This window comes from Porites lutea, chromosome 6 (genome assembly GCF_958299795.1).
Source record: "Porites lutea chromosome 6, jaPorLute2.1, whole genome shotgun sequence".
Taxonomy (NCBI): Eukaryota; Metazoa; Cnidaria; class Anthozoa; order Scleractinia; family Poritidae; genus Porites; species Porites lutea.
This window is the reverse complement of record NC_133206.1, coordinates 33,594,452-33,653,146: the sequence shown is the minus strand read 5'-3', so window position 1 is coordinate 33,653,146 and position 58,695 is coordinate 33,594,452. Positions and strand designations below refer to the sequence as shown.

Below are 58,695 nucleotides of genomic sequence, written 5' to 3'. Positions count from 1 at the left end.
AATAGTGCATTTCTCTTTCTAAAACGTGTTGATTGATAAATGTCAAACAAATAACAAAGCTTGGTCAGATATAGTTATTGAAATACATTGTGCAACTGAAGCCGAAACACGTCTTCCCAAATGAAAGGAATTTACCACAGTTAACAATGGGGGAAAAATTGCTACAGGAGAGTATCTGCAACGTGACAAAATTGTGCATTGATAAGTTTAACGAAATAGCAAGCTCTGATTCGGGCCCCGTCCACACGCATTCAGGTATTTTTGAAAAGGGAATTTTTTTAACGTTTCTCTGTTAGCCTTTCTCTCCACACGTAAACGGCGTCAAAACGCAGGTTTTCGAAAACGCCAGCTCATCGTATTCGTGAGGTAGGGATAGTTTAGTGTTTTAATTGCGTTGTTCAATCTTGGGCATCACGTTCTGACAGTTACAGTGCGACTAATGTAACCGTAGCCTGAGTAGCAGGGGCGTCTCCCTCTCGCGCGCCCGTTTTTTCTTGCGCCCACTACTTCCCCAAGCGCATGCTACGCAGGCTGTAACCGGGGCCACCCAGACAAAGTTGACCAATCGGATTACAGGAAAATAACAATACATTCCAAAACAGTTGGTTGTGGACCAATCAGCGGCTTGTCAGAAAACGATAAGTTACTCGAAGTACAAAAGTTATATATTGATAGCTGTATTAATTTTTATAAAAAAGATTTTAAGTTTACAACCTCTGGATGAACTAAGAGAGTGAATTTCAGGAAAATGTCATCAACAGCGGGGACTCAAGGTAAGTAAAAGCTTAAATTTTATTATAAAGTAAATCAACTTTACTGTTTCACTCTAGATTAATTAATTACGCCTGAAAACGCAACAGTCGTTAATAAGCTATAATTGAACAATCACTAATTGATCGTGCATGAGACACAACGAACGTTGGAGACAATCATCGGATTTCGAACGCGCATATGTGTATGAACAGATATTAAAGAACACAGTTTGAAACCGTTGGTTACAGCAGTATATTTGTTGTTTACAACAAAACATTTACGACTTAGTGGCGAAACGACCGTACTCCCATCCCGGGACTCCCATACGGCGCATGCCCTCAAAGAGATGGTTTCGTGTTTGAACTTTCCATTGTTTTAGTTATTTGGTGTGGACGAGCGAAACAACGTCAACAGCAACAACAACATCTTTTATTTTAACACGACAAGTTTACAGCGTAGCTGATGTGGTCGTCTGTACTATAACTCAAGCTGAATAAAATGTAGTAACGAAAAAAAAAAACATTTACCCGGCTGACTTTGCATGAAATTATTTACATTGTACTACTTTACAGGGTTCTATTTATAGTTTTCTGTTTACATGTTTCAATTGTTACATTTATATTTACAATTATCTAATTGCTAGAAGTTGCTATTATTCTACGCTACGTGTGGTTGTGGACGCTTTTATTCCCATTTCGGTTTGGTTTGACCGGAATATTCGGTCCACAATGACCGGTCTGGTCATTTCGGTCGAAATGTCCCTTTCCATTTGCCAAAATTGTTGTCCCTAGTAGCGCTCTTTTGTATCCTGGAAAGTGAAGTACTGTGAGTAAAGCCATGACATCTCAAATAGTTTGAATCAGTTGCAATTTTTTTCGATTTTTGATATTTGCCATTAACAGTGACAAATAACAGACGTAACACGACACGTAGGTGAAAAAAGTGTGTGTATAAAGTCAGTGAGAATAAGCGTATTATTTGTCTGAAACCTGTCCACGATGTTTAACTAACACAGTGTTTATCAACATAGCCTGGCTGAATACAAATCTGGCCAAAACACCGAATTTATTTACCGTACAGTTCCAGGAATTGCTTCGAATCGTTCGAATATTCTGAGAATGACGTATCGCTACAATTCACGAGAAGTTTTTTCCTTCACTTGCATCCATAGGCTTTCTACACGAAATAGGATTCCTCCACCTTTAGTTTTCCGCCGCCTCTTTTCGACAGTCGAGTGTTCTGTATGATATAATCAGTATTTACTCTTCTCTTTTAGAGTGTAATTTTGAGCCTGCTGCCCGTCTGCTGCGAAGCCGCAATAACAAAACGCGCAGTAGCTTGGGTCGGATCCATGCAACCAGAATGTACCGTTCCTTCCACAGGCGGCCCAAACTCATTACATGAACGCGGACGTGACTCTTGCTTGCGAGCGGTGTTGTGTTACAAACGGTTATTTACAAAGGCTTGTATGGGATCGATCGGTTTTTCTTAAAAGAGATAAAAAAATGTTATGTTTTTAAATAAAATCGACGTACCTTATTGCCTTGTTGTATTCTTTGTTGTTTACCCGCGTCTCAGGCCGTTTTGAAGCGTTTTCGGAGAGTTGGCGCTATTTTGGTGTTCCACTGCTAAAAGAAAGACAAGGCAGAACAGTGATTCCTGAAGTGTCCTTCGCTCGAGGCGAATAATTCCACTGGTAAATTACCCCCGGCCTCAACTCCTTCAGAAGTTCCAAGCAGAGATGTTGCAGTTCCATGTCCATTCACTCGATTCGCAATTCCTCCCACAGATCGTTCACTAGCGATACTTTCATCTCTTGCTCGATCGGCTTCACGATTTCAAAATAGGCTCGTCCAAACTGCCGTGGACCCGTTCACCGATCGCATAGTATGTCGGGTAACTAAAATAAGCCCGGCGAGGGTAGACAGCGGCCCGCACTGGACAAACAAACAAACCCGTTAGCCCCTCTGGCTACTCTCACCGGGCTCATTTTAGTTACCCGACATACTATGCGATCGGTGAACGGGTCCACGGCAGTTTGGACGAGCCTATTTTGAAATCGTGAAGCCGATCGAGCAAGAGATGAAAGCATCGCTAGTGAACGATCTGTGGGAGGAATTGCGAATCGAGTGAATGGACATGGAACTGCAACATCTCTGCTTGGAACTTCTGAAGGAATTGAGGCCGGGGGTAATTTTCCAGTGGAATTATTCGCCTCGAGCGAAGGACACTTCAGGAATCACTGTTCTGCCTTGTCTTTCTTTTAGCAGTAGAACACCAAAATAGCGCTAACTCGCCGAAAACGCTTCAAAACGGCCTGAGACGCGGGTAAACAACAAAGAATACAACAAGGCAATAAGGTACGTCGATTTTATTTAAAAACATAACATTTTTATCTCTTTTAAGAAAAACCGATCGATCCCATACAAGCCTTTGTAAGTAACCGTTTGTAACACAACACCGCTCGCAAGCAAGAGTCACGTCCGCGTTCATGTAATGAGTTTGGGCCGCCTGTGTTCCTTCCTGAATTTTGGGTGGATGGAAAGCGCCCCAGAATGCATTTCGAACCGTGTTCGACACTCTCGGAGGATCGAGGAAGGGAGCTGTATGCGTTGATACATCTGCATCACTTTAACGAAATCTCAAAACGTCTCTCGAATCGATTTCCTGCCTTAGCAGAGCGAGGGAATGATCTCGCGTTAGCTGGTCAACGAATATAAGATGAGAACTTCAAAATTTTGACTCAAAAGGTAAGCTTAAGTAATTTCACATAAACTTATTTGTAACTTAGAAATCCATTGTTCTTACGAGCTCTTAATTAAGAACGACTGTCGCTAAGGATTGAGCAAAAGTGGAAATGGTCAAATAAGCCCTTCCCTCATACTTTGTGTGTAGTAAGTACTTCAGATGAACTTACTGACTGTGGCATTTGTTTGACTTCTAACAAAAACCTGCACTGGGCATCAGGGGGTAAGTTTGGGCCAAAAATGTCCTTTTTCGGGACAATTTTCTCCCAGAAAGCAGACTAACAATGAAAAATCTGTTTACATGATAGCAAAATATCATCCTTCCTCTCAATAAAAATGTTATCAATATTTCTTTAAGCCCCCCCCCCCCTGACAGCCCCTGTTCATGGTCATTTACAAGGAGGGAAATGTTTTTTGACAATTTTAAAAAACAGATATATTTGTTGAACACATTTTTTTCTTACTAGCACTCTGATTTAGGTCAAAATTGAAACAGGGTGTAAATAAAATCCGCGAGCACTCAACACATTTTTGCATGCCAATCAAATGAAATAATTGTATACCTGAGACAAAATAGTAAATTTTCGCAACTTTTCTTTGTTGCTATTTTTCTTTTAAATAATGTCATTGGGGGGGATGTTTAGCAAGAACTTCAGATGGTTCTTATAGATTGCATTCCTTTACGTTTTGCGGTCAGTTATCGAGCAGATTAATGATTTTTGGTTTACAAAAACAGGCATTGTGTGGTTGGCGGTAAATTTATGCAAATTACTACCTGTGATGTAACTTGGCAGGAAAATCTAATTTGAGGTTTTCCAGCAAAATAAACCGCTTTGATGGGATAACTATTAATTAACAATTAATGATTGAGGCTGAGTATCTTATGAAGCGTTGTGGAGATCGAGGAGGTTGTTATCCATCGAGGCCGTAGGCCGAGGCGGATAACACTCTCCTCGATCTCCATAATTCTTCATATGATACGAACGCCGAATTCAATAATTGTTTCATTGTTCTTTCAAAATAATTCCTAGTTTAAAAACATAGCTAAAACAAGCTTACCTGCATTGATGTTAAGTTTATCTTCGATAGTTTACGTTTAGGTTTGTCCAGCTCCGCAAATATTCTCCAAATGGCAGATGTACTGTCGCGCTCCGAGTTGTCTTTTTGCTGTTTTGCTATGTTTTTAGCCATTATTTCGCCTAGTTCCAGCTGTAGTTCTTACTCTTGAAACGAGTGTCGGCCATTTCAGTTCTTACAACGAAAAGAACTCAATCTCGTCCCGAGGTCTTCTTGGTTAACGGTGCATTAACCTGTAGAAGGTTGCATTTTTGACATCATTTCCTCATTATAATTAACCTTAAAATTCTTCCAAATTTGGTCATCAGTAGCTGGCTATGGTGAATTATGTGTGTGCTTTTAGCCAATCAGAATTGGGGAAATATTTTCAATGAATAATAATGGATAATAACTGACTCATAATATACCATTAACAAAGCAATCAATGCGAGAAACATTTCAGAGCCAAGTCGAATCACACACAAGGCACGGTTTGTTTAGGTCTCATCCACCATGTAGTAATGCACGTCATCACATTCAAATCCCTTCTCCTCATCTTCAGTGCATATCTGCAAAGTTTCCTTTCACACTGACACCCTGCCAAATTACTGCAGCTGCTTATGATGGACAGAAACATAGTTTTCCTTACCGTGCATGAAAATGGTACTGTTGGGTTCTCTTACATGTCCAACACACTGACACTGTCTTTGAGGTATTATATCTTAGTCATGCAACGTGTCACGTCACAAGTGCTGCACTGATTTTATAATTCTTCTTTCCTCCATATAAATATTAGAATCTTCATGAATTCGTGTAAGTTTTATCAGATCAGAAAAACAGTGTACCCAATCCTATGTAGATTTAGAAAGAAAGTGCCATTTGATCTGTTCGGTTGGACAGTGTGCTGATCAAAAAGTTTCAAAGCCAACTTGACTTCCTGAATTTGTGTGAAGGCCTTGCTCCTACAGAGAAAAAGTCTGCAAGGCGAAATTGAATTACCTCTGGAGTCGACGAAACTGGAGTCTAAGTCTGATTTTTGGCAGCACTTTCGTGCTGCCAAAAGAAGAAGAAGTTAGTCTGATTCTCAGACTAACTTCCAGTCAACAAGCAAAAAAATTCCCTGCTTATTCTGCACTTTTGAAATGACAACAGAAAACATTTGATTGTCGGCCACAGGCAAAAAAATATTTCTGCCAATAAAAGGTAAAAAAATAGCACTATGTCTTGAAATTTACCTCTGTGACCTTTGCTGCAGAGCAGTTGAAGTTTCTCGTCTGAAAATGGCGTTAAATGAATTTAATAGTCTTAGGAAAACCTTCAATAATAAAATCATGACTTTTCCTTCAGCATTAGAAATGTTAGGTCGCTACTGCATGAAGTAAAAACTGATCAAACTTAGTTGAGATGCGTGGAAAAGCAAGCTGGTTTCAAATTACACGCGATATTGGTATGCTATTAATAAACTATTGAAAGTTTGTAGCGTTTTCTATCTTGCTAAGAACACAAATTGTACACTTGGAGGTTACTTTTACTATTTATTTAGCATTATCTACGCCTCCCTATTTTTTGCGGTAACTTTTGAAAGGCACACAAGAATATTCCAGTCTCTGAAAAGGATTCACAGCGGCTATTCAAGACCAAATTTTAATCTCTTGTTAATTTATGGCGTTGCATGTACGCAGATAAATACAAACCTTCACAAATATGAAAGCAGTTGTGATAGTTCAAAAGATAGACGTGATACAAAAATACTTAGTCAATTTTCCAAACTTCCAGATAAAAACCTTTCGTTGGTCCTTTTTTATTGGCTAAAAACTTAAACTTAACTTTGTTTAAATTGTACACGAAAGTGCTGTTGGTCGGTGGTATTCACTATGTGTGCGAATGGTCGCTGTTATGTTTCTCAAGAAATAAATGATTTCTCGAAACTCAATTTGTTTGAGGTTCGAGTATTGTTCGGGTTTTTTTCTTGTTGCGCAGCACTCCTTAAGCCTTCCCGACTTAGCTAGGAAGATCAAGGGCCTCTGCTCGAAGGGTATAAATTGATAAACATTAACTTCTTCAAAGATAGATCTTTCCAGCAATACCTCGTTTTGGATATTCTGACCAATCCTGTCAGAGTTACACTCACAAACAAGGTAACAATTTGTGGAGATATCCACTGCCAATTTCGCTGTTTACATACTACTCTTTGAAGATTAAATTTGCCCCTGTCGTAAAAAGTCAGCTAGCCACAATTCCATGCAAAAAAAGGATGATAAAGTGGGCAACAAGACTGCTAATAAACAAGAAAGGCAAAGGAAAAAAAGAGAGCAAGAGAGAAAGATCAAAATAGATTCGCAAAAAAAGGTCCAAATTTTGGCTTTTGAACATGAGTGATAAACAAAAAGCAGTTTAATTACATCAGATTAGTCGAAAAATATGCCTTTTTTCTTGCAAAACCTATTTTAGCCATTCTTACGCTGATTAGCCGAAAACTAATCCAAAGAAGAGGAATAAATGGTTTTTTCGCTACTCGCTGGCCGTCATGAAAGGGTTTATAAAGTTACTGATCTTTTTTAATTGGGCTCCTAGAAATGCAGCTCGGGCTCCTAACTTTTTATTTTAGGAGCCCAAAGGGCTCCCAAAAAACTTTCTTTGGTAGCAGCCTTGGCTCCACCCGAAAGGGGGTACCATTTTCAGACTTCAAGTATATGAGAGGGTTGGAATTTCACTCTTTGAAGTATATGAAAAGGTAGGGAGTGTCATTTTGGTTGGTAAAAAAGCCCAAAAAGGGCTTACAGATGCATTACATGGCTGTGAAAAGAGCTAAAACAGTCTGGTTTTATGACTTATTCATATTTTGATTAAAAAGACAGTGCATTGACAGCAGTTAAGAGGGATGCAAAGTTCTAAACTAGGCATGTGAAAGGGGTACCATTGCCAATAGAAGGTATACCGAAGGGGTACACCTTTTCTGTCAAAAATGGTATATAAAAGGGCAATGGGTTGGACCTCGGAGCGGAGCCTCCCTGTGTACAACTTTGTTGAGAACCCCAGGGACTTCAGTCTTTGCTGAATTCCTAAGGCCGCCTTGCTCCTATACAGAAAAAAATGAATTAATTATTGTTCATAAAATTTCCACTGTTTAACAGTGTACTTGAGAAGTATTAATGCAGCTGAAGGTCCTGAAGGAGACAACAAAACTGAAGTCCGAGTCAGAATTTTTTGGTGGCACTTCAATTTGATGCAAGGTGAAAGACAAAAAGAATTCATGCAATCGTTATTGAGCATAATGTCAATCAGGTTTTTCCTTTTTCTATATATTTATATAGAGGAAAGAATTATGCAGCGCTTGTGATGTGACGCGTTGCGTGACTAAGATACATTACCTTGAAGACAGCGTGTTGGACATGTAAGAGAATCGAACAGAGTACTATTTTCATTTACAGTAAGGAAAAATATGTTTCTACCCAAGTAGCTGCAGTAATTTGGCAGGGTGTCAGTGTGAAAGGAAACTTTATGGATATGCACTCAAGATGAGGGAAGGGATTTGAATGTGACGACATGCATTACTACATGGTGGATGAGACCTAAACAAACCATGACTTGTGTGTGATTTGACTTGGCTCTGAAATGTTTCTCGCATTGATTGCTTTGTTAATGGTAATGTTATGTGTCAGTTATCTATTAATAATTCCATCAAAGTGATTAATTATTCTGCGGGAAAACATTGAATTAGATTTTCCTCCCAAGTCATATCACAGGTAGTAATTTGCATAAATTAATCACCAACCACACGATGCCTGTTTTTGTAAACCATTATAGAATCGTTGATCTGCTGAATAACTGACTGTAAAACGTAAAGGAATTCAATCTATAGGAACCATCCAACGTTCTCACTTAACATCTCCCCAATGACATTATTTAAAAGAAAGATAGCAGCGAAGAAAAGTTGCAAATTTTAATATTTTGTCTCAGGTATACATTTTCAGTTAATTAGCAAGCAAAAATGTATCGAGTGCCGGTGGATTTTTATTTTTTGCTGGTTCACATCAGGGTGAAATATTTACATCCTGTTTCCATTTTGATCTAAATCAGAGTGCTACTAAGAAAAAAATGTGTTCAAAAATGTATATTTTTTAGCCTTGTCAAAAAACATTCCCCCCCTTGTAAATGATAATGAACAGGGACCATCAGGGGGGGGGTAAGAGAAAAATTGATGGCATTTTTATTGAGAGGAAGGATGATATTTTGCTGTCATATAAACGGATTTTTAACTGTTAGTCTGCTTTCTGAAATATTTACCTAACAAAATTCCAATTTTCAAGGAGAAAATTGTCCCAATAAATTTAACTTTTGGCCTAAACTCCCCCCCCCCCGCCCCCTGGCATTCCTTGAACGGTTTGAGGTAATGGAATCGGCAGTTAACATGAGTTATATAAAGAAACAAGAGTCTCCAATATTTTAGCAGTGACACAGGTGACTGTAGAGGTACCCCCTGGATGAGAACTTACCTTTCTTCTCACCTCTGAAGGTTAAAAAAAATTGAATTCATTGAATTGACCTCTATAAAATATTGGTTTTTCTCCTGAAGAATATGGGTCTACCCCTGAAGAATTTTGTGGAAATTAAAGCTTCACCCCTGAAGAATTCCATATTTATCATCTCTGCCCCTCAAGAAGTCTTCAATTTTTATAACTTACCACTGAAGAATTCCATGGTTCCTCAACCAGGGGTGGAGGGCAGTACTACCACTTCTAGCTGGCAGTTGCTGCCACAGTAATGTACAGTAGGCAACATATTCACAATAATGCCCCAATAAATATGCTTCAGTGAGTGTGAACTGAATCGAGGGACAAAGTGGGGAATTAAACATTGACCTAGTGGACATGACAAAGTACTGCAGGATAACCCAGGCTTAGTGGAGCGGCCCAATTTTTATTGGGCAAGAATGTTGTTATTGAGAGTTGCCCAACAAACAATTGCCTAGAAAGAGTAAATGTTATGGCATAAAGGGGGAATGGTAGGCCAGCTGCATGACAGGCCAGTAAACGTCAGTAGCCTGCATAACAAGTGCTTTACGAGCCAAGCGAGGCGAATGTGGCATTTTGTGCAAAGCACGAGACAATTGTGAATCATGAAAGACGAGGGGTGGAGAAAAAATAAAGTGCCTGTTACCAGTCCATTTTTCTGGTACTTCCCACATTCACTACGTGAATGTCGTATTCCAATTGGTTAACTGATGACCCGTTGTTCTGGCAAGATTCTGGCATGTTCATCAGTCATGTTCTTTTAATGGTGCTAGCTCTGTTCGAGAAGCTTTTTGTGTATTCCCAAATGTCCCAGAAATGAAGGAAAAACAAAAGAAATGTTTAAATTTATTGTTTAAGAGGCAAAGTGTTCTTGGATTGCTTCCAGCTGGGTTTGGAAAAAGCCTAATTTACCAACGTTTTTAAATTTAGCGTTGACAGGCCAAACACCACTCATAAGCTGATAATGTGAAATGTGACCTTGGAATGTATTTGAACAACAGTTTTTCCATCTTTATTTTCTCACCACTGTGTTTGGACATACTAATAGACTGAGCAAATCTTATTTTTGCTACCCTGCGTGTTACATTTTTGAAGGTGATTCATGCCCTCGTAGTTGTTATTTCCTTTTGTTTATGCTGCTGTCAGTGTTTTTGGTAGCCAGAGAGGTGACTATTTTCAAGTAATGGATCATGTTTTGATTGGGCCTTTTGACATCATATTACCACCATTTGTCAATTATATTTGGACGTAGGTGGAGGGAAGACCCAGAACAATGGACTGGTTAAAGGCGCTTTATTTTTTCTGCTCCCCTCATCTCGTGCCTCATACTCGTTTTGCGCTTTGCGCAAACTGCTGTGCTTGCCATGCTTGTTTCAGAGACTTCCTGTTGTGCAGGCTGAACTTTAGTACAGCTTAACAAGCTTTTCTTTAATTGTCATCTCTTGGCTACAGTACAGCATAATTATAATGGGGCATCACAAATTCAAAACCAAATAAAACAAGTCATTCTGAGTTCTCTGGTATCAGGCTAGACTCATTGCAAACTCCACATGTGTTTAAATCACCGGCAGCCCAAGCTCAGTTTTAGAATTTGATCTTTAATATGTGTGGTCTCATTATTGCATGATCCTCAAAAAGGCCATGAACATAAAAGATTTTTATAAGCACTCAGGTAATAGATTCAAGAAGATAAATACTCGCTGGAGTTTTCAATTAAACCTTAGTCTAGCCCTGGCCGTGAAATCCAGAGTTTCTTCACTTCTTACCAAGTTCCACACTTCTCAGCGGTGTGGAAGTCTGACAAAGTTAGGATATTGTCGCACTTTTCCCCAGTCATGAACGCCTTGTCATTCTTTACTTAGTTCCACTTTTCTCAGAGGTATGGAAGTGTAGAATGGTCTGACAAATTAAGGATAATGTCACACTTCTCCCGCAGTCACGAACCCAGCTTTTTCATTCTTTATTTGGCTCTACACTTCTCAGAAGTGTAGAAGTGTGGAATAGTCTGACAAAGTAAGGATAATGTTACACTTTTCCCGTGGTCACAAACCCTTTGTCATTCTTTTCTTTACAGTTCTACATTTGTCAGAGGTGTGGAAGTGTGGAAAAGTCTGAAAAAGTACACAGATGCTGGACTTGGCTCGGCTAGGGCATTAAAGTGAATGTTAAACCTTTACAGTTGGATTCTGTTGCGGAATTTTTGCGGTGAGGAGATTTTAACCTGGAATTTCATATTGTGAGTGTTTAACGTTGTCCTTTCTTAAGTAATGGAAACTCTAGGACAAAGGAGATATCACTTAAATCGCAGCGGATAGGAAAAATAAACACACAGCAAGCAAGAACAAACCAAGGAAATGAGGTTGCTAAGGTTGCTCTCACAAAAGTCCAGCGCTGGCCACCAGACCCCCACTTTCCCTTGTCATTCTTTACTTAGTTCTACACTTCTCAGAGGTGTGGAAGTGTAAAAAAGTCTGACAAAGTCAGGATAGTGTCACATTTTCCCCCTGGTCACAAAATCTCTGTCATTCTTTACTTAGTTCTACACTTCTCAGAGGTGTGGAAGTGTGGAAAAGTCTGACAAAGTAAGGATAGTGTCACACTTTCCCCCTGGTCACAAAACCTCTGTCATTCTTTACTTATATTAGTTCCACCCTTCTCAGAGGTTTGGAAGTGTGAAATAGTCTGACGGAGGCAGGATATTGTCGCACTTTACCCCTGGTCACAAAACCTCTGTTATTCTCTACTTAGTTACACTCTTATTTATGTATTATGTATAAAGCACTATGCTCATTTTTTAAATTGAGAATAAAGGTTGACCTCTCTGGAAAGGGTTAGCCGTAAAGCAAAAGTAGCCATTTTTTAATTTTCTCATGCTAATTCTTTAATCAGATCTTTTTCTTTTTTTTATTTATTTATTTAGTCACTCACAAAACCTCATACAACATGAACAAAAGTTTTTAATTAAATTATAAAATTAATGTGACAAGAGAGCCTAACGAAGCTTGAAGCTTATATCAATAGGCTTCCTTCAACTACCTTATGAACTAAATTCATGGCTGAGTGCAGAGTGAGCAAGATCAGAAAATTAAGCGACAGATCGGCTATCATTGAGATAATTCTTTAATTTTTTTTTAAAAACAAATATAGAAGGAGAGCAAATTAGTGAAATTTGTGGGTGAAAAAGATGTTAATGGCAGAAAAGTCATTCAGGCTTAAGAGCACAGTTTAGACATACATGGATGGAAAATCTTTGATATTCATGAACAGGTAACAAAAAGAGATAATCAACTATTATTATATTTTATGATGCAATTCTTCATTATTAAGTACTTCATCAATCCTTTATAACCTATAAATAAATCTTCATAAATTACTAATTCATTTTGGACATTCAGTCAAATATGTTTGTCAGCTTAAGGGTAATTTAATGTTACCTTTCCACTTTTTTTCGATGTAAACTTAGGCAACTTGAAGAATCTGTAGCGAAGAAGTCACCTGGGGGCCTATTTTGTCCCGAGTTACCTCTGTGACTTTGAGATCTCAGCACATGGGACTTATAAGCCTCCCACCCCCTTATAAGCCCCCAAGCATAGTTTTACCAACACTGCTGTAGCTTCTTCTCAAGCACTTTTTCTATTCCTGTTTTAAGCCCCCTTGGAATAGCTCCTCTGTTTGTAAGCCCTCTTAAAACCCCTTATGAAAGGGCTGATAAGTCGCAGTTTACAGTGGTGTGAGTAAATTCTTTCCAGCTGCTAGGCTATTTTGAAATTGTGTGCTCAGATGCAGTGAGCAAATACCAGTTATGTGCATGATGTCTCTGTGGGTAGTTAATCTTTTTTTTTTTTGGCTAATTTAATGTTGTATTTTGATCATAATCATGCATTCTCTTTTTTCAGGTTTGAAACTGGTATTGCAGATTCTCTATGCATAAAGGCAACACTGAAGTGTGCAAAATGCATAACATAAAATTGTTTTAAATCTAACTTCCTTTTGGAATGGTCAACACTGTAACTGCTTTAGAATGGCTACTTCTTCACTGAGTGCAGGTGAGGCATTGGCCTCTACAAGTGGAAAGGATAACTATCAGAGGCTCGCCCGACTTATAGTTGTTGGAGGAACTACCCTTTTGAGGGACGTCTTTGACTCTATTTATCCACCAAGTGCTCTTCCCTATTGCCTCACCAACCCTGTAATTAGCAGTAAACTATCATGGATTAACAAACGTGAACGTGAGTGTCTCTACCCATCACCTGGAAAGTGTGGCAGATCTGTTGATTTTGACATAACCATGCTTTTTAAATTGCTTAAGACAATCTGCCATCTTCCTGCGCCCACTGGCAAATGGAATGATCAACCTGATGACTCTGACACTTCATTATCAGCAGATATAGCACGGATAAGATGCTACCGAAATTGTATCTGTCATGACAGTGAAAACATGGAAATACCGAATGATCAATTTCTGTTGTTGTGGGCAAACATAAGAGATGCGATAATCAGAATTGCACAGCATCTTTCAAAGGCAAGTGAATGGAAATCAGCAGTTGATAAATTTTTAAAAGATCCCCTTACCCTGGATAGTGAAAGACATGTGGAGGAGTTGACTCAGTGGTACATAAATGACATGGAACACAAGAAAGCATTAAAAGAACTCAAAGGTGAAACCAGACACATCAAAAATGATACCAGCCAAATCAAAGGTGATACCAGCCAAATCAAAGATGATACCAGCAAAATCAAAGGTGATACCAGCCAAGTCAAAGGTGATACCAGCCAAATCAAAGGTGATACCAGCCACATCAAAGATGATACCAGCCAAATCAAAGTTGATATCAGCCAAATCAATGTCAACACAGGGAAAATAGAACAAATGTTGTATGCAGGTATGTCCCAGTGAATTGGATATGATTGTATCTTTGATTTCTTATGTTAAATTTGGAAGTCTAATTAGCAACCAAAAGATGCTACTGTGCTCTCTAAAGGGTTGTTTTCACTAGCACCAGAGTCAGAGTTGTAAGAGAATTGTTTTTATCACCATGTTAAAATGAAATAAATTAAAGAGTCATAGTAAGCAAAGTCATGTAAGCTCAACAGAATTGGAGTTGCACAAATCAGAACATCTTATTTCTTCTGATTCTGACTTATGCCTCCATCTTTAATAATGTCGTGAAAACCAGGTTATCAGAGCTGTATGGCAGAAGAAAAACCAATATTAAATTATCTACAGTGCTCATTCCCACATCCGCATTATAATTTAAGTTTAGTTCTTAATTCAAGTGCTCGTGTCTCCACAAGCCATAACATTTTTGCTTGCTTTGGGCCGTTTTTACTTTAAGCTCAGAAACAAAAAATATATATTTATAATACCTAAAACGTAAGCAGAAAATGTGGTTGGTAGAAAAAAGGATATTACAATAGAGTTTATAGAAGTTTGTGAACTCCATCCTAAATTTTCCTTTTTTAACCAATGGTAACACTTTTTTCTTACGTTTCATTTGATGGTTCAGAGGATTCTGTTCATTTCTGTATTGAGTAAATACATGCAACGTTGTTTTCCTTACAAACTGTGCCAACAATTGTGTCATTGTCAAGTTAATGCTTGCTTTTACTAAACATTGCTTGCTGGCAGCTACAGATAGATATTACATAAATAAACAGGCCCACGCAACCAAAAGTATATCTTTTGAATGTAAATTGTAAATATCTTATTATCCACTCCCCTCAGGGCTTTTCAGGGATAATTTACAACACTGGTTGGGGGACTTTGCCAGGCTGCTTAAGGTGCAGTTTACAAGTACTGAAGGAATGAGTGATGATGCCCCCATACATGAGTGTGAAAGTGAGATAGACCACTACACCGGGCACTACGTGCCCTACTCTTTACGATGAGTGTGTGGGTTCTTTAACGTCCCACAGATTTATTACATGTGCAAGGGCTTGTGAGACGGGGCCTACGGTTTATCGTCCTTATCCGAGAAGACTAGAAAGTCTAACCATTTGCAGATGTTATTACAAAGGCAGCACTTTCTCCTCAGTTATTTAAAGACCCTGAGTGTTGGTCTGGCCGGGGTTTGAACGTACGGCCTCCCGCTCAGCAGACCGGCGCTCTCCCAACTGAGCTAACCGGGCGGCGGTCAATCCTTAATCTTTCGGTGAATCCTTAATCTTTATCCAAAAAATAATGTACGTTGTTTTAGATTGAGGTGATTCCCTAGTAAAATGACCTATCATAGATTTTTTATGAAACTTGGTACATTTATGTCACAAGTCCTAACCACGCTCCTTTTCATGGTACACTGTATAATGCAGACAAATACAGGTATTTAGGGACCTTTTGCAAAAACAGCTTGCAGCCAAAAACTAAGACAATTATGCACAATGTTTCTGTGATATCTGCAATATCGCACACATAAGTGCTTTTTGACTTGTTATAGCAATTTAATTTGTAAAAATGCCAAAAACCTGAACATAGATGTTTGCCAAATCTTCTGACATGCAGAGAAAGCACTGTTGTTATTCACATCATGAAATAAAACAATGAGGGTAACCATACTTTTTTTTGCGATAGATTTAGTTCAACTAGCTAGTTGAGTTTGAAATCATATATCTCATGCTTATCTCACCATAACAGCTGATGAACACATTCCAAATGCTAGGATTCCTGTCAAGTTAAACTTGATGAACAAAAGGGAAAGACTATTACTTTATTTTACATATATACAAAGTGAAATGTTGCCTTTGATCTGACTTTGGATACACATGAAATGTGTGACCAAGTTGGGCATGATGAAGGTAGAATCAAAGGTGGTAGCAATAAAGAGAACCTTTACCTCATGAGACAATTTGCATGGGCACCCAACGATGTAATCTTACCAAGCAAGTCATGTGAATGTCTAAAATGGATTTCTTTATGCTTTTGTGGTCTTTTTCATTAATTTGGAGCTGTCCTAAAAACTATCTATCCGTTCAGAGCTGCAGATAAGTGCACAACACCTGCATTTCCTCCATTGTTTGAGCAAGGACTAGGGCCAGTTTCAAAATGGCAGGTGGAAGCATTGAAGATCAGGATTTTATGGAATTATTGGCTTAGTTTTAAATGCCTAATGAAACAGTGACCTCTTGTGGTAACTGGTAGAACGTGATCTGTGAAGGAAACTTCTCTCTTGCTAACAGCATAAATTCCATTTCTACTACAATGATTACAATTCAAGGTCTGAAAAGAACTTTGTTTGGGTTAATTTATCTATAGAACCCACTATGTACACAAGTTTTTAGATAGTCTCTTTTTAGATACAAACACTTTATTAATTAATCTTGGAAGTTGGAAGTTGCAGCAAGTAAAAAATGTCTTTAGATTTGCATAGATGTTGGAAGCTGCAGCAAGCAAAAAAATATTTAAAAATGGGCTTACCAAATAAGAATTCTAGGATGTGCATTTCCTTTTCTTTTCCTTATTACTTCGTAATAGCACAGTAGGTTTTTTTCCCTTGTTTTTATTTGATAGCTTCCTTGCTTTCTCCTTTCCCTCTTTCCCTCGTTGTTTCTCTTAAAGGTAGAAATAATCTTGCCGCAATAACGAACAAAGGGAAGTTCAGTTAGTTAAAATGGAAATTCACTGATTGGCTGTATTCCCCTGCCTATAATGAACATCTGCTGCCTAATTTGGCTTAAGTCTTAAATATTATACCCGCGTGAAAAATGCTCCCACTAGCTAGAGAAAGTTCCGTAATAACGAGAGTCCATTAAGCACAGAAAGTTGCCTTAATAATGTAATAATGACAAGTGTTCGCTAGAAGAGAAAGGCTCGTAATAATGTTATGATGAAAAATTTTCACAAAAACAGAAACGGGTTGCCCGTAATAATGTTATAACAAAAATTGTCCTCGAGTAGAGAAGGGCCCATAATAACGTTATAATCATTATAACGAATAATTTCCACTAGCAGAGAAGTTTCCCGTAATAATGTAATTACGAAAACTGTCGCGAGTAGAGAAGGACCTGTAACGCGAGTGGAGAAGCGTCGGTTAATTAAAGATTTCCACAAGCAGAGAAAGTTGTCGTAGAAACGTAGTAACAAACAAAATTCAACTACTACGAAAATCACCGAACTGTGGAATGGGTAATCAGCCTAACAGCTACTAACAATGAAAAATAATAACACCGCCGATGATGGAGTGTAACAACGTAATAATGGTGTTAGCCGAGGCAATTGATACGTTTTGCGCAAGTAATCATATACATGTACTCAACAATAATCCCGTTTGTATCTCACTAAAATGTATCTCACTGTTAAATTTCCCTTGAGTGCATTGCCCTGTACAAACTCTTGACGTGACCCTTGCTGCAGTCTTCACTGATTAACCACGTTTCGGTTAATCTCATGCATGCAAACTTTAAAGCAGGTGCTTGTTACATTTATATAGTTAAAAAAAGGCTTCCCAAATAAGCAGGTGCTTGTTGCAGCTTCCAACATTTATGCAAATCTACAGACATGGTCTTAAAAGCCTTAAACTATTATCCTTGATCATTTATTAAGAGGTATTTTTTTGTCATTGTATTTTCAGTTCTGACTAGCATTATTTCTCTCCAACAGTACTGATGAACATGAGGGTTGACTGTGAGAGTATGACATACAGAACCTCCCAGCCCCATTCAGATGAGTCTCAGGGCCCTACTTCTTCTCCTGTATCATCAACTACTACAAGTAGTTGTAACAAAAAAGTCGTATTGGAGTTAATCAAAGAAGCATACATGGAGATCCATAATCCATCAGGCCCAGATGCGATTAATAAATTTCAAAAATTCATGGCTAAACTAAATGTTATAATCACTAAAACTTCGCTCGGAAGCCTGGTGATTACGCTAAGAATCGACTCACTTCAGATCCTGGAAAACCTTTGGAATGTCTATTGTTCTGGCTACTTGGGTAAAATGGTGCAGAGTTGTCTTGCTACAGATTATGTTTTGAACAAACTTAATCTCAGAGAGCTGAAGCTTAAAACGACCATCCTAAAAGAAGATTATGAAGCATGTAAGCGACAGTTCACTCAAAGTTCAGGCAAGTTTATGGATGTTTTCTGGCAATTAACATGTTAAATACATACATTGACATTTAATGTTGAGGTTTAACTTTATCCCCATCCTTGGTTTAAGTTTTATTTCCCTTTGGTTTGGGTATGTTAATTTATGATGATGAGTTTAACATAAAAAGAAATGAAATTTAAAGCAAGGATAAATTAAATCAAAACACATACATGTACTTTAAATTTTTTTACTGTTGCTTGATCCTAAAAAAGGGCTTATTTCAGCACCAACATATTACAAGTAAAAAATAATAGTTAAACTAAATATAAGTAATTAAGATTAAGAGTGAATATATTACCAGGATTTACTTAAATAATCTTTGATAATACACCTTTTTAAAAATTTATCTAAACTATAAGTTAAAGACATCAGGTGGTTGCTTAATCTGTTCCATATTTTACCCCTCTACAGCCAAAGGGATGCTGTCCACTTGCCATATGACAAATGAGAAATAAGGAACCAATGAGGAACCCACATTTGGGTTGTGTGGTTCCTTCTGTATAATGCTCTGAGTTGCAGATTTATGTGCAACAAAAGAAACAATGCAACCAAACAATGAAGCCCTCAGTAGAACTCTATCGTATGATTCCTTTGATTCTTTTGCGATGAAGGACCTGCAGAAAGACTGGGTTGTTTACAGATCATGTTACCCCATACTGACGATCTCATTTGAAACTGGCCGCATAAATGTGCAAAGTGTTAAGACTAAAACACCATCACAGCATTGTTGATTTCTGATCAATCTTTTACATTGAGCATTTTAAGTGACTTGAGGCCTTCACTGATGTGGTCAAATTTTCTAAGCCCCAGAATAATTCACGTGACAAAATTTTGCATCAATCGAGACTTGTGTATAATAGCCTTAGGTCCAGATGTGTTTGCCCACAGTGGTATGCAATAGAATAGCTTAGAAAACACAAAGCCTTTGTAATTTAAGTGTTTGTCTATCTAAAATCTGCTTAATTCAATTTTACACATGTATGTACTATAAATTGTTGAATGTTGTAGCTTGCATTTTCTAGCCCAAAAATCATTCCAACTACCCCCCCCCCCCCAAAAAAAAAAAAAAAAAAAAAAAACGTTCGTGACCAACAGAATCGATTACAGTAATCTTTTGTAATTTGAATTCTACCCCCTAAAAACTTCACTTGCCTGTCCGGCAAGTTGTAAGAACAGAATTCACGTCTATCCCGATAGCAAAATCCAGTAGCCCCAGGCTGTCAGACACTACTTTCTTTGCATGCTGGTCAGTGACAGACAATTTCATTCATCGCATTTTTTCACAACTTGAAAAATGCGATCATGGCACTTCAGTAACCATTGGTATTGACACTGTAATTTAGAATTGAATTCTTTATCTCATGTAACAGCACGGAAAGAATAAGGAATTTCAGAAAAAGCATCATCTGGCAATTATTTCCTTGATATAAGAAATGTTCATGGGAATTCTTGTTAGTGGCATTAATTAATTAATTAATTAATTTAAGTGGGACTGTTGACTGTTTCAATACAACAACATGAAACTTTACCGTAAAAATAAACTTTATTACTTACACTGTCCCATAGGTATCAAATGTTAATCTAGGCAGGACAGAAGAACAACTGGGTTTGGTTAGGTTTTAACTTTTTAAAATAAATATTATTACATAAATAAATTTTGAATTAACCGGTCATTACATAAAGACAGAGTTAAGGAAATGATAACGTTAGGGTTTGAGATTAAAGTCAGTTGAAACTTTAAAGACTTGAACATAATTATTTAGCCAGTCAAACTTTTTTATGATGATAGGTGTTTCTATATAGTCATTTTCTTGTACTGTTATATCTAGGAGAAGTTGGAGAAGTTCTCTTTTAAATTCCTTCTTGGGTAGATTTTGCAAGCTACATGGTATCTCATTCCACAGCTTTACGCCAAATCTGGATAAAGAACGACTATGTATCTCTAACCTAGTGCTACGTATGTAAAAATTCCCAGAGGTAGATGATCATGTATTGTACATAATGTATGCTGTAGGGTTTTTTTAAATAACTTCAGGATAATTAGAGGATCGTTATTATTATTGATATCATGCATTAACTTGGAAACATACTCATGATATAGAAAAGAAAGAGGCAGAGTATTTGCATCAACAAAAAAAAGGAATTGCATGATGGCCTGTATCGATCAATCATGCCCTGACGGATGTTATAAAGCAAACTTGGTAACACCCTAAGTCACATGTCTTCCTTCTTTTGACCTCAAAATATTGAAGTAATATATCAGCTGTATATAATTATAATTAACCCTGTTCTTAAACTTTAGGCTAATAATTTAGGATAGTGTGAACAGCTTGTAAAATGACATGATACATGTAGGTTGGCAGCCAGAAACTGTAAATGTTTCAAGTAGGGAGATGTTAAATGCGTTGATCAAGGTGAACATTATGCACTGAACCAGCCTAATGGTATAAATTGCTCGGTATAGTTTTTCGTATGATACATTGTTTCTATTGGCAGTCTGACTATACAATATCAGCTGCCAACAACATCCTTCCCTGTAATAACGCATATTTTAAAACTTTAAGTGAATGTTTTAGCACCATCTGTTTGATTTTGTTTTCAGCAGTGGAAACAGTTCATCCTGTAACTATGGCTTATCCCAGTGTAATCTCGCGATCAAGTGGGAGAACTCTTTTAGACCATTTTCAATCGTTTTTAGAGCGACTTTCATGGGAAATTGAAGAAGAACAGCTGGACAGTTTGAAATTCTTGCTTCAAAACCATATTTCAGCTGGCACTTTGGATGAATGCAAAACAGCAAGGAAACTGTTAAAGTGTATGAAGCAGAAAGGTCTTTTGGGATACAATAATTTAGATTTCCTCGAGCAGCTTTTAACGGAAGCTCAGAGATTAGATCTTGTAGAGCTTGTTAAAGATTTTCAACTGCACTCAACAATGGAAATTGACAGTGGATATCCAGGTAACTATGGGATTGATAAAGATTTTCCCATACATTAATTATGTATACGTTGTAGTTCAATTTTGTCCTTGGTATACATTTATTTCCCTTTATTTTGGGGTTTGGTAAAGGGAAATAAAAATTTAAAACAATGATAAAATTGAACAACATATACACCGATTGTTAAAAGAGAAGGACCAGGCCTAAGAAATGTACGGCATTGTTAGCACTGGAAAAGGAGAAAAATTAAATTGCTCATTTTTACATTGATAACAACTGAAGCTAACAGTCGATTTGCGAATGTTAAACTCATCGCCAATTGATGATCTGGCAGGGAAATGGTGCCTAAAAGGTTAGCGGGGGAGGTGGCAGCTATGCAGGCTATGGTATTCACTATTGGCATGTGAGAGTGTGATACAGATAGATGGATCAAAATGGTTATTTGTAAATTATAACATTTTTCTTCAAGATATTACCTCTCTAAGATTGTTTAAAGATCGTAAAGACATAGCATTTGATGATTGATTTTATTTTCAGCTACGGAAAAGGTTTGTTTCTCATTTGCATCTCAAAGACAACACTTCATTGAGCAAGACACTGTTGATGCACTGATAAACAGCATCAACCTGCTTCTCCGCATTGACCCCAGTGAATGCCACTTCATAAAGTGTGAAGAAGTTGCTTCAAATTGGTTTAACTTAATGTTTGAACTGCCTAATAGAAGAGAAGTGCTGGATAAACTCTGTCTTAATGCCTTAGAAAAGGAACCCTGGCTTGCTCAGTGTGGAGTCATGGCTGTAAAAATTGGTGACAAGTCTGAGATCCATATCCAGACACCAGTTACAAGTTCTGTTCCAACATCCACTGCAGGAGATAGTCTTCCATGGTCAAAAGGTAGGATGCTTCTTTCCTTCCTTCCTTCCTTCTTACATTAAGCTATCAACTGAGCTAAGTGACGTTCGTAAGAATTTATAATAAGTTCTTTTAATTTTATAGACTTAAAGGCTAAAATGTAATTATTTTATATCGTAGGTTTTTTTGTCTCAGGGTTTTTAGCTTATTCTATATTCTTAATTGATAATCATTTCTATAGTTTTTAATTAATTAAGTGGGATGCAGGAGCCTATGTCACTTTGAGTACTTCTTACGTAACATTCCCGGATTTATTGATTTATATTTGTTTTTATTCGTTTTTAATCCATTTAAATTATATATATATAATTTAAATGGATATATTATACATGAGCCTGTGGCTTGGATACTCAGGGCAACCCCATCCCACACAAATAAATTGAATATTTGATTGATTTGATTGATTGATGCTATTATACTGACCGTAGCATGTTCCACTTACAGACAACCTGTACTTCAAGTGAGTTCATGCCTCTATTGTCGTGGTACAGGGGTTGGGGAGGGAAAGGTTCCTCCCTCCTCTGGTTTTTGCCAAAGGATTTTCTTGATTAGCCTGAATTTCTGATGATTACTTCGAGTCGCTTTTACTCCCTCGGTAATGCCTGAATTGACTGGCTGTTAATGCCGTCCGGTGGCATCGCTACTCGTGCAAAAAGTAAATTACCGGTAACACGATTTTCAACTGGAATTAAAGGCCTGTCAGTTCAGACATTGCTGAGGGAGTAAAAATGACTCGAATTCGAAGTAATAGACCAGGTCTGAAATTCAGGCTACTTCTTGATCTCAAATCATAGCTGACCATGCACTGTTGATTCCAGATGTTCTTAAATGGCTGAAATTTCTCCTTGTCTAGCTGATTTTATCCTACAGTTTTAAAACTGATCAGTTGATACAAAATTCTTGTTTGGGGAAAGTGGAACCAGCAGCAACTAAATTGTTAAACATTCTCGCCACCAGTTTAACTTTTTCAACTTTGAACAAGAACTTGTTGTATTACATGGTCAGCATTTTGGAAATTATAAACAGCAAGGCAAGGGGAAATTTAAGCCATGACTTGACAGGATATCTTGTGGATCAATAGTGATCCATTAGGAATCTTCTAACTAATAAATAAGATGCTGCAAAATTCGTCACTTGAAATTATGCAGTAATTTTTTTAGATGTATATTTTAAACCTTAGTATATCGGTTGGAACAGAATTCAGGCAAGTCAAGGCGTGGGTTGGAAGGCTAACAAGACCCCCCGCAGAGAATGCAAAGATACTTTTTAATGACGCAGAAGGATCCAAATAAAGGCTTCCACAAAAATATGATAAGATATACCTCACTAAAATTGTTTTGGAAAATTCATCCCAAGCATCACGTGACATTCCTTGGAGCATGACGTCTCAAAACCTGTTTTCTCAAACGGGGCAAGGTTGTTAAACTTTAGCCTAAAAATACTTGTCATCAAATTGTCATCCAAACTGTCTGGATTGTCAATTAGCCTTGCAGGGTGAATTAAAGCATTTTTAATAAGAGTTATTGAAGTCTTTTATAAGTCATGTGACCTGTTTTTCTTTATTTCGTAATCCTCGCTCCACTTAGGCATACATGCAGGGCTATTTTATAATATCCAGGCCATGGGAAAACCATTGGTGCCTAAGAATATTTGCTGCTCTTTCATTTCCTTTCCTCGTTTTAATTTGAACACTTTGACCGTTAACGATCATTTTCAGGCCACGTGACTAATATTTCAACAATGAATATGTCACATATTGTTAAGGCCACCGTGCTAAAACTGTTTGCCAAGTTTCATGACGACCGATCAAAACAATCCGTCTCAAATGCAACTTCGCCAAATTATGCAAATTATGAGGCGACCCATGCCTTAACATGCCTGAGAAAGATGTTGTTATACCCTCGTGATACCATAATCAATTTTTTCTTATGCATAACATAACCTTTTACCTTTTTTGTCAGGATTTAGCCTCTGGTAACTCTACCACTTTGTAGTATAATTATTTGTACGTACTTAATTTAAGTTATCTATGACCATTAGAACTAGAACAAGTAGTGGCACAAGGGGGGCGGATTCGCCACAAAGACGGTTTATGGGTGGTTCGGTTAATCAGAAAAACTAAAATTCATCTTTTGTTGTCTTTCTCACCCAATTTGGTATTTTATGGGCAGCTTTGTTTGCTTTACAGTTAACTACCAAAAATGTGAACACCTTAAATATTTCTGGAATCTTTGTTTTGTTATGACCAATCACAGCAAAGATCAGGACAAGTGAGCTTAAGCCACAAAACCACAAACTACAATCATGGACAAAAGTCCTTGGGACAGTACTACAATATTCATTTTTTCCTGTCATTTCTCGGTTCCCTTATAAAACAGTGCACCCTTTTCGAAATTTTCTTGCACTTCTCCCTCCCCCAACTCTATACAAAGTTGAAACTCGGAAAAAAATTCGCGTCCAACATTGTTTGTAGGGTGAGAGGAGGGATTGGACCTGTGTGACTTGGAAAACGCCCCAGAAATCCAAAGTGTCCCAAGACTTTTGTCCAGGATTGGAGCTATAATCTCATTGCGTGCAGTTAGGTTTTTTAATCAGTTATCAATCAATTATTCAGTGGATAGCGTTATCCACCTTTTGAAAAACTAGGCGCTTGTTGTGACTGTTTTGTTGGTTTCATAGTAAGCTCAGAAGTGGCTATCTCTATCAGACTCGGTACACGTACTTTGCGTAGCTCATTCGCCCATGGAAATCTTTTCAAAAAATGCCACTTAAAGCTTGTTGAGCTGTTTACTGGTCCCTACTGGTATAAAAAAGAGCGAAAACTGTCCAAAGCATCGTTAAGAACTATGCTGCCTTTTGTTCCAGATGGTATTCATGCTATTGTAGCTCTGAAGTTCGACAAACCGCAGAAGGGAAAATGTCAATCCTAAATCCATGGATTAGTAAATTATCAACCTTCCCACATTTTAAAATAAGCCTGACCTATTGTAATCTTTCTATTTATAGATGTGTCACATCATGCACCTTGTTTGCATGATGGTCAAAAGTTAGATTTGATAGTTGTTGTTGACTGTGCTACCACAAATTCTGCCATTCTTGGGCAGCTCAAGACACAGCTAAACCATTTGGTGGATGTCCTGTCGAGAAAAAGTGGCCATTTCCGTCTGGCAATAATCAGTTACCAAAATCATCTCAATGGTAGACGAAAAGCATCTGTTTCCAACATAGCTTTTGTTGCTGACTTCACGGATGACAAATCAAGAATGAAAGAGAACATCAACAGCTTGAGGTGTTTTGGTAGTAATGGCTCCAGAAGAGGCCTGGCTGACGGACTGGCTTTAGCTGTGCACCTAAGCAGTAATAACAGTGATGATGATGATAATTATAAATGTCGAAGAGAAGCCCTCACAGTCTGTGTATTGCTGCGTAAGTACATACGAAGCAACTCTATCTCTTTTTATGCTCTTTATATTAGTTTTAAGTTTGGTGGTCTTAGGTTTATTGGTTATTTATTCGAACTCTTTTCTCATCACATTGTACTTAGGGGTTTATTAAAATAATGTCTGGTGGGTAAGCTCCACATCCAGCATATCAGGTTGGGATAATTTCACTTATTTTGAGGACAATGCCTGATTTATAGTGTAGCTACTTGATACTTATACATCTGCCCATCTGCCTGTCCATTCGTCCGCACCACTGGGAAACCAACGTGAAATGTCACACTTTCTAGTTAGTGTGGTTGCCTGCAACATGACATCTAGCCTGCGAGCAAGCTCTCCTGTTTGGGCAAGCGAAGCGTGCGTCGCGAGTCGCCACTCGCTCGCGCGTTCTCGCGATACTCGTTTCACTCGCCCAAATAGGAGAGCTTGCTCGCAGGCTACATGACATTGCACATCCATGTTGTGGTAAGACCTTATTCACGATCCCCGCCATCTTTGCACGCGCTTAAGGACTGATGGGTTAAAATCAATGTCACGTATTTTCTTAGGGGACAAACAAGTAATAAAATCTGCCAATACAAGACATCGCCGTCAAGTTTGTTTACTCTAGACAAAAGAGAATGAAGAACGTTTTATCTTGAAGACGCTAATGGAAAGTTATTAGTAAAATGTTCATTGTAACTTTTTTTGGAAGCAATAGCGACCGTAAATGTCCGTTCATCATGCAATAATGACTTTAAACTTGTCGAAACTTAAACTGTACATTTTGAATGACTATTACTATGGGTTTACGGTCGTCTCGATACAAGTTTACTCAGTTTAGGAGTAAATAGTTCCTCGTACTTGCCTGAAAGAACGAAGAATATTCACCCAAAATGTTTTTCATGTTGACCCGTGGTTTCTCAGGGGGCAAACAATGGATAAAATTTACCAATACGAGTAATCGCGGTCGAATTTATTTATTCTGTCAAAACGATGTAATAGTCGGAGTTCGTTCGTTTCGATGCAAACTCAAGCAGTCATATTACCCAAAAATTTCGATAACTTCAAGTATGTAGTTTGCGGGTGAACATGAAAAACATTTTGTGTGAATATTCTACGTTCCTAGAAGGAGAATCTATCTGCATGGGTTACATGCAGATAAAAACTGGTGAACATCCAAATTACAAAATCCTGGTGATAATGATGATGATGATGATGATGATGATGATGATGACTGTTGTTGGTTGCATTTTTAGCTTTGGAGGTTCAATTTGGAACCCTTGACATCTTCAAATGCACACATGGCCATGATGTTCTAAACCTCTGTAGACAACTCGCTGAGAATGCTGTTGCCCTTTACGTTGTGATGAGGAGGACTTCAAAGCCAGGAATATCTCCTTATCTTCCAAACTCTGGGCGTTGTATTGATCTCATGAAAGAGTTTTTTACTGGAATTTCCCTGAAGACTGGAGGGCAGTTTATCTACAGCGAAAGTGTCAAGCTGGTTTCTGAGGTAATTCTCGTGCCTAAGAATGCAAGTGCGTTAAATCTGTTAAAGAGCCTGTGACACACGTCTGCGCATGTGCTAACCATTTGCAGAAGTCGTTACAAGGGTACCACTTTCTTCTTAAAAGTTTCGGCAAGGGACCGGCAGGGGTTTAATCCCGTGCCCTCCCGCTCAGCAGACCGGCACTCTCCCGCATGGTTGTCAAAATGTACCGACGACCGGCGCTATTGCGGGCTACTTTGAGGTTTTCGCCGGCTACAAATTGTTGGAGAAAAGCAAACAAAGGAAATGTTTTAATCATGCACTGCATGTTCTTTTCCGTGATTTTTAACGTGTTTTCGAATCCGCTCCCGCTTAGGGAAGGTACGTTTTTTATTGGGGGGAAGGGCTGAGGCTTCAGAGGGGAGGGTCATCCAAAAAAATTGGACCCTTGGGGAGGGTCAACCCTCATTTAAAAAGGTATTAAGGGAGAGTCAAGTCTTTTTAGCTCATGGATGACGTAGTCATGCCATGGGCTTTTGGAAGCACTCGAATGGCACTCGATCACTCACTCACTCACTCGATTCTTATTAATTTATTCATTAAAGTCAAATTATACACTTTACTCTTACCTCCCGTACTTAGTGTAACTTTTGTCCAAAGTGCCTTTTACGCATATGTTTGGCATATTCTAGAGGTTACTAGTAAGGCGTACAAAAGAGTAGCCAGCCGAAGATGGGTTTTGTATAAATGGAAATATTGTAAAGAACACTGACAATCTCGTATGCAAGAAATGGACTTGGAATTGCTAAAAGGACGTTGAAATAATTGAGCGTGGATCATTGCTGTATATTTGGATGAGTTGTGCACATTTGTTTCGCCATATTCCTTGATATGGAGAAGATGCGATCGACAGAGTGTGAAAGAGCTATCGAAGCCTGACGATGGGATTTCCTTCCGCGAAAAGCGAATAAGCCAAAGAGCCTTAGCTGCAAAAAACGGTCCTCGAATTGTAAAGCGGCGTTGACGTTCACGTGAGAAAGCAAATTATTTTACAAGTAAAGAGCGTTAATAAGCTTAAAGTGATCTTTGCGTTAAAGAAATGCTGCGCTGGTAACAAGTTTGTAGAATATTCAGGTGCCCATGCAGTCGGATACTTCCACTGTGTCGGGTTTGAATTCCTAAGGTCAGAACAAGTACAGCTTCGGGCAAGGATCTAGCTTCCTTAAAAGCGTGAGTGATATAGAGATGCCAAAAAGTTACCATAGAAATACTTACGAAATGCTTTTTAAAACTGCTTTTTAAAACAGACAATGTATGCCAAAAAGTAGATGCCAAAAAACAAATGCTAAATACCGTATGCTAAAACACACATGCCAAAAATCAAATGCTAAAAAAATGTAAACATGATCTATCAAGTAACCAGCACAGAGAAAGTCATGAAATTTTTAAAAAAAATAAGGAGAAAGTGAATATGTTCCAGTACCCAAGCAGTTTAAATCAAATGAATTTCTAAATGGAATGTTTCTCAAGCCTTCTAGGTACTATAAATACAGAGGTGACAATCTTCAACATTAAGTTGTCAATAACAACGAAACTCAATCACGAAATTCAAGAGCAGTGCACTTAGCACCCATGCCCGTTTACGATTCAATTCAGGAGCCTTTGATTTTCACAGTGGTTTGTGTAAATGTATTCAGTTACCACATTGATGTCATTTTTCATATTTTAAAGCTTCGTACCAGTCCTTCCTGTTGAACGGGAACTGTGATTACTCAAGATTCCTGTTAAACAGCAGTTTTGTTACGGTTGGTTCATCAGATTCATTCACTCTTTCTGTCTTTCTTTTTTCTTCTTGTTATGCCATGGCACGTAGCTGTCTCGGACGACCCGTGTTCTCTTTCAGCCGTAACCTGACGTTCAGTGATTGACCACTGTATGCAGTAGAGGGCTGACACTTATATCGATCAATTCTCTCGATGATGTTGATGATGTTTCAAGGCCTATAATCCTTTCCTCTTCATCACTTTTTGAGCCCGAAGTTGAAGTTTTTTCACGAAGTGGAGTCTCTTTCTCCACCCTTGATAAGATCCTGCTAGCGATATGTGCCTTTATATGCCACTTTCTCTGGCTTCTTCCCTTTGAACACGATTCTATGACGTACCAAGTAGAAATTAACTTCATGGACTTTCAACGACTATATTATTGGTCAAAACATTAAATTACTTGTTCCAGCAGCTGTGTTTGCTGTATTTCACTTTCAGCCCTTCGCTGCTCCTTACGCATTTCAATTTGACCAAGGTCATCAACATAGTCTTTCACAAACTTCTGCGGGACACACATAGTTCCGAGAAAATTCAGCTACTGTCTAGTCGTCTCCTGGATTTAATTTGTGTCCGTGGAACATTCTTTTCATTTCAGTTCGCGACTGAAAATCCAATAGATATTGCTGATAGTAGTGGATGGGAATCAGGAAGCTTGTCATAGTCAAGGAAGGGTCGTAGAGTTGCCGACTGTGGAGAACCGGTGCACGGCATGCAATGAAAGGATAGTAATAGGGGAGGGTCACGTGTTTACCAGGGAAGGAAAAGGGGAGGGCCACGAAATGATTCAGAAAAAAGGTGAAAAATAGCCCAGCCCTCCACCCCACCCCCTCCCCCCCCCCCCCCCCAATTAAAAACGTACCTTCCCTTAGTTTTTTCCGTAGCCGTGATAAGGTATCACGAAGCGAATGAAAATAGCGTAGATGCATGCGACGGGGTTTGTTTCGTTGAGAATGAAGAATGACAGATATGCCAAGGCTTTCGAGTGTCTCTTTTTGGGAAATTTGTTTGCATTGGCGTTCCATTTTCTATTTTAAAACAAATGTCAAACAAACTTATGGTTATCGCACTCACCTGGCTCGAGTTTGAGTTTGAAATCAAACGAAATGTAATGCGATGTAAGTACTTATATAAAATTGGCTGACAAAGATAGCGCATTTAAAAACATTGGTTTTAAAATAACATCACAGTCAACTGATTATTTCTCTCTTTCGTGAAAAATTGTTATCAGCGTGTCACGAAATATGTCCGGGATATCACGTCACTAAACTTAATCACTTTATAGAAACAACTGTGTGTTGCAATGAATCCTATCCACAAATCATGTGTGATATGGGTTCTACTACCCGTGTGTTCTCCTACCTGGGAAACACATATCACTAGTGATATGTGTTCCCGGGTAGGGTAACACATCCCTTCTAATGATGTATGTTCCCCACATTAGGGATATGTGTTTCCAGGAAAGGGGAGTACAGAACTGGTGATGTCTGTTTCCCGGGTAAGGGAACACATATCACTAGTGGAATGTTTTTTTCCAGTAGAGGAAAACATATCACTAGGAATTGTTCCCGTGTAGGGAAAACACATTTCCCCTTGGGATATGTGTTAAAGGGGAAACATATCACTAGTGATATGTGTTTGCGTATAGGGGAAACACATATCATGAATCACTTGGAACAATTCCTAGTGATATGTGTTCCTCTTCTCGGGATACACATTCCACTAGCTAAATGTGTTCCCTACCTGGGAAAACAGGAGGGCAATTTGCGTGCGCATGCATGCATACGCTGAAAGACAACAGTGTGGGTGCATCAAATCTGATGGCGGGAAATCGAAAATTCGCGTATAGTTACAATCTTTTTAAAAGACATTTCGTTGGGGCTTTGAACTCTTTACTTTCCTACAAAAAATGTTCTCCATCACAAAAATCGGACTTTTTCTGCGCTTGTTTCAGTTGTAGAATTTTCAGCAGTAGTTTTTCTTGACCTTATAAAGACTTTGAAGACTCAACACCAAAAATCACTCGGTTCCTGTATACGTCTGATTTTCACTGGCAAAGCAATGCATTTATGTGGTTTAATTTCCCAACTCATGGCTTTACTTATCAAGGAAGAAATGCATCGTAGCAATGTTCAGCTGCTTAAAGAAAAGCGAAAAAATTTTTTACTACTCGAGGTTTCTTTATTAGCGTGCCGATTCTCTTAACTGATCGCTAAGACACGCGTTTATATGTACCACAAAACATGAAACCTATGGAGTTTTTTACAGTTTTTTGAAAGTTTTCGCGGAAAAAATATCAAAAAATATTCTAAACGAAATGAAGAATGTTTTCAGTCTGAGCCAGCAAAAAGTGATCATGCATTACGAACTTTGAGCATTTCACAAGCTCACTTGCAGACAATATAAATGCACCCCGAAAAAACGAACGACACTTTCATTTTTCTTTAACTCTAAAAGATACAGAGACTTCCCTAAGCTACTGTTTTGAAGCGACTCTTGAGTAACAGCTTCTGTGTTCCACAGTCAGAGACTACAATCGATTTCTTATCATTAACTTATATTTGACGACAGTAGTGAGAGGTCTAGTGATGCATTCAAAACAGAGACTGGCTATTATTCCATAAATCTAACTGACAATGTGTGTTCACCTTCAAAGCCTGTTAAAACATAACACCGGAAGTTTGTTAGAGGAATGCACATAATGCCGTTTCCTCAGACAAAAAAATACTACTGCTGAAGGACCCAAATGAGTTGGGATGCGACAACAAACATGGCACAAAGGATGGGTGAATTTGCCTGTTGTTTATGCTTCTATTGAGCGCTTTTTACTGTATTCAGATGAACCCTTGTAAGTTGTACATAGAACCCAATGGGAAGAATTAATAAGCAGGTACTGATGCATTAAATAAGAATGTGGTTCAATACGTAGGAGAAGCCGGTCTCATGCGGTTGACATCCTTCGTGTATAAAATGTTTCACAAATTAGCATATCAACAAATGTAGTATCCACAAAATTTTTGCAACAGAAGCCTAGATTTATTTGGAAGGTGTATTGATAACGTTTCATTTTGGGGTTGGGAAGTTAGGCTAGATTTTCTATTAAACGCCCAAATGTTATAATGTTATATTCCCCGCCCCCCGCCCCCCCCCCCCCCATCCCCGAGGGGAAGAAGTCCCTTATATAGGCTATATAGGTATGTGCCGCACCAAAGGGTATGTTTTTTTTAGCCGTTTTGGTCTGAAATAGGGTATCAATTTCGACCATTTCGGTCTGAAACAGGGTATGGTTTGTGCACTCTAGTCTTGAATTGGGTATGTTTTTTAGAAGAATGAGCTACTTCTTCATCATTTGGCGATAAAACCATTTCCCTTTTAATGTTTACGCCAACTACCGTGTACGTGCCGTAACAGCTTGTCACGTGCAAGGCTCCAGGGCTTCAGGTCTGAAATAGGGTATCAAATTTTTGATCAGGTCTGAAATAGGGTAGGGAAAATCACCGATTTTGGTCTGAAATAGGGTAAGGGTTTCAGGAAGCGTGCCGCACACTCCCTACCAATTTTTTTTCTGGAAGTACCCCCCCCCCCCCCCCCCCGAATTTTTGGTCGTTTTTTGGGACACAAAAGGCAGGTCATTGTGCCAGGCGTTCCTTACGGAGACCATGAAAACTGGGACTAAGAATCGTTGCGTGATCGAAGCCACACATGTTTTGCGAAGAAAGCTTTGGAAAGATTAAATTTAGAGCTTTTCCGAAACGTGTCGGTCCACGAATTCTATCGCTTGAAAGCGTTGATTACTTTGGAGCAAGTGAACACTACTGAGTGCTCGAAAAAAAATAACAATCTTAATTTGCAAAATTGCGATAGTGGGGTGTTGTAAACTTTCACTGTACGCAAATGAGTCTTGTGATGAGCATGCGATTTATTTTCGGCGATGATTGAAATGACGTGCCATGTAAATCACTTTTTCGATCTCTGGCAATGATGTAATTTATCTGGAATCGAGGCCCTTGAATTTTCGTGTATTTATACACGCGTATAGCCTGCGACCTCAGAGGGTATTTGTGGTCGTCGCTAACACGCGTACTAAATCAATTCAGAAACAAATAAAAGGTATCGACGTCGATAAAGTAGGAAGTAAAAAACCGTTAGCGAGTAAATCATGTTTCTTCTAGAATTAATCGCCTCCTCATTTCTCGATGTAATCTCCAAGCAGGCGAGACCTACATGCTGCTGTAAGCCCGTTCTTGTTTGCATAATAAAATGTAAACAAACAGTGTACCATCAAAATAAGGAGGAAAAAATCAGAATTAAAACCGATTGTTACGTTTTTTCCCTTTGTATACCTGACTAAATGATATAGTTTTCTTATGTTCGAAACAAAATCTTATTGGCATCATTATATTAAATTAAAATTTATAGTTGAAGTGCTTGTATTTTATTTCTCAACGATGACCTACCGGTGAAGAAAATATATAATAAGCTAAAATTACAGCAGAAGGCGATTATCACAGTTCAAGGAAGTGTTCTTAGTTTCATTAATCATTAACTTAATGTGGGGAAAAGGCGAAATTTCGAGATAAACAAGCCAGCGAAAGGGTGAAAATGCAGTTTACGGCAAAATGGACAGGTAATTAACCACTTTATTCCAGGAACGACTAAGTTCGATTTTGGAGTTGTACTGTTGAGAAGAATTAAATATCTATAGGATTATTTTTAATGAAAAATTATCGTACAGACCTTTTCCTTCTTCAATGTACTGTTTTACGAAAGGAAAGACTGCCCTCTCAAGGGCAACAGAGCGCCTACAAGTAACTCACTTTCATCGTAGAAATACCTCGATACCTTTAAGAACACGTTTGTCGAACGTAGCTCCCAAAATACGTCATTCAGCTCCAGAAAACAGCCTGCAAATGCTTGCAGTGAACGTAAACAATTCGCAGACACTTCTACAGACAGAGCTGTACAGACAATATTGACGCATGCGCATACAAATTGCCCTGCTGTTACCTGGGAAACATATATCCCTTGTGATCTATGTCCCCCTACCCGAGAAACACATATCACTAGTGGTGTGTGTTTCCAGGTTAGGGAACATATATCAGTAGTGATATGTCTTTCTGTGAAGGGGAAACACGTTTCTCTAGGAATATGCGTTTGGGAGAACATATATCACGGGGGAACATTTATATTTATTTATTTATTCATTTCCCCACCTTATAATGACATTGTAGTAGATTACAAGAATCCGTTAGAAAATGGTAGCAAAGCCCAACAAAACTATGAGGCTTATACAACGTGGGCTTTCCCTATTAAATTACAAAACGTAAACTTAATATGAGGGACCTTAAGCAACGTCGACAACGGCGACAACAGCAACGTCAAAAACAATTGGTTTTATGACCAAAACAACAGCTCTGCACGTGCATCACGCTTTTTACTACATTTCGTTGACGTCCACTGCACGACTACGACGTGAAACCTCCCAATGCGACGGTTTATGAAGGACATGAAGATACGACGACAAATTTTACCTTCTCTATTTGAACATGGATAAAGCCCTTTGGAATGCAACTCTAGGAAAAGACGCCTACATTTGACGAATTGAGCGCATGCAAATAGACGCGTTAAAGTTTGAAAGGACGCAATGTCATTTTTTTACTGTCGTCGTCGTCGTCGTTGCTTAAGATCCCTGTTAATTTATCTGAACGGCAAAGGCTGAGTAACAATAATACGAAGGAAGAAGAAGAGATGAAGAAAAAATAAATAAATAAAGACAAAACACAAAGCCGACAAAGGGGGATGGAGGGAAAGGAACAAGTTAAGTAAGAAGGTGTTTCTTCAGTTGTTTCTTAAAATTTGATGCACTAACTGAGCTTAGAATGTCTGGACTAAGTGAGTTAAAAAACAAGGGGACCTTGGTATTGAAATGAAAAGCGTCTTATGTTAGTTCTGAACTTAGGAACATGGAAGGAACTGGCATTCCTGGTATCATAACTATGAACCTGATTCCTTCGTATAAAAGTGTTATGAAATATATCTGGTAACAACCCAGTTTTTTATTGAAACATTTTACAGATTTCTGCTAGATAGGTATCATTTAGCGCTAAGATACAGAGATTCTTAAATATTCTTAAATATCACATGTCACTAGTGATATGGGTTTCCCTGGTACGGGAACATATATCACTAGTGATATGTGTTTCCAGGGAAAGGGAACTTATATCACTAGTGATTTTGTGTTTCCGATGTAGGGTAACACATATCACTAGTGGAATGTGTTTAACGGGTTGGACAACACATATCACTAGGGATTTGTGTTCCTTCCGTGGCCTGGTAGGAGAGTACATATCACTAGGAATATGCGTTCCCGGGCAGGGAAACCACATTTTAATAGGGATATGTGTTTCCCGGGTAGGGGAAATCATATCACTTGAAATACTTGTTCCCGGGTAGTGTAACACATATCCCTGGTGATGTGTCTTCCCGGACCCGGGAAACGCATATCCCTAGTGAAATGTGTTTTCCCTACCTAGGAACACATATTCCTAGTGATAAGTGTTCTCCCACTGGGGCGTCCCCGGGAGAACGAAATCGAGGACGAGAAGAATTTTTCCTTCTCGTCTTCGTCGTTGATAATAATGCTCTCTTGTATTTGGAAAGTGCAGTTGCTTCCACGTCTTTTACCTCTAGGTGAATAATTGACTTCTGTTCTTGCTACTTGGTATCTAGATCATTTCCTATATTGTCGAGATGGATAAGTCTATGGAGCGGCTTTTTGGTACAGCTCATGATATTATCATTGACGAAATCGCGAACAACGACGGAGACGTGGACTTGGAAGAGCTGGTTATTAAAGTCCAAGAAGAGCTCACTAAGCGATCTTGCCACGTAAATCTCATAGCGATTAATGGATCAACCACTAGCCCAAGCTCCAAGTTGGCCAAGAAGTTTTCATTGGACGACAGCATTGAAAGTGCCTGCAAAACGTATGAAAGAGAAATGAAAAAATTGCGGCAGCAACTGGATTTGGCCATTTCATCAGGACCTCCAGGTGACGTCGACATGGAGGAAGCAGCTGGCCCGCAAGTCCAACTGCTGGTAAAACAGGATGTAACCAGGGAAGTTTCGGAAAGAATGGTACGGAGAGTAGTTGTGCGTAGAGAGCAATATCGGCCTAGAAAATAGAATTAATTAATTCGTTAAAGATAATAACGATCGACCCAAATTTTGTACCAACCTTTTTATGAATTCAAACATATTTCAGTACTCAAGTGAATGGCTTCCCTGGGCTTTTGAGCTTATATTTTTAGGGTTAGTGTAAAGAGCTAGTGAGTATGTTATGTTAACTGCTCACGTTCACGAAGCGATTTCTTTTATTTGAGTCATTTTAGAACAAATACGTTAGATGCGCAGACAAAACAAACGAAAATAACAGCTCCGGAGTTGTTCTTAACTTTTACTAAAAAATTGGCAGATATTCGCATGTTGCTTAGATTGACTTGCATTGCGTGAATCATGTCAGGCAAGCTGACAATAAACCGTTGAATATTGTAGGGGTGTTGTTTATTATCCAAATATTTAGTAAGGCTGCAAGCCTACTAGCAAATATTTTAATACAAGAAGATAGTTAAAATGTAAAAAGAAACTTAGAATTCTTTTTTGCCGCCAGTAGGATAGCCTTTGCTAGGTTCTCATATAATACCGGCGTGGCGAAAACAATAGACTTCGAGCAGTCTCCCTTTTTTCTTGTTCCATCGATCAAAACGAGTGAAACACGCAAATGACCACGCCCGTGACTGAAGGCGCGAGACGAAAGAGGTTCATTTTTCTTTTCGGGCTGCCGCTCGCGCGCACCTGCACTTCCCTCACTAAATCTGAAAAAAAGAGAGAGACTGCTCGCAGTCTACGAAAACAAGGTCAACAGACGCTGAAGTTTTTATTCACCCCATATAAAGGAATCCCGGTTTCGAAATCCGGGAAACTTTTGCTTGTGGAATCCGGAATCCTGGGTTTTGGAATCCGGAATACAGCTCAAGGAATCCGTAATCTCACCAACGATTTGAATCCGGAATCCAAGTTCCAGTGACAAAGGATCCGGAATCCAGTACGTAAAATCCGGAATCCATGGTGTGGAACCCAGACTACAAGACTAGATAACGCTGTGAAATTATTTATTTATCAGTTTGTCAATTTATTTTCTTGTTGTAGTAGCACACATTTCGTACTTTTTTCGCTGTAATTTTGATTGATCGGTTTGTTAATAAAGGACGCGGTATCATGTTGAAGGTTTTCCAGTTTTATGTAAACCATAAGGGAATTGGAAACTACATTAGGTAGAGATTCATAACTGAGAGTCGTCGTCATTTAGAAATCATTGCGATGCACGAGAATAAACGTAAAACAGTTTGCCGGATAAAAAAAATATTTAATTGTTGATTTAAGTTTTATTAGGATTTTCAAAGTGTCACCAAAAATATTGCTCTCAATGAAGAAGACTTCATTCTCATGTTAGATGGGCTTTTTTCTGATGGAGGTGGAAGTTGATCTTACATACATTTGGATTCAGAACCCTCTCTCACACTGAAATTACGGATTATAAACCAGTATATTGAGGACTACTGAGAAATACATTGTCAAAAAGGCTCTTGTCTACAGTCCCTAGGCCTTTTCATTCCGCGCGGCCAATGCGTTTCGGGTCACGTGGTCCGAGCGAAGTTTCGGCCGTTGGTCTTTGATATGTCACCGAAATGGCCTTTGAAGACGCTGTTCAGGGACTTGCAAAACAGGCTCACCGTTTGGGGGAAGGGGGCCAAAATCACGATGAAACCACCCCTTTTCCCTCCCTATACCTAGCTCCTTTCTCAAGAGCACCTCACTTTAGTTAAGAAAGGACTTTGAATACAGGCCTTTAGTCTGCAATGCCGCACATTCCCGGCCCGAGCTCGTGTCTCCCCACCGGTGCGAAGGGGACTTGGGCGAGAACACGTCTGAAATTTCGAACTTTTTATCTTCTTTCACTGGAGTGATGATTGGTGTGGAATTCAGTAGTTGGAAAGTGTGGTAGGGAAAAACTCAAGAGAGTTCAAAATTCAAACTGTAATACAATCTTTATTCTTATTTGCTAAAACGCTTAGCGAAAACAAACAAAAGACAGTGCTGTCAGTGACGTAAAACTACTTTCTTGTGGAAATGGCATTTTGGTAAGTGATTATGTATAACCCGGTTTCTTCAAACTGAAGAAGAACGGGTTGGTCTCGAATTAATTTTGTATTTATTTTGTGCTATTTCACTTGATGCATTTGGGTTGGTTTTCCTACTAACAGTACACTGTTGTTTTTTTAGAATCTGTATATGAAAATCTTCCGGGTTACCGTTCAAATGGGACAGAAATTGGGGAAAGTATCAGAACCGGCCGCCTTCTCAGAAGTCTTTGGTAGCGCAGTACAAGAACAGGCTGCTATCGTAAAGCGATGGACGCTTGTAGTAGTACAGCAAACGTTTCTTCCAGACTTTCCAGGATTTTGCGTTCTTCAGCTTGGGAATGGGTCGGTTGAGAAGTGTAATAGGAGTTCCTGATTTATAGTGTTCAGCTACCCAGTGTACCGCCTGGTAGATACCATTAGAAGTGGTGTCCAATAAACATTCACATAGATCATCCTGCGAATGAAAACACAGCTTTCATGGATGATGTCATACTTGCTGTTTGCAAATCCCTTTCTACGTCATTGCACAGGGAACCCATAAGTTAGCTAAGCGCACGCGCATAATCAGTGCCTTAAGCGCGCGAAATCAGTTCGATTTTCTTGGTGCAGTTTCATGGCGCAACAGAATTCCGATTTTAATATATCGAACATGTCCTTTTACTTCTTTTCCGCTTGAGGACGAGTGTATTGTCAACACACTTTTTAAGACTGTAAGTTGTTACCTGAGGCGGGTTTTGTTCAACTTCCTGGTAAACTTCTCTGACCCTATGCCAGACGTCAATCATGTGAAACTTGTGAACGATTCGCTCAGTAGAAGACCAGTTCGGACCCAGACCATCATCATCCAAACCGATGCGGCTTAAAATGGCGTCCATAATGTTCATTGCCTCCGTGCTGAAATCTTCTTCGTAGGGGTCCTCTGGGGCATAGGGTAGCACAAGGTGTTTCTAGAGAAAGGAAAACATGAAAAGACGGTGGTTTAGTGGGAGTGAGGAGAAAGGAAACTATTCCAAGAGACTCTGGAATCCGAGAAATTTTTGCTGGTGAAATCTGGAATCCTGGGCACTGGAATTCAGAATACAGTTCAAGGAATCCAGAATCCCTCTTACGATCGGAATCCGGAATCAAAGTTCCACTGACAAAGATTCCGGAAAATCCAGTACCAAGAATCCGAAGAACGAAATCCACGGCGTTAAAAGCTTTCAGTGATGACGTTTAAGTTCAGACATCGGTCACATCGCTCGGGAAAAAAGCCTGAGGCACTGAAAAAAAATTAAAACCTTCTCTTATCTTTTTTCGCTGCATAGCTAAGAGATGATTTTTGTCAGCCTCTCGAGGTTGTGTTTTTGTTATATTGAACAATGACCTTTTCGAGTCTAGTAATAAGATACTCTTGTTCCAACTCGTACCAAGAGCGGAACAATTCGGTGCTTCAGTTGGTAAAATCCACACAATATTGCCGTCACCCCAGGGCTACACGCGGCAACATTCAATTTCTGAATATTTTACAATTAGCTAGGAAACAGATAAGACCAGAACTTAAAAGCTAGATCGAACAGAGGTGGAAAACTAATTGTTTTCACGGTTTTCACGAACATATTTTCAAGGTTGTAGTTGAATCCGTCTAAATTTACTTTTACTCGTCTCAGAAAATCGAAAACACTTACGTTCTTCAGACATAAAATGATTTGTTTTTTGGTTTTCAGAGTGGAAATTCTGTGTGTTTTTTAGAAACAGGTTCATCACCATTTACTTATTGCCTAACCATTTGTGACCTTTCACCTTTGAACAGAGAACTAAGAAGGAATATTCTCAAGAGAGTATAAAAACATGTCTTCTTCAAAGGGATTGTGATGTAGGAGTGAGAAATTTAAGTTGGAAGATTGTGATGTAGGAGTGAGAAATTTAAGTTGGAAATTTGTTTCGATGGCAGTTTCGATCCTCGAGATCCTTATGGCTGCTGAGGCAAGAAGAGGAGTTGAGCGATGTTCAGTGCAATAAAATAAACATCGATAACAGTCTAAGGTTTTAACTCGATTTTCTAGCCTTCCTCTCCCGTCTAGCATTTCTGTTGCAGATTCAATGGGGGGGGAGGGCACTCAAGGGAAGTTTGGGTAGAGGTGTGCCACGGAGGCCTTCAAACCCCGTGCCTGTTGAAGGCAAAAATTGCTTATTTCGCTGCTTTGTTTAAGACAAGAGATCTCATTTTATGACCCTGGTTCGTTTTGTTTTGCGTCAAGGTCGGGAAAAACATATCCTATTCAGCAGCACACAGCCGTTTAGGCCAAATAAGGGAGTGCCCTTCCCCCTCCCCCACCCATGGGTGATTGAGGCTGTGTAACTTTAGTACAAGAGAATTTAATGATAATAAAAGAGCATAACTACGTGAAGTTACCTCGTCGTGGATATCATGGTTTACGGTCGGTACGCGATTGTCTTCGGTCGCTCGTGGGTTAAACAAACGAAGTCCCTGTACAGTCATGGAGTGAATGCTGTGGGCGATCGTTTCGTTAAAATTCGGCGACAAATCATACGAGACGTAGAGGCTACTGCAAGGCGAATTCGCTGCAGCTGTACTGCAGATGAGGGCTGCAGCAATCAGCAGGAAGGGCATGATAATGCGCTTTCTTTCCGGGTGTTAACACACAGTTAGAACAGATACTGCGTCTGCGTTGGAACGGCTTCGAAACCGAGACTAAGTGTGCAAAACTGCTGCGTAATGATACGACAGCTAGTAGCACTGAGTATAATCCCGTGATCGAGTTAATGTTGCACTACACTGTAGTGTAATGGCATATCGAATATCAAGCATGACGGTGCAGGGCACCAGTGACTACAGGTGTCTAAGGGCCTGTTTACATTGAGGTGGGGGACCCTAGGTAGGTATCTGGGGTCCCCCACCTCCATGTAAACAGGCCCTTAGCCTGCGAGAGCAAGCTCTCCATTTGGGGGAGTCACGAAAAGACACGCGAGAGCTGCACGCGTAAGGAGACGCGAGTGCGAGAGGAACAGGTGTTTTTTTGGGTCGTTCCAATTAAAGAAGCGTGTCGCATGGCGAAGTCTTGGTTTTACAATTTCCCCTTCTATAACACATGATATAATATAATATAATATAGCGCAGCAACAGACTCTCCGTGGTTTCCGTTTAAAGCTTTTCTCTTATTTAAGTCACCTTTCTGAAATTTATAGTTGCATAATTTGTGGGAGCTCTCAGGCTTTCACTGCCCTGTCTTGATATTTTTGAGGTGAGGGAGGGGTTGGAGGAAGTCTATGCAAAAATTGGGTCGGTTTACTTACCGCAAGTTAATTTCAAGCCCATCTGAGGGGGTGCTTATTTGAGAGGGGGGCTTATTTAATTTAGAAAAGATGATGGTATCAGTTCTCCATAAAGAACTAGAATGCAAAGTGGAAAAGCTCAAGTACAAGAAGGTTAGAGGTCATGTAGCCGAGGTTCAGAATCAAATCCGAACTTCCAGTTGGTAATTAAACTATCCCGGATCAGTCCACACGAAGTTTAACAGTCGTGATTGACTAATACAGTCTCTCATTTAAAAGTCAAAAGTAATTAGGGGAGGGGAGGGGGAAGCTTATTAACTTTCTTCCCCTGAAAGGGAGGGGTGGCTCATTATGTTAGAGTGAGGGGGCTTATTTGAGAGGGGGGGCTTAGTAGAGGATTTACGGTATCTGCACTTCAGTGGTGGTTACTTCTTCCATCGTGTGCTGCTAAAGGGGAACAGACATCAGTTGTAGAAAGCGGCTTGGCCGATTGATTTGCGATTAGTTATGGGAAGTTTAATTCATGGCGGATCTTACTTATAGCTATGATTTTTGTTTTTCAATGGCCAGTACCTTACACATGCGCACAAGCATATCACCCTGGTAATGGCAGCCATGGACAGATATTTCGTCCTTATTAGGACTCATCAGCATGGCATCGGAGCTGCCGCTTAAAGGAGTGCTTTAGGTACTCGCCTCGGCAGTAAACGGCGAGGTCTATGGTCGCAGGTGAGACCTCTCGCCTGGGGCTATGCCAGGCTGATAAGTACTTATTCGACGAACAGCTGTCTTTGGCTGCCACTGCCTGGGTGATATGGTTGTGCGCATGTGTAAGGAGGTACTGGCCACACCGCGAAGTTGGTACGTGTGCTTAACAGCTGAAATTGTTTTTTTAACAAAATGTTTGGGTAGACAGGTTAATTTTTCTGATCCATCTCCGTACGCATGCCACAGGAGAATTGTTTTGCGGTTCCCAACCAACAGCTACCACTTCAGTCCGACACCCTTTTACTCACTGATTAAAGAGGGAGCCTTTAAAACGTAAAATGATAGATTCAGATTGACGTAGCCTACGAGTAGCTGCACCCTCCCCCTGACAAAGGAAAAACGTTTTTCCTTTGTCCGGGGGAGAGTGCGGCCACACGTAGGCTAAGATTGACGTAGCAAGGGTTAAATGATTTCATATTCAAAAAAGATGCGTTAATGTCTCACGTTTATGATTTTGCGGATGTCTAGAGCAATTACCGTGAATGCCTGAATATAACGTTCAGTGGGGGGGGGGGGGGGGGGGGGGTTGCTTTCTTTACTTTCTTATTTGAGAAAAGGCCGAAGGAGGCGCTTATTTGAAGGCAGTCTCAGAATAACATTTGTCTTTATTTTAAGTAAACACACTGTTACTAACAGTAACTAAAAAGTATCGTATCTGTGTGCGATCGCTCTCAAATCCCTTTTCCCTGTAAAGTCGTCTTAGCGCTTTTTGCCGCATATTCACTGTTTTTTTTTTCTCTAGGGGAGGTTTGGAGGGCGCTAACTATATTTCTAGCTTTAAGGGGGGTGCTAATTCGAGGGGGAGAGCTTATTTGAAGAAAGGCGCTGATTAGAGCATTTACAGAGAAAAAGAGAAAAAAAGGAACAGAAATTTAAAGTTTTATAAATTGACCGAAGCCTGCGAAGTTGCAAGTTTAAATCGAAAGGAGACTAGCCGGCGGGCAACATCACTTGTGCAAATTTGGGGAAAATATTTCGGCGGCGGAAAGTGACTTACGCTATAGAGTTCTTGTAACAGTTTTACCTCAAGCTTTGAACTGAGGGACAAAATTCTCTCCGGAATAATTACTCCTACTGTATTATGATAGTTTAAAATAAGCAAGGATTTATGAAATCGCTTCAATCGAACAGGATCGGGAAAATAACCACACAGCAACAATTAAGAAAAACCAAGTGAATAAGGTATGTTTTTTTGAAAATCCCAGAGAGATTTATCTTTTTTAATCTTTCACCTGAATTCCCATAAAAATCGTTTATGTGTTGAGGGCTATTTTACGAGACCACACGAATTGATGATGATTCCTGACTCTCATACTGAGCTTGGGCTGCCTGTGCTCGCATAGGTTAACTTTGTGTTGGTATCATTATTCCAATCTCAGTTGAGATGGTTGTCACTGTTAGAGGTGAGATTTATTGATTATCTCGTCCATAGTCGTTAAATTTTATGAGCAAGTCGCTACAAGCATAAACGTATCTCTTTTCTATTGAAAAGAAGCTGCTGCACGTTCAAGAGTACTCGAGGAGCGCGAAACGAGTACTGCGAAAGCTCGCGCGAGAGACTCAGTTGAGACTGGGTCCTACAAGAAACCAATATGGCGACGGAGTGAAAATTGCTTGAACACGTCTTCAGTTAAATTCATGTAAATTTGACCCAAAGTAATATTACTTCACTTCAGGAACTCGGATTTGACCTCCAACGGTTCTTGTCAACAGTTGGATAGAGACATGGCATGACAGAAGTCGTGAAACAGGTAAGCTTACTTGTGAGGTATGCTCAAAGTTATGCTTAACTTAAGTTTAGGGCAAATTCGTGGAAAAGGTGGGTTTAATGAACATGTAATGTTTAGATAAGAGACTGGTCATTGTTTATGTAGAGGAGAGGAGGGAAAAATATATTGGAAAGATCCAAATTTCTGTAACATGCTGTAAGGCCCCCCCTGCAGACCATGTGAATCGCAAGTGACCCCCCCTTCTTTATTCAAGATTTACGTGACGATTCCCCCCCCTACCTCATATCTCCTCTTATATGCTGTACAAAGTAATTATTAAAATGCATGTAACAATACTCTGTTAAGAGTGAAGACTTAATTGGTAAATAAACATACTTATGATAAGATGATTAGTTACTTTGCACAACAGTGGAACTAACCTACTCTACAACCAAATCAGCGTATAAATATAGGAAAATTGATAGTTTTTACAAATACAGTATAATACATTACCCTTTATTTAACGTGGTCAATGTTCTTACAGCTAATTAGCTACTTTACAGACATGCCACAAAAAATAAATAAACTAGAAATAATAATAGAAAGAGAAGATTTCTCATAAATATATAATTTTTATATATATAAAGTTTAAAATTTATTAAAACTAATGGTAGATCACAAGATTATTACATAATGATGTTAAAACTATGCAAAATGTGTTTACATGTATTTGCGTGATTAAAATGTAAAATTGAGAAATCCAACTTAGACATCAAGTTCTTAAATATCCCGATTTTATTAGCGGCATGAAACTGATGATCCGGAAGAGCATACCAAATCTTAGCTGCAGTATAACGCCACAATTTAAGTCCATAGGTAGTTGTATTTACTTTGGGTAGCTCGGGGATGTGTTTTCCTCTAAGATTATAATTAGTTGATCTTTCATGCAATAGCTCTCCTATTCCTGTAGGGACTTTATACACATGGATAGCTTTGTAAACACTGGTAGCCATTTTAACAATTCTTTGATTAAGTGGGGACAGCAGGTTTAGTTTTTTTAGCAACGTCTTGTACGTGGCTGACTTGTCACGGGTCACAAAGTGAAGGGCTCGTTCATTGATTTTTTCAAGTTAGCTGGAACCTCTTTTACTACAGTGATGCCATGACTCTGAGCAGTAATTGAAATGCGGTACAATGAAAGCACCATATATATCTATCCTCAATTCAAAAGGCAATATTTTCTTCAGACGATTGAGAACAGCAACCTGTTGACTAAATTTACAACAGATTTTACGAATCTGTCCCTCAAACTTAAGCTTGTTATCAAGAGTGACGCTAAGGAGTTCCATTTCATCTTGAATAGGGATAATGGTTCTTTCACAGGTCAACACAGGATTTCTCTTGACCCTTCCAAAAGTAATTGCTTGATATTTTGAATGATTTCTTTTCATTTGATTGAATTCATACCACTCATCAACCTTTTTCAGATCGGCATTTATCGCATGTTCAACCTGGTCGATATCTTCCACAGACTTAAATAATTGAGTGTCATCGGCATGCGTAAATAACGTGCATTTATCTATAGCATAAGACAGGTCATTCATGAAGATATTAAAGAGAATGGGACCCAAAATTGATCTCTGGGGGACAACCTTCATTATAGTTTTCATAAAAGAGTGTTGTCCACTCAATCTGACATGTTGCTGTTTGTCACTTAAATAATTCGTAACGAGATTGATAAATTTTGAGTCTCCACCGTAATCTTCAAGCTTTTTGACAACAAGATCATGGGGAAGGGTGTCAAATGCTTTTGACAGGTCCATAGACACCAGACTAATAACTTTGTGATTATCTAATTCTTTCTTGAATTGTTCAGTTAGACTAAGGATAGCTGTTTCGCACCCATGATAATCTCTATATGCAAAGACATTATTAGGATAAACATCTTCAAAGTGTAAAGCAAGTCTTGAGTGAACGAGTTTTTCCAAAACTTTGGATAAGACTGGCAGGATTGTTATAGGGTGATAGTTTGTCTTTGTTAACACATATCCCTAGCGATATGTGTTCCTCCACTTGGGAAACACGTATCCTTAGTGGTATTTGTTCCCCCACCTGGGAAACGCATATCCCTGGTGATATCTGTTCCCTACCTAGGAAACACATATCCCTAGTGATATGTGTTCCCCCACCTGGGAAACACATATCCCTAGTGATATGTGTTCCCCCACCTGGGAAACACATATCCCTAGTGATATGTGTTCTCCTACTTGGGAAACACATATTCCTAGTGATATGTGTTCCCCCACCTGGGAAACACATATCCCTAGTGATATGTGTTCCCCTTCCTGGGAAACACATATCCCTAATGATATGTGTCCCCCGGCCTGGGAAACACATATCCCTAGTGATATGTGTTCCCCCAACCTGGGAAACACATATTCCTAGTGATTTGTGTTCCCCCACCTGGGAAACATATATTCCTAGTGATATGTGTTCCCTCGCCTGGGAAACACATATCCCTAGTGATATGTGTTCCCCCACCTCGGAAACACGTATCCCTAGTGATATGTGTTCCCCTACCTGGGAAACACATATCCCTAGTGATATGTGTTCCCTCGCCTGGGAAACACATATCCCTAGTGATATGTGTTCCCCCACCTGGGAAACACATATCCCTAGTAATATGTGTTCCCCCACCTGGGAACCACATGTCCCTACTGATATGTGTTCCCCCACCTGGGAAACACATATCCCTAGTGATTTGTGTTCCCCCACCTGGGAAACATATATTCCTAGTGATATGTGTTCCCCCACCTCGGAAACACGTATCCCTAGTGATATGTGTTCCCCCACCTGGGAAACACATATCCCTAGTGATATGTGTTCCCCCACCTGGGAAACACATATCCCTAGTGATATCTCTTGTCTACCTAGGAAACACGTATCCCTAGTGATATGTGTTCCCCCCTGTGGGAAACCCATGTCCCTAGTGATATGTGTTCCCCCACCTTGGAAACACAAGACAAGACAATGCTTTATTTGGAATCTTTTACAGTCCTCTGTACATCGACTTTATCTAAATAATTTAAAATCATAATACAAATTGCACACTAGTGGAACTATAATCAATGTTTACCTAAAGAACTATTGATCTTCTTTTCTCATAGCAGTCGAATACATATTTTGCAATTAACTTTTGCATTTGTTTGTTCTTCCTCGGAGGGTTTATTATCAACAGACATCATCTGGTGCCATTCTGTTTACTGATATTCTGTATTGTTTGTTTAAGTATTCAAATAAAGTACTTTTTTTTCTTGATACGCAGGGCACAGAGTTAAAAAGTGTATTTCATCTTCTACGTCTTTTTTACATATAGGACAGATCCTCTCTTCCGGTTTCTTATAAGGTCTTACATACCGACCTGTCTCTATTGCCAATTTGTGATTACTTAGACGGAGTTTAGTCAGAGTTATCCGGTGTTGGATGTTGGTGACCTGACGGAGATAATCTTCGCATTTATAATTTTCTATTGTTTTAAATTTTTGGAAGGTTCTTAGTTTGTTGTTTTGGTTGGCGTCTTTTCTTATGTCATTGTTTACGTCACTTAACCATCTTTGTAATTTGATGTCTTTCAGTCTTTGTTTTATAATGTTCAAGATTCCTACCCTTTTAATCTCTATCTAAGTGATCTACCCGAATTTTTAAATTCACCGAACTCAACCGATATTCTGTTTGAGGACTCTGAAAGACCTATAAACTGTTTATTATATGCGGATGACTTAGTGATCTTTTCGCGGTCAGCAAATGGCCTAGAAACACTCCTCAACAAGTTGGAATCCTACTGTGAGAAAACTGAACTATCTGTAAATCTAAACAAAACAAAAGTCATGATCTTTAATAACTGTGGCAAGTCCTTAAATAACTACTCGTTTAAGTATGGAGTAAATAAACTAAACAATGTTAAATCTTTTAAATATCTGGGAATGACACTGAACCCGTATGGAAATTTTAGTTTAGCTAGAGAAGAGTTAAAAAAAGTTGGGTTTAAGGCACTTTATAAAGTAAGAAAAGAGATGGGTGACAACTTTAGAGAAAATATTATGCTGACAATTAAGCTATTTGATGCTCTGATATCCCCGATACTTCTCTACTGAAGTGAAATTTGGGGTGTTTACTGTAACAACAAAATAGAAAAAGATCCCGCAGAATTAGTTCAAATTAAATTCTTGAAATGGTTGCTAGGTGTAAATAAATACTGCAGCAACAATGCATGTAGGGCTGAAACAGGAAAATTCCCAATAAAAATCGAAGCACAATATAGGAATTTTAAGTTCTGGCTAACTCTAACCAAACACCCAAAACAGAAATTATCACAGGTGGTTTATAATGATATGAAGTCGAGGATGAATAAGGAATTATGGAGTCAAAAAATCAAACGTGTATTAGACCAAATAGGGCTGGGATAACTCTGGAAAAAAGCACATGAAAATGACATTGGGTGATGACATACAACCTTGCTTAACTCTACTGTAACACGGAAAAGCTTCGGTCATTTTGTTGATGATTTTGACTGCTGATTTATCTTTTGAGTACATGGACATTACTATTTCTAAAAAATGCCCTTTAATTCCTTCTTTTCTGAGTTTTACGAATAATTTTTGCCTGGGTAAGTGATCAAAAGCTTTTCTAAAATCTACAAAACACAAGAAAAGCAAGTTTCTGCATTTTTGTGGTTTAGATTTAACAAACTTATCTATGAGTGTTTTTAAGATGAAGATGCTATCTACTAGGGAACACCCACCTAGGAAACACTTATCCTTAGTGTTATTTGTTCCCTTACTCATGAAACCCATTACTCTAGTGATATGCATTCCTCTTTCTGGGAAACACATATCCCTTGGGATATGTGTTCCCCTACCTGGGAAACACATATCCCTAGTGATATGTGTTCCCCTAGCTGGGAAATACATATCCCTAGTGATATATGTTCCCTACCAAGGAAACACATATCCCTAGTGATATGTGTTCCCCCACCTGGGAAACACATATCCCTAGTTATATGTGTTCCCCTACCTGGGAAACCCATATCCCTAGGGATATGGGTTCCGCTAGCTGGGAAACACATATCCCTAGTGATATGTGTTCCCCCACCTGTGAAACACGTATCCCCAGTGATATTTGTTCCCCCACCTGGGAAACACATATCCCTAGTGATATGTGTCCCCCCACTTGGGATACGATATGTGTTCCCTGCCTGGGAAACACATATCCCTACTGATATGTGTTCCCTAGGAAACACATATCCCTAGTGATATGTGTTTGCCCACCTGGGAAACACATATTCCTAGTGATATGTGTTCCCCCACCTGGGAAATACATATCCCTAGTGATATGTGTTCCCCTACCTGGGAAACACATATTCCTAGTGATATGTGTCCCCCCAACCTGGGAAACACATATTCCTAGTGATATGTGTTCCCCTACCTTGAAAACAAAGATCCCTTGTGATATGTTTTTCCCCACCCGGGAAACACATATCCTTAGTGATACTTTTATTCCTTGTTATATGTGTTCCCCAACCTTTACAAACAGATATTCATAGTGATATGTTTTTTCCTACCTGGGAAACACATATCCATATTGACACGAGTTTTCCTACCTATAGAAATTAAAAAGAGTAGGTGACAACATGGTACCTTTCCTTTGCAAGTAAATGATTGGGTTAATTTGTCATCAATTTTAACTGCCGATTTATCATTTGAATACATGGATATTAAAACGTCCAAGAAACGTCCATGGTCACCTTCTTTTTTTAGTTTGTCGACTAGTTTCTGTCGTGGTGTACAGTTGAAGGCTTTTCTAAAGTCGACGAAGCATGAAACAAGTAAATTTCGGTGCTTCTGTTGTTTAGATTTCACATACTTGTCAATAAGCGTTTTCAATGTGAAGATGCTATCAACAGTTACTGTGCCATGCATTTTTCTGAAGCCACGTTGTTCAGCTTTCAAAATTCCTTTTTGAAGCATGTAGTCATACAGTTGATTGTTGAGGATTGATGTAAAGATCTTGCCTAGCGCAAGAGATACCTCGGTAATTTTCGACTTTGGATCGATCATCCTCTTTATAAATAGGTACAATGAGGCCAAAACTCCAAAGAGCAGGGTATTTGCCAGTATCTAAGATTCGATTAAATAAATTTACTAAATGCCTTTTAATGGCTTCCTTTCCAATTCTTATTACTTCCTTTAATATATCATCGATACCTGGAGATTTGTTTGCCTTCAGTTTGTTAATTGCAGCTTCAAACTCATCATCAGTTATTATATAATCAATTGGGCCTTCCACTCTTTTGTTACTGTGGATTTCCATATTCGTCTCCGGATCTAGTGTATTATTGAGAGGGGTCCAGTCTGTTGCTAAATATATTTATAAAACTGTCCATACTCACTGCTTCAGCTCCATGTGTTTTTCTTTTTCCTAAGTTAAAGATTTTTCCTATTTGTTGCCGGGTCTCTTTGGAGTTCTGCATATCGATATTAGACATGCCTTTGCTGATAGACTCCCGTTTCTTCCGTCTACAAGTTTGTTTGAACCTCTTCTTTTGTCTCGCAGTAGTTGTCTCAGTTCTGAATCATCAATGTTATGAGAAATTTTCTCCCCAAGGGATTGCAAGTTTTCTTTTTCTGTTTCGCATTCCTGATCGAACCATTTTATTTGTGATTTGCATGTAATTTTTGGCCTCTCGCGTTCCATCCAGCTTCTTTGCATGCTGCCATCTAAGTTTCACTTAGTAATTCAGACAGTATCGATGCTATCATGTTTGACAGCTGCTACTAACCTGGATTCAACTGTTTATATCAATAGTGATATGTCTTCCCCTACCAGCCCCGCCGGGAAACACGTGCCAGCTACTTTCTGTTATTCTCCTGCTACCTTAAATCTTTTCGACAACCCTGCAATTTAGCATCACTGTTTCACATATATTGTTTGTGCTCTACTATTTAACTGCTTTACCCATCTTGGCCAATGGACCCCTGTTAAAATATACCTCGCGACCAATTTGCTGACCCCCCTAAACTTCTTTATAAAAAAGTTTAGCCCCCTCCCCCATAGCCAATCTGAAATAGCCTTGACCTCCCCTTCTTTTTTCCCTCCCCCCTCTACATAAAGAATGACCGGTCCCTAACAGTACTTAAAGGCTTAAGCTTATATTTTAAATCCTTCCCTGGACTTTTAACTATCGCCTTTAATAATTGTATGAGCAATGCGCTGGTAGGCTAGTACACAGTAACTGTGAGTACTTAAAAGTCCAAGTTGGGTAAGGGAGGGGGAGAACTACGGATTTCAAGTAATGGGGCTGATCGAACAGGGGCAAAAATAAAAAAAAACAAGTTCCCTAGGATTTCCAGCAAAATCCCAAAATCCCCTCTTCCTGCAAATGAAAAAAAATGGGCTTAAAATACAGTGTTCTCCCTAAATTTTAGTTCAGCATGCAGCCTGACCGGTGAGGCAGAAAATATATCTGCCAGAGATGCACTCTCCTGTGGTGTGGGGGTGTTGTGAGGGACATGGTAGGAGCTAATTTCTCTGAAAGACCATCCCACACTATGCTAATCTGCTGTTGTAGTCTTTAGACAACAATTTCAAACTTTTTTGATTCCACAAATTTTATTCTGTCGTAAATGTTATCTTTCCATATAAGTGGGCCATGTAAATCTTCAGTGATACCTTAGAGGTGAATAATTGTCTAAAAGTCAGTGGTCTCTCCTTTTTGGATTACTGCAAACCTGTCTACACTCATTAACAGTCATGGACAGCTGAACGTTCACAGTCATGAAGGCTTTTATTTTCAAGCATCATGTCAACCAATTGACTGGAAAGTATTTTATGACAAAGAATTTTATTTTGTGCTGAAAACTAACCAGGAAAATAATCATATTGAAGCTTCAAAAGGCTTCACAAAAAGCTTATTACGATATGTTGGTATGGTACTGTTACTTGCTTGGCCTCATGTTTTCTTGATTTCCACAGACATAAATGATAGCATCGACTGCTGTCACTTCATTGTGAGCATGGCAAACAAGATTTGTCAAATGTTTATGTCAATGCAACTGCTTATGACAGCAGCCCGCAAAAAAGAAATTGCTAGCCTTCAGTGCTTAGATACAAGATTCCCTTAGAATTCACGAACATTTGGCAAGTTGAATGACATGGAATAAGAGCAATCAATTTTGAAGCAGCATGAATTCACTTTTTGCTTAGAAACGTTTTCACCACTGTTGTGGTTATCATAGCTTAAGCTCCTTAATATTTTAAGGCCCACTGAGCTAGGTATTAAAACAGAGTTTAGGCAGTGTTTAACAAAACCACATTTTTCAATGTACATGTAAGTCATTCTAAACTTGTCTAATGTCCTCACATTGAAACATCATTAGCTGTTGCTGTTATCAAGACAATAAAGCCACTTAGTACTTAAATGATCACCTTATAAACAGATCTGAAGGCCTACTACATCTGTAAGTCTCTTAAACTGCAGTGTACATTTTGTTAAAACAACCAGCCTTACATGTTTGTTCCGCCAGCAATTGAACCCTTTGATGCACTGTTGAGAAGTCCAGGATTCAAGCAGAAAACCAATATACAATAGAATCCTGGTTTTTAGATTCCTTGGTTTTTTATATCTGCTGATAATTCAAAACTAAACTGAGCCAAACCCCCTTCACCAGTCAAATGCTGTAATTTTACCCCCTATTTTTTAAACCTCTTGATAATTATTTTGATTCAATTCAATTTCCAAGAAGGTAAGAAAAATCAGGATTTTACATTACACCCTTCCTAACAGTTATTCTTCGTACATAACAACAATTTGTTAAGGCTTGTTGTAATTGATTGATTCATTGACATAGCTACTTGTAGACCAAGTACCCGTGTGTGTACCTAAAAATGTCAAAGGTGCTTCAAAATTAAAATACAGCACAATAAAATTACAAATAATTTTAGAGACTGCATTTTCACAGTCCTTTAAGATCATAGAGATCGAGTGCTTTTGTTACAGGTGTCCATCTTGAATGAGTGTCACAGACAAGTATGAATTTTAATATAATATTACCAATGGGTCTATTCATACTAGTCATCTAAGTCATCCTTAGTAGTGATCCCAGTTGTCCCAGTCACCCTGTTCGTCCAATTCATGTCAGTCATCCCAGTAATCCTAGTCATTCTAGTTATCCCAGTCATCCCAGTAATACCAGTCATCCTACTGTTTTCGTAACAGGAGTTTGTGGAAAGCAGGGCTAGAAAACAACTTTCACAAATGATAGCCTGAGTGAATGGGGATGTTATGTAAGAATCAACGAAAAGTCCAAACAATTTTGGGACCCAAAGCGCATGCGTCTGTGGAGAACCGTACCATAAGTTAGGGAAATGAGTTTTCGATCTAAATATAAAGGTCGATTTTCTAAGACAAAGTTAGGTCGATTATTTCCGGTGGGGTTATAGGGCGGTGAGAGATGGCCAACTCTCTGAAGCCTGCTTGACTAATCCGTGCGGATGCGACTTACCGGGGGGAGGCTGTCGAGCTTGCAGACGGTCACCAAACTCCGGCCCAGCAAGTGCAGGGAGGTGCTCGAACTATTAACTCGGTCCCAGAGGTTAAATGGGAACCTCGGCACCAGAGGTTAAACGGTTACCTCTGTCCCAGAGGTTAAATGGGAAAAAATGGCCACCAGAGCTGCCTCCCTGTTAGGGTTTTTGCTATTTTTTGTGATGTGTCACGCTGCAAGAGATGTAACGCAATGTCACGCAATATGTATATTTTTTACCTGGGGGACTCACATATGAAAGGGGCGGGGATGCTCGTCGGAAATTTTGAAAAACCTTTAAAGGAGACCAACCTGGGCGTGGGCCAACTTTTTTAAGAGACCATTTTGTTACAAGAGACCATTTTGTTACAATGTGCTTTTGTTGAAAGTTGAAGTTAGTTATTGATGTTATAGAAAACTTTGATTACATGAATTGAGTAAATAAAGCGAACTGACTATTAAATACATGTATATATCTTCCCGTGCAACCCTAAAAGAGACCTTTACGGCTTAATATAATGGCGTTTTGCTTAGAACACCCTAAGTGAGATTTACACCCCTAAGCGAGACGACGAGTATCCGCGCCCCTTTCATATGGGAGTTCTCCCCCACCCCCCGCGGGTACAAGCAACAGAATGTTTTTTTATAACGTCCATCGATTCTCGGCTTATCCTGTTGTTCGGCTTGATAAAGATCAGCTGTAACATACACGTCCGTCCGTAACATGACTAATCTTTTGCTCTGAGATTGTTTTCGTGATCCTTGCAAACTTTCGTGAAACAATAGTTTTAATTCTACCAGGAAATTTAGCGTGTTCTTCAAAGTTTGAGGCCTTGAGATAATCTCTCGTAAGTCTCTCTTGTTTACCCCTTGATGGAACATGATACGCGTGAACGTTTTCTGTGGTCTAGCACGTGACTGCAACTACTGTGATGTGATGAAAACTTGCGCGATGTTAATTTCAAAAGCGGATTGTATTGCACGAGACAAAATATTGTTTTTCAAAGCTCCTGGACGTTTCTGAAGTTTCGAAACTTTTCTGTACGCAATCACATCTCATAAAAAACAAAGGGCGAAATATCAAACGGAGATGCTATCGCATACAGTGTATCGCGAAAACAGCAATTCTAGTCAAGAGGTCAAATTACAAAGTTAGACACCGATAATCGGACATTCAACTGCGATAATGCCGATGGACATTGATTCACCAACAGGCAATCGAAAAAATATCGGCGAGTAACATTCGAAAGCAACGCGAAGCGCCTTGAGGCGTTGTTTGCACACCGTCGCGTATTTAACATTTATTTATACAAGGTTCCTTTGACATCTACTTTGGATTTTACCGATAACAAGACGCCTTAAAGTCGTACCCGTGGAATGCATTGGTCTATGGAAGCATAATGACGTTCTATCTGAATTTGGCAAAATAAAGAAAATCGAAAAGGTAAAGTTAATAAAGTTCCAATGTTTTAATCCAAGATGAAAGTTTAACATTCCAAGAAGCTCTTGATCCGGTTAAAAGTTAATTGCAATGTGTTTCCAAGGTCTCAAAGTTAAAAAAGTTTCAACGGTTATCCATGATCCCAAGGTATACTAAGTTCACTAAGGTCCGGATCCGTGTCCTATCCTAAAGTCCAATTCACGTCGAAAGCGAGTCGTCGATCGACGAGGACAGTATTTTCGCGATTTCATCGCCAATCTTCAAGGGTACGATAAGACAGATAAGAAAAGAAAAAACTGAACTCTAGCTCTGCTCGGCAAAAACTGGCGAACTCCGACCAGAAAAATCTATGCGAAATGCCGTCCCTACAATCAGACGCTGCTATAACCTTAAGAAAAAGCTAGACCTAACCTGAAAAGAATCATGATGGGAAAAACCCAAAATAAAAAGAAATAATTTGGCCTAGGTCTGCTAGGTCGCTTGCCGTGACTAGCCAGTATCCTGGAGGATTTCGCTTGTTAACAAGCCGTCCAACCTTCGAGTGGGAAACTGACAAGCGACAAAGTTGGCACGTTCTGAAACGTTGTTCAGAGAAAGCAACTGGATTGAAAATCGATAAGGATTTTCCCCAAGCCTATTGGCGGGCTTTGCAATTGTTCGTACAATGAAAAACAAACCAAACCGGATTTTTACGTGGTGTGCCACAGGTGTCCCACGGAAAAAGTCATGGATTGCTTTTCAGGTTCAACTATTACTGACAAAAGATCAAGCTACCGAACAAAGAAAATATCCTTGTGGTATTTGTAACAGATCAGTGTCATGGAAACAAAAAGGCATTAGATGTGAAAACTCTAACTGTCAACAATGGTACCATGTAGGTTGCCAAAATATGTGCCCTGTTGAACGTGAGCAAAGAACTAAATAAAGGCACATGGATATGCTCGAAATGCGCTTTGCCTAATCACATCTCTGCTGATTCTTTGCTAATTTCAACTAAAGATGAAGATGACTGTAACAGTCCCATGCTCTCTCTTGGTTCTCCACTGGCAAGCTCGACCCCTACTCAACTACACCATAACCTCCAATAACAGCTCCCAAGGGTAAACCAACCAGGATACTTAACATAAATTGTCAATCTGTCCTCAAGATCCATGGAGCATTGGCTTCAATTCTAGACAGTATTGGCTGGGACGTAGTTAGTTACCGGGACTGAATCATGGCTAAAAAATAATATAAAGGATAATGAGATCTTTCCACCTGGCTATACAATTTATCACAGAGACAGAGAAAAGAGACGGAGAGGAGGTGGATTATTTATAGCTATCAACAAAGATCTTGTTAGTACAAGATACCAATCTGCAGAAATGCAGTGTGAAATCACATAGTTAAAGATTGAAATAAAATCATGTAAGCCTTTGCTTATTGGATCATATTATTGACCACATGCATCCGATGCTGAGAGCCTGGCCCAACTGGATAAGTCCCTCACCAGACTTCCAAAGAACTGTCATATTTGGCTAGCTGGAGACATGAACCTACTGGGCATTCAGAATGGCCTTCTACTAGTATTAAACCAAACTGCCCTTGTCCAGCTGAGCACAATTATTTATTGACATATTGGCCGACCATGGAATGTCGCAGATTGTTGATCAACGAATGAGAGGCGAGAATACACTAGACCTCATAGCTCTTAATTACCTCACACTTGCGAACAGAACTGAGATACTTCCAGGGATCTCAGATCATGATGCAGTTTTTGCAGAAATTGATATTAGACCCAAAAGGTATGGTCAGGCTAAGAGAAAGATTCCCCTTTATAAGAAAGCTGATTGGGAAGGAATTGTTAGCCAAATTATCACCACAAATCAATATATTCAAGAGCATGCTAACTCTGAAAGTACCAATACTCTATGGAATAAATTCACATCTGATCTACACGCAGCTATTGAGAAACATGTACTGCACAAATGCTGTTCCTCACATAATAGGCCCCCATGGATTTCTGCTAAGATACGTAACCTTCTAAGGTCAAGAGATAGGTCCTGATGAATTGGAACCTCCTGTCACCGAAACAGATAGGCCATACCCTGATGTTGATGAACTACATATTACATCACACAGTGTACAAAAACTACTTCAAAATCTCAATCCAAATAAATCTATGGGACCTGATCAAATTCATCCGAGGGTGTTGAAACAGCGTGCCACAGCTGTTGCCCTGATACTTGCAGTCATCTGTAACAAATCACTACACTCTGGTGAGGTGCCCAAAGACTGGAGGAAGGCAAATGTTGCACCTATCTTTAAGAAAGGCAAACGTTACCATGCAAAAAACTATCCTCCAACTTCACTTACTTGTATTGCATCAAAGATAATGGAACACATAGTAACAAAACACATAATGAAACACCTGGAATGTAACAACATTCTATACAAGCTACAACATGGATTTAGAACAAAACATTCAACCGAAACCCAGCTTCTTACATTTGTCCAAGATCTATACAAGAACCTCCACGACAATAAGCAAACAGATGTTATAGTTATGGACTTTGCGAAGGCCTTTGATAAGGTACCCCATAAGAAGTTAATCCGCAAACTCAGAGAATATGGTATCAATAGTTCTATCAAGCAATGGATAGAGAGTTTCTTGCACCAACGACAACAAAGAGTAGTATGCGATGGAAAAATGTCGTCATGGGTTCCAGTAACAAGCGGTGTAATTCAAGGATCTGTGATCGGACCTATATAGTATATATAAATGATCTCCCAGCTAAATTACAGTCCAAAGTTCAACTATTTGCAGACGACATCATTGTGTATATGGCTGTGGCTAACGAAACTGATGCTGCCATCGTACAAGAGGATCTCAAACTTCTTGAAGAATGGGAAAATAGATCACAGATGTCTTTCCACCTGGACAAGTGTAATGTGCTATGAGTTACACAGTGCAGGCACCCCCATGATTACATTCTGCACAACCAGATCCTTAAGTGTAATTTGTATAATGTATAATTTGCATAGTTCAGGAATTTCTCGCAAGAATCAAACGCTGAGTAGAGTTTGTTATTTTATAGAGTAGGGAGATTTTTTTGATGTGAGAGAAGTTAGAAGATTGCTCAAAACTTGAACAAAGATTGTAGATTCTCGCAGCAATTGAGTATTGAGAGTAGAGAGCAAATTACTCGAAACAAAAACCCTTTATAATCGTTTGTAAACAAAGGCTGTTCTGGTTTGATGAGCCTTGCAGGAATCGAGAATCGAGAATCAACATGCAACAATCGAGGAGTGAGAATCGAGTGTCAACTTACTTTTGAACACTACTGCATCTCATTTAACTCTGCTTGTTTCTTTGAAATATTTTTATCTAAAACAACAAGCAGATAGGAAGCTGGGATTGTATAAAGCATAGATTACTGGGATAAGATAACTGGGACAACTGAAATGATTAATATGCCTATAAGCATTACTAGAATGTCTGGGATGACTGGGATAACACAGAGAAGCAAAATAACGGGCAAATAATAATTTATTACAAAATGCAGAGTTTGCCTCATTTCATTGAACTCTGCTTGATTCTTTGAAATATTTAAAGTCAAGCTTGCTTTAGCAGAGCGCGACCCTCCCAGGCGTTCCTAGTGGAGACTGTGGAAACTGAGGATATATATTGTGACAACTTTCATTTTATACAAATAAGTCTCGTGATGAGTATGCGATTTATTTTTGCAAATGACTGAAATGATGCGTGTAAGTTGATCACATTTTCACTGTTTGGCAATGACGCAATTTTCCCTGAATCAAGGCCCTTGATTACCATGTAATTATGCACGCGTATTAAAAAGTAAATACCCTGAATAGGATGAGAAAATATTATAACAGGCAAATTCTGTTTTGTGGTGTATAGAGGAAGTACACTTCTCTAAATATTGTTGCAATTACTGTAACTTTACAGTTAAATAGATTCACTTTGTTGTATGTATTT

At 39.1% G+C, this 58,695-nt stretch overlaps 2 protein-coding genes across 2 annotated transcripts; one reads left to right on the top strand and one right to left on the bottom strand.

Annotated features, from left to right (window-relative positions):
- Positions 1-20,701: 20,701 nt before the first annotated feature.
- Positions 20,702-37,020, top strand: LOC140941561 (uncharacterized). Its single transcript, XM_073390585.1, has 5 exons — positions 20,702-21,113; positions 21,630-21,986; positions 25,011-25,430; positions 26,683-26,939; positions 35,465-37,020. Exons 1-5 carry the CDS (start codon positions 20,783-20,785, stop codon positions 35,918-35,920), a joined length of 1,821 nt encoding a protein of 606 aa, XP_073246686.1. The 5' UTR covers positions 20,702-20,782; the 3' UTR covers positions 35,921-37,020.
- A 969-nt stretch (positions 37,021-37,989) lies between these two features.
- LOC140941562 (uncharacterized) lies at positions 37,990-40,633 on the bottom strand. The gene is made up of 3 exons (XM_073390586.1): positions 40,334-40,633; positions 38,661-38,885; positions 37,990-38,392 (listed from the first exon to the last, which is right to left on the bottom strand). Exons 1-3 carry the CDS (start codon positions 40,550-40,552, stop codon positions 38,156-38,158), a joined length of 681 nt encoding a protein of 226 aa, XP_073246687.1. The 5' UTR covers positions 40,553-40,633; the 3' UTR covers positions 37,990-38,155.
- Positions 40,634-58,695: the final 18,062 nt, after the last annotated feature.

Coding starts and splice junctions, on each gene's coding strand:
- LOC140941561 (XM_073390585.1), top strand. CDS start 20,783: ATGGCTTATCCCAGTGTAATCTCGCGATCAAGTGGGAGAACTCTTTTA. Junction 25,431..26,682: donor CACAGTCTGTGTATTGCTGC/GTAAGTACATAC, acceptor TTGCATTTTTAG/CTTTGGAGGTTCAATTTGGA. Junction 26,940..35,464: donor GTGTCAAGCTGGTTTCTGAG/GTAATTCTCGTG, acceptor CTTGGTATCTAG/ATCATTTCCTATATTGTCGA.
- LOC140941562 (XM_073390586.1), bottom strand. CDS start 40,552: ATGCCCTTCCTGCTGATTGCTGCAGCCCTCATCTGCAGTACAGCTGCA. Junction 38,886..40,333: donor ACCATGATATCCACGACGAG/GTAACTTCACGT, acceptor TCCTTTCTCTAG/AAACACCTTGTGCTACCCTA. Junction 38,393..38,660: donor TTGAACAAAACCCGCCTCAG/GTAACAACTTAC, acceptor TTTCATTCGCAG/GATGATCTATGTGAATGTTT.